Below are 72,089 nucleotides of genomic sequence, written 5' to 3' on the forward strand. Positions count from 1 at the left end.
TATCCCAGGGAAAAGAATAGCCAAATTTAGGTTTGCTAAAATGGTTGAATACTTTGAACTATGGCTGAGTTTTGGATTCTGTAGCAGGATAGAAAGCCCTTAACAGCAAGTCTAATTCAAGGTTGAGATTTGACACATAGACCATTTTTTGAAAGGGCTTATGTATCTTACGTAATTTGTTTTTAAGGCAAATAGAACTGAAACATGATGCTCTTTCAAATACAGAATGCCTTTAATATTGTTTATGAATTTGTAGCAGTAAAGTATCTAGTTCTTGGCAGTAAGAAGGAATTCATGGTGCTTTCTTAAAAAATAAAAATTAAAATATATATATATAACGTACAAAAAAAAATAAAAAATGTTCTTTAAAGTGACTCCATTTCAGCTGTTTTGTCCAAATGCCATCTCATCATCAAAGATATGTTCCTGAATTTGTATACACTGAGTTTCTCTTCAGGAAGGAAAATAAATAAATTAAAGCTCAACATACAACTGTACAATTTTGTCTGTTTGTTACTGCTTTTCATTCTGTTCTTGACAGGCACATAGTGACTTCCTAAAAACAGTCTAGTCCAAATCTGCAAGACAGCCAAACCAATAAGCACTGCCTGAATATTAAGATGTACTACTTCCACTACAGAGCTCACGAGCTGTTTGGCAGGATGGATACTCAGGTGAATGGAGATGCACTGCTTCCTTCTAGAGCTATGCTGGTGGTGAAAGCCAGCTCACATCACGGCACCATCGCTCATGGTCTATTACCAGGACTGGTCTTCATGAGCCCAGGCTACCTATTTTCTGCTTTTGGTACCAGCTAACCAACCATCTCATTTCAGCACCCTCTAAACCTATTCTGTAAACTGTAAAAGCAGGAATGTTGGAATCTGGTACACGAATGTCCAGCCAAGAAAGTATCTTTCATGCTTATTCTAAAATTTCCACCCGTCTCTCTCTGTATGTTCCAGTAGAGCAGACTCCAGAGGACACATCCCACCCCAGGTGAAGGAGCAGATCAGATCACTGCAGCAGCTTCCTCTGACAAATGCCTTAGGAGAAGCAATAAAAGCACTCCTGTCCTTGTAGGATCCTGTGCCCAGGATCCCCATTGCCCTGCACAAGGCAGTAAGTGACACCAGAGACCACTTGGGGGGACTCTAGGTCCGTGGGACTGGCCTCTAAGAAAACAGGAAAGGAAACTAAGTATGTCAGATAGACAGACCAATGCTTTAATTGCCTACAAGTAGTCCTTTCTGTCTTGACTTGTTCCTGAGGCGTGACATTTCTCCTGCCAGCAAATTGCTGACCCTGCCACTTTCAGTTGCCTAAAGAACTAGCTCTCCTCCCCTCCAGCCAGGGCTTTGGCCACTCTCTCACTTGGTGCTAGAATGAGTGTGGAAACTACCCATGTTGTAGGCAGAGCCAGAAAAGGCTCTCTTCACCTTTCTTAACATCTCGTACATTGGAATAATGCAGGATTTCTCACTATGACATCCGGATTTATAGCTGTTTACCTCACCCTTTAAACTCCAAACTGCAGGATGTAGACCCTGGGTGAAAGCTGCTACCTAACATCAGTCAAGGTGCTCAGCTGCAAGGGCTGGCAGCTACCCAGGGCATCTCTTGGAGCAAAATCTCCATTTAGAAAGTCCATAGTTGCCAGTCCAGCAGATAATCCATTAACATTTCCATAATTAGCTCTTTGAAGTGAACTTGTACACTTTCTTTACAAAAGTGGGTATCTGAGAACATCCGTAAGAAGACTTTGTTTTCTTTTCATTTTTTTTTGAACTGTGGACCTGGAATATTTTCTCTTCCACTCCTTACAAATGGTTAAATTCAAAAATAAGTGGGTTTTACATTTATCTGAACAGTTTTGCATTTTTGTATCAAACCATATATATATATTCAAAGCACCATTTACAGCAGTTGGAAAATAGAGACATTAGGAAAATATAACAGTAGAGGAGGGTGATAGCTCTTCTGCCATTGTACTATATGCTTAGGTGTATGCACTACACTGGAAGGCGTTAATGACACTAAAGAGGCACTTTTCAACCTCTCTGTTCCTGGTAAACCCAGATAGGCACCTACATATCACAAATATTACACAGCAATTCTAAAGACACTCCAGTTTGCATCCACAATATATGGATATTGACAGGAGAGGTATCAGAGTAAATACTCATATTTGTTTTTAGAAATACGGATATGTGCACAGTAACTCAGTCTTAGGACAGGTCTGTTAACAGACTGATTTTTTTTTCTTAGTTGACACAGCTGATCAGAGCTGGTTGCCCTGGCTGCGGAGTCGCCAGCTCGCTGGCTTTAATGGAAGTGATGCTGGAATCAGTGCCCAGCGAGAGGCTGGCGGTGGCAAGGCCGAAGTGTTGCAAACTGGTCTGGGACTGGTGAGGAGGAGCTGCCCTTGATACCCTGGAGGGGGATAGGTGGAAGGTCGCACTCAAGAACGAAATGTTTGCGAGTTGCTTTTCCTACAAGTGCGGCTCTGCGCCTTGCTTCGTGTCACTGGCACAGCAGGCGGGGGGCGGGAGGGGGCGGGGGGGAGGGGGCAGCGGAGAATACTCTCTGAGGAGAAATGGCAGCTGTTAATTGCAGCTGTTATTAATTACTGTGAGTGTAAATAGGACAGAGAGGAGTAAGACTGGTTTGCTCACATTGTGTGCCGGGTGCGTCCTTCGGAACCACACGCCCTCTGCAGCCGACGAGCAAAGGGCGGTCACCAGCGGGGCGCGGTGCCCCAAACTGCCCCGTGCCCGGCAAGGGGTCGGGGTATGGCCACATGGGACAGCGTTACAAATGCGAGGAGAAGAACTTGCGGGAGCATGCGAGAGGCACCAACCGGCCCGCTCTTTGGATTCGTTTTCAGTCCTGTGTCGCGCTGGCTCTGAATTGGGCGGCTTCGGAATTTTCCCCAAATAATTATAGGGTAACTAATTTCGGGAATCCAACTCGACGCTTTGGCTTCCGTGCAGGGAAACGTGGGTACGAACACCCTTGCCAAGGCATTGGGTTTAAAACCCAAACCAGAAATCCCTATCAAAGCGTGTCTGCCGCTCTTTCTTCCTAGCTAAGAGGCCGAGCTCCTGGAGCAGCGGGGGCCGCTTGCAGTCGAAATAGGTAGTATTTCCACTCATCCCCTTTTCTCTACGCCTTTTCCGCTCCGCAGCACGTCCCTCGGCCATGTGTTAGGAGGCGAGGTGCCGGCTCCCACCTCCCGTGCCGCTGCAGCATCCCCCTTCACCCCCGCAAACAGCCGACCCCGCTCCTGGGGAAGAATTCTTCCTGATACTGGACTCCTCCTATTACATTTATTACTTTTTTTTTTTTTTTTCTTTTGGCGTGGTGGGGAGGAAGGCTGCCCTAGCGCTAGCGGCGAAGGTAAATCTCCCGGCGGCGGCGGAGCCTCCCCGACGGCAAAGGGGAGCCTCCGGGCGGGCGCCGCGCCCTGCCGCTCCTCATCGTGTCCCCGGTGCTCTGGTTTTCCTCTCCCTGAAGCCCTGTGTACACAAAGGGCTTGCTTCTGCCTTTCAATTAGGTAACCGAGATTTATTTACTTTTGCTCTTTCTGCCGTCCGTACACATATTTAGTGTTTGTAGCTCCTGTCAGCCTCGGGGTTGGGTTTCTTTTCTCCCCGAGAAGTTATTTATTTGTATTTCTCGGGAGGCAGTTTTAAATCAAATGCCCGTGTCAGCGAGGACTCCGTCCTGCCTGGCTCCCAAAACAAGCCGGCGGCTCTCCGGGGCGGCTTTTAAGGAGCCGTCGGGGCGCCCCTTGGCACGGGGGGCCGCGGCCGAGTGCGACCCCCTCCCCACAAGCCCCCCGTAGGGCAGGGCTGGGGCCGGACGCGGCTCTCGGGGTGCCCCTGCCGCTCCTCGGCTTCCGAGGATCCGTGGGTGGGCGGCTTCTTCGCCGCACGTCGGGGGCAGGACGAGCACACCCCTCAGGAAAGACAAAACAAAGCAAAAAGAAAAAAAAAGGGGGGGGGGGGGGGGGTGAAATAGGGGTATTGCCGTAGAGCAAGGATTTCCCCGCGTTCAAGGGGCTGAGATGCGGTAAGGGCACCTAGCGGCCTGGGGAGCACCCAGCGCCACCCACAGTTGCGGGTGGGGGCCAAGGATGGGGAAGAGCGTGGGTGTGCGTGTGGTTGTGTGAGTGTGTGCGCGGGGGGCAGCTGCTCGGTGCTCCAGGCAGCCGCGTGTCATCCTAGGTGGCAGAGGGAGCGCCTACCGGAGGAGACGGGGATCTGCGAGGCGAGCCGGTGCCGCAGGAAGGCAGAGGGATGGCATTTACACTCCCGGCCACCAAAGGTAAACCGGATTTGGCCACTCTCTTTGTTTGTTTGTTTGTTTGTTTCCCCTCGGCGCGCACGGACCTGCCCTCGGGTCTCATGCTGGGCAGGCGGCTGCCCTCGGCCGCAGAGAGGACCAAAAGAGGATCGTAGGGGACCAGAGTGGACCCGACGCGCTGCCTCCTGTCTGCTCGACTCCTCCTCGCTCCCCCAGCTCCGGCCCGGGCCGCCCGAGGGGCTGGTGCCCATCCTTATCATGAGGGTTCCCCGTAGGTGAAGGAATGGAGGGGCTCGGGGAGGTGGGAAGGGAGCCGGGGGGTGACTGTTTTCCTGGAAGAGTGATTGGGGAAAAAAATAAATGCCTAAGAGATAATGAGCGGCCACCTGCTCCGCACCTTCCCGCGGCTCCCCACGCCCCGCGGAGCCTCCCGCGCCTCCCCACGCCCCGAGCAGGAGCTTTTATTGTCCATAAAGAGCAAAACGGGAGCGAGCGGTAATGAGATCAGGAAAGGACGCATTATTAAAAATAACGCTGAGGCACCGCACGCGTAAAAGGAGGGTTTTCTCCAAAGACACTTCTGGGCGAGCTGCAGTAAAGATTTTATTGGTAATCGAGAAGCGACTCTCGCCCGCAGGCTTGGCGTTAAAGGACCACTTCACGGGGCAGAAGTGACACTGCACGGCTTGTGGACGAGACCTGCTGGGCAAAGGGCAAGGCTCGGTAATAAGTATTTACTAAACGAGTTAGTGCCAAATGAATGCCGGGGTTTAGGCTTCGATTTGCCGGATAAGCTCTTTGTAGCTATGAAAGCAGGCCAACAACTGTTATAGAGGAAAGAACAATATTTAAAGTCAGTAACTTCTTTAGTAGCTGAAAATTAACTTCTGACAACAAACAGGATTTTCCCTCCCCGTCGAATCAAAGAAAGGCTTATCCTTAAATTTCACCCTGAAAGATCTACTCTTTTTAAAATAACAGCACCAAGAGGCAATTTTTCAGCTTGAGGAGAACCAAACGAAAGCAAAGCTCTGCCTGCGGACAGACGCCTGGGCTCAGAGCGGCTGAGAGCAGAGCAGCACCCACACCGGTGCCAGGAGGGTTTTGCACACTCAGGGAGAGCAGAAATGCTATTTCCCCTACAGGTCCTGAGGTTCTCCCGAGGGGATTTTGATTAGGCAAAGGAATTACCCGCCCCGATGCTTTGCCTTTAGGTAGCTGCGAGATCTGACTGTCCCCGGCTCATCTTCCTCCTCCGGCACCGGGGCCACTGCCTTTTGGGTTCCCAACTGGGCCCCTGTGTCCTGAGGATCTCCTCGCTGTTAATATGGCTTTAAAGCGGAAAGGAGAAGGGGGAAGGCGCTCGCAACTGATTTTTAGCCCGTGCCTCGCTGCCTTTCCTCGGTTCTCTGAACGGTCTCGCTGCAGCTGAAATCACTAAAAATCGAGGTAAGGGGGCGTTCAGATGCGGATATGCAGAGGTAGCGTGAGCTTATGGATGAGCAATTTTGTCACTTGTTCAGAGCACTCTCCTTGAAAAAGAGGAGAAACCGGTGAAACGGTTATCCTTCCCCCAGATTAAAAACTATCTGCTATTTCTGAATGTTTAACGACTTTCGTCAGGATTATGGCTTTATTCCAAATGATAAAACATACGGATTTTACTTGTCACTGCCGCAGGAAAAGACAAAAAAGTCTCCACCTTTCCTGCTCCAAAATAACATAAAAAACCCAGAGTATAAGAACATTTTTTATTTTTTATTTTTATTTTTTTTATTTTGCTTTCATTATTCAACTCTGAGACATAACAAACGATTACAGATCGGAAAACACATTTGAAAAAGCAGTAGGGTCACGTTACGACAAAGGTCTGGCCAGCATTAATCTGGACTTTGGAAAGCATTTGACAGTTGTGAGGTTTCTTTTTTTTTTTTTTTTTTTTTGGTTGTTTATTTTATTATTTTCCTTTTCTCCTTCCCTTTAAAAATAACCCCCTCCATAATAATAACAATGAAATAATAATATCCCAAACCCTACCGCGGTTACCCTAAGCAGAGTCCCTTCTCCCTTTCCACTTGCAACCAGCACGGCCGGGTAAATTGAAAGATCATTTAATTATTTTCATTCTAATCGCTTTAATCCCCCTTCTACTAGGAGCAAATGATGCTAATGGGATCCACATGGAGAAGCCCCGGGGTGGCGGTGGGGGGAATCCTCCCGGCCCCGCGCCCAGGCAGGTGGAGCCCGGCGGGGCGGGGCTCGGTCCGGACGGGAGCTTTAAAATAAATACAATTTGCTCGTAAAAATCCCCTCCTTATATATATATATACACACACGCTCTAAGGTGACCCTATTGTTACCCCGTGGCGACAGGGGACCCTCCTGTAAAAGAGAAGGAAAATCAAGCCCCGCTCTTGCTCCTTGTCCCCCCCCGTCCTCCCCCGTTATCACCCCCGTGGCGATAGGGGACCTCCTAAAACAGGAAAGGAAAAACGGGCCCCGAGCTCTCTCCTTGCCCACCCGCCCCCCCCCCCCCCCCCCCCCCAGGCCTGCCCGGAGCCTGAATTTGCTCGGGTCACCCCCTCCGTCCCCAGGCGCTCGGAGGCAATGCGCCAGTGCCGCCCGCTGCATCTCCCTGGTGCTCAGGGAGGAGGAGGAGGAAGGGGATTAGTACACGGGATTAGTTCTAGCAGTGCTGTCGGCGGCCAGAGACTCGACATCGGAGCCCGCAGGAATGCAGCTCACAGCGGGATCGCTTTGGTTTGCTTCGGGTGTTCGCGCACATGTTCAAATACAGTACCTGCCTGTTTTTATAAACATCTCTCAGTACACAGTCAATCAATCATGCTGGCAAGCAAGCAGACCAGGAGCCTAGAGTATATACAAGACATAAATATATATACACGAAACCCCCGTCAGCGTTGTAGTATTTACACATTATTTTTCTACAACCCTTTTCTAAGGGAAACTGTATCTGGAAGATCTAAAGCTGGGAAATCAAGGTGAAAAAGTAGCAGATATTGTTGAGGAAGTTAAGTTATACCATATGTTCTAATACCAGCAAGGGAAATGTTAGAAATAAAAAGAAAAAAAAATTGAATGTCCACAGTTGAAGACTTGTAAAAAATCCTATTATGCTTACAGTCAAGGACTCAACTTGGAGAATGCGTGGCTGAAAAAAGATGAAAACTGGTTGTTTAAAAAATACGATGCAATAGATATATCTGGAAAATACATGAGTTTACCAGATTTTCTAGTCAGCAGAGCATTCTTTATGTTGCAGTCATTTCTAGTCTTACTTTAATTTGAAACATATTTACATCCAGAGATAGGTCCTTGCAAATGCACTGTGTATTTTTAACGATCTTTTGATAATAAGAGCTCTGCACAGCCCCCTCTTTGTGACACTGAGCCTTTTGCTTGCAGGAGAACATGTGTGAACACAGCATCCTTAGCACGAGGTACCCAGCAGGTCTGAAGCATCCCAGCAATGCAGAGAGAATAGTTACCTATCAAGGTAGGAGAAAATCAACTTCCAGGACATAAAGGCAGACAACACCAAGGTTGGGGGGAACTAGGAGTTTCACTGAAACAGAGGGGGCTAGTGCTGCAGAAATGGCAGGATGCAGTTCTTATGTTGCCATGATCCTGACCTGTGCCTCGCTCCTCTGGATAGTGAGCACCAGGGAAAGCCCTGGGCTGCTTTGGCCTGGCAGGGGGATGACACTCAGGGATCAGGAGCTGAGTTTCAGCAGAGAGTATCACAGGCAGCTTTTACCCAGTGGTGAAAGCTGCCAAACAAGCTTGTAAAATTGGGGACCACTGCATTGGTCTTGCTCAAGAATGATCTTGTGACTCTATCCTCTCTGTGCAGCCATTGTCATGCATATTTTTCTTCTGTTGCAGCTACAGCATTTGTTGTGCACATTTTCCAATCAAGAATAAACTTGATATTAAATTCACTTTCACTCTGTGGTGGTTGTTGTTAAAAAAAAATCATATAAGGAGCCTAAAACAAACATTACTGATGTTGGTGGAGTGGTTTTTGATGATGCCCTTGCAAGTTGGCTGGGAGTTAGAGACATAAATAGTAGGGAAAGTTAGTTTCATTGGCTTCTCTGAGACTTAAAAGCACATGTTTATAAATGGGTCTGTCCACAGAACAGGGATCGGATTTTTCATCTGCTTACATCTAAGACACCCTCCATTCTCCCCATTAAGTACTATGTTTAAAATGGATTGTATTACTCGTTTGCTTAAAGGACGTTTTCCATTTTTATATAACAATTTCCACTTGTCACCATCTAAGTGAGTGCTTCATCTGTCAAAGCTTTACTCTTGTGAACTTGATGCATGGTTTTCTGTAGCAATGGATTATGGAGTCCTTTAACAGAAACATGTCTTGATCTGTGGTGGACAGAAGTCTTAACTGAAAATTTGCAATTAAAATAGTACATGAAGTACTTAAATTAAAATTAAATATTTCTTAATATTAACTTTAATGCAAGTGGTGTTTTATGTAAGCACTGTAGCACTGATTCCATGTTAATCTTCTTAGGTGATAATTGTAAGGAGACTTTCTTTTGCTCTCAATTAGCAGTGGATTAATTTGGGTTCATATGAAGTTCACCATCTTTATTCACAAAAACTACTGGCAAACATATAACATTTTAATGTTATAGAAAGATTGTGAAAACACACTATTTTTCACTACCGAAGATTCACAGCCCCCTCCTCCCCGATAAATAATTGTTAATAGTACTATAAATAAACCAGGATCTTTGAGTTAATTCTTGTGTTCTAATCTGAGAGAAAAGCAACAGTTACGAGATGCCAGAAATGCAAACAATGTGAAGAGTTTGTCATGTGACATAGTAGAGGATTCTTCCTTCAGGAGAAACATACCTAAGCTCCCTTCAGAAAGCTAGGAAAATTAAAAACAATTTTTGATGGAGAAGTTTGATTTATTTTTGTGTGTGCATTCTGCTAGAACAATTATCCTTTTTTTTTTTTTTTTTTTTTTTTTTTTTTCCAAATGAAGAAACTGTATAAATTTGCCAACCAACCAACTCCGCTTTCTTTAACCTTTCAGCAAAACTTTGTGATCCTTACTTCCAAAGCCAATGCTACTGGCCCACCAAAGACTCTAAGTGACAGCCAGAGCAATCATATAGATCGTAAATCTGAGTGGATTTGTCAGCCACATTCTCCTGGATAGATTATTATTTATCAGTCTATGAATGGACAAATTCTCCTTTGCTAGATTATGTGTACAGCTGTACCCCTAGAATAGTTTACTGAGATACCTTTTCATTTGGACCAATGTTTTGCTGTTGCCAGTACAGATGGGACTCTATTTTACAGGCTTCATGTGCATCATGGATATTGAATTTGACTATACCTCTTTTCTCCATGGTTAAATGATTTTTGACCAAAGCATTACTTGTATTAAGTAATGGTCTTATTTTACTACTTGTAGTAAGCAAAAAGCCTTCAGTTTTGTTTCTCTTCTTTATGAATAGTAAAGGATGGTTGTACAAAAAGATCTGAGAATGCTGCTATGTAGTAGTTGATATCATGGGGTCACTTATCTTAGCTCAGACAGAGTGCTAAGCTAAGACCATGGGTCTGCCAGAAGGTGAGATTAGAGATACTCCTAATCTTTTACATTTTTCCGAACTCTACTGACATTCTGTCTTTACTTGTCACTTGTTTTTTTTGATAGTGTTGGGGTCAGGATCATAATAGGGTGTACCTTGTTAAATGCATTGAAAGAATAATGTAGGTAAGCCTCTATAAGTGCATTTTTTTTGGTGGCCTGCTTAGCACTAAAGTATCTCAAATTCTATGTAAAATTCTGCACGCTTCATGCAGCGGACAACTTCTAAAGTAATCTAGAGGTTGTAAATCAGCATTTGTAGGATTGATCTGTGGATGACTTTGGAATAAGGATGAGAACGAATTTATTGACATAAAACTATATGGCAACATGGGCTTCCTTAGTAGCAAGAAAAGGAAATAATATATTAAAACAAATTTATATTAAAAAGCTGAAAATGAAGTTTTAACAAAAGTCAATTACTAACTACGTGACTTCTGTATTTTATTATATATGTAAAATTTATGTGTAGGAAAAATATTCAAACATTTTTAATCATATTTTTAGTGTGATAGAGTTTTGCTTATTTACTATAAATTTTGCTGCTGTGCAAGGAAAAAAAAGAAAAAAGGAATTTTAAAAAAAAAACAACAACAACAACAAAAAAAAAACAAACAAGAATATATTTTGCTAGTACAAATCAGAAATGGTACTGCCACACTTTAGACAGCATGCAACAATAGCAAATAAATTTACTGATATATATTCCTAAGTGGAATATAGAAATGGGAAGTTATATTAAATGTGAAAAAATGCAGGATCTTGACTTTCATTGAAAAGTATGTAAAGAGAGACACAGCACATCTAAAGCAGTTCAGTGATTTCTTTGCTTATTTTGTCATGTAGGTGATTAATGCTGCAGAAGGCAAGTAAATGAGACCATTTAAAATTCTTCAGTTATAAAACTGTATTTCAATTTGATTGCGTTACATGTAACTGCAGTAATTATTCTGAATTCTTGATGTGAAGACAGGGAAACAGCAGTTGTGAAAACACTTTTTCTAACACTTAGGAAAATGTTGAGATGAAAGTCATGTAAAGAGTACCTGAGGCATCATGCCTGTAAGGAATATGTTCCCTCTGGTGTAGCAGAGTAGTATTAATTCTTTTTTACCACGTAAACCTCTGTGAAGCCTGATGAGTCTGTGGATAGAACATATCTGTGGAGAGGTCCACAGGACTGAATGAAAAGTCATTTTGTTGGCACTAGCTTACATGACTGCAGAAAGGCTTGCACGGCATAGACAGATAATGTTTTCTTGGAAAGGGAAAGCCTGCTTTTGAAATTGAAGTCTTCTTTTCAGTTTTTCTGTATATGATGTTTAAGAAGAACACAATGCTCCAGCTGTAGTCCAAGAGAATACATTCCCACAGGTAAAGTGAAGAAGACACATTGTAAATCATTTTCAATATCTACCTTACATTTCAAAAGATGTGCTCATTTTCTTATGCAATGGTTACGTATCAAAAACATTGTGAGCTTATTAGTTTTTGGATATTAGCATACATTAGTTTTGGCTATTAGCAAACACATCTGCCTCAAGTCCAAGAGCACATTCTTTGCAAATTGGCAGCCTTTTCCCATGAGCAGGGCTTAGAAAATGAGATCCTCAGAATTTAATGGTGCCAAAAATGAGATAGGTTGCATATTTGGTCTTTCTTCACAAAAACAACACAAAGCAAAACTAAAAGCCCAAACCCTTACCTAAATAAGCCTTGATTATTTTTTTTTTTTTCCTTTTTAAATAATTTCTCAGATGCATAGATTACAGGATTTTCCAGAAGGTTAATAATGAGGGCTATGCCTCCTCGGAAAACTTATGTTTATGCTGGTATCCACTGTCAAACCCAGACATTGAAATAACGAATGAGGTTCACTTCCTCAGAACGTGTAAATGTCCTGACTCAGAGTTAAACTGTCAACAGCTGAAAGACAATACCATTGACATGTACCTGGCACTAGTTACTCAGGTTTATTTTTTCCTGGAAAGCTGTTTTGGGCGACAGAGTGGCGTCCGGGTTTCCCAGGTTGTTGTGCTGACAAACTGCAGTGGTGGTAAAGGCAGGGAGTCTGACAAAATCTCATTAATCATTTTAAATTAAATCCAACATTCCTCTCCAACACTGCCAAGAAGAAAGCTAACTTTTACAAATGAACACCCTCTCTGAGAAGAACCGATATCCTGACCATGTTGCTTTCAGATAAATATTCTTGATTTCTGTCATGTACTAAATACCAAATAGGTATGATTTTTAAGCTGAAAAATAATGAGTTTGTTTGATGTCCAGAAATCTGAAAAGTGCTTTATGCTCATTTTCTGTAATAGGTGCTATGCATGAACATCTCTGATATTTAAACCCACTTTTTTTTTTTTTTTTTTTTTTTTTTCAGTGAATTATAGATTTTTGCTTAATATAGATATTATTATATAGGTTATATAATTTATTATATAGATTTTTTATATAGAAAAGTTGCTTTTTAATGGAATAAAATTGCACATAGGGAATGGAAGTGTTCTGTGCAAATAGTTTATAATCTCTTCTCAAAGCTTGTTTAGATGAATAAGAGAACAAAATGCAAATTCATTAACATCACTGTCAACAAAAGCACTGGTGATGAAGGAACTATGTGATCTCTAAAGCTTTTTATGTATAAATTCATTTCCATTACTAATCCTAGCTATTCAGTTATGATGCAATTACATCCATTGTATGGTAAGTCTTAACTTTTAACATCTGATAAATAATGTTAGAAGATCACATAAAATTTTATCTTACTAAGATCGCTATTATATGTAGGTTATAACAGTTTGCATATTATTTCTCTTTAAGCCAAACCGAAACCGTAATGTGCCTATGGGAGACACAGGAAATCCTCCAAGTCTGTCCTTTTTCCATTTTAATAGTGCTTGTGAGATTAGTGATAGATTTTACAATGGCAGAGAACAAGTCATCTACCGTAAAGTTTATTACTTTTGATATTTACATAAAATATGTGAAAAGAAAAAAACCCTTCTCTTAAACGTTCATTTGCAATCCAGTACAAGGCAAGTAAATCTGACTTTTCTAAATACTTAATATTGCTGTTTTGTCATTTTAACATGAGAAAGTTAGTGCACCTCAATCTTTGCTTAACTTCTTTAAAGTAATTTAATACTTTTAAAAATAGAACTGTAAAAATATCAGATTACACAACAACCTTAAGTAGAGAACTAAATTATTACCACTTCAAAAAAGAACAATTCCAGTCTATATCTTTGTTTATGCAATGAACATTACTAAATTTCAGCATACTGCACAGGAAAAAGTCACATTTGTTTGCCCAGCTAGACAGTTCACTTTCCTAAATCCTTATTTTGAAGCTGTTTAAAAATATTTGTTTACCTTCGTAGGGAATGGAAGGCAGAGGTTGAACAGAACAAACAGAATTTATTTTTCTTTAATGAAAAATTCTTGTCTATTTCAAAATTGACAAACTTGTCTTGCTTATAAGTGTTTGGACTTTTGTTTGTTGAAGACTCTCTGTTTCATTTTGAGAAGGCAAAGCCGTGGAAATCTGTTAATTAGCATGTGAATGAGAACTATTCAAGTTAGAAACACAAGAAAATGTAGAAATGTCAGACACTGACTATAACTAAGCTATATTGATATGTAATATGCATCATATTCTTTAAACAAATGCAATGAAACTCAGAAATTAATCCAGCCCCCCAAAGCTTGTATTATGTGGTATTTCAAGTGGACACAGGTACACTAGTTTCCCCTACACACAAGCAAGAACAATTGTATTTCTGTCACATCTGAAGTGTATTCTAAAGTCAGCAGAATTTCAGAAATGGATGTTCAAAACACAGCTTTAGATTTTTAGGACCAGAGTAACCAGCATTTGCTATGCCACAGGCTCTTTTCTTCCTTTGATGTATCTGCTACACAGTTAAGTGTGCAGGCAACATTACTTACATACCACCTTCCAGTTTGACTTAGTGAATTCCAGTCAGGAGAGAGTTCTTCCACAGCTTCCTAACAAGCAGTCACAGAGTATTTCTCTTGGTACAAATCTGTAAGATGCATGGCCAGATTTCAAAGGACATGCAGTGGTAGAATCTCCTCCTAGCTTGGGAATCATTTTGCAGTTAACAGTATGATCACATTCACGTAATTAGGTTTGAGATCTTCTGAAGGGCTTGATCAAGTAGCTACTTTCACAGCAAACCAGTAGTACAGTGCTCAATAACACCTGGGGCAGTGTAGTACCTATCACTATTTTCTTTTCAAATGTACATGGAGAAAGCAATAGTGTATACTGAAGAAGACACTGCGCAAACCTTTGTTTTTAGAGGACTTTTGGAGGATGATTAAGGAAATTCAAACTTTATCTTTTCTCTTTGTAAGAGTGGTTTTGCACCTGCTTAAGATTTATTTTTTTCTTGTAAAACATGGCAGAAAATTGCCTAACTTCAAGAAAAATCTAGATTTTTAAAAATAAATAAATAAAAAGTACTTACCTGCCACTCTGGAGAAAGACACAAACCTCAAAAGGAAAAAGAACAGATGAGATGTCTATTACAATTTTTTGTTTATTGGTTACCTCTATGGGAATTCACATGTGGAACAATGAGGTTTTCTACTCCACTCTGAATTGGTAACATAATGTACAGCATGAGTTGGGTGCTAATCAACTCACGCTGTTCAAAATCATATTTGGAAGGTCAGATGCTGTTATTTGTACGTTTTTTTCCCCCCTGGACTTTAAGCATATAGTCCTGTTTCTACTTTATCACCTGGGTCTCTGAAGCTTTCTAAACCTCGTTAACAGATGTACTCAACTATCCCAAACAGAACATATTCTGACTGCCTGAAGGTTTTGTTCTGTATCTGCCTGACGATGGGAACTGAGGGTAACTGGGAAGTAAGAGAAATGCAGATTAACGAGTTGTACTTTCGTAACAGTGCAAAATCTAAAACACTATCTCTCATGTAAACATAGGTGCCACTGAGAAGAGAATTAGACCTTAAACTGCATTTGTGGTCCCAGAAGAAAACTCTTCCAGATAAGATTAGTTGTAACTTCAAAATTCATTGAATTCTTCTCTTTATGTGCGTAATGTCTGAGGAGTGTTTTCTAGAAAGCTGTAATCTGCAGTCTTCATGTAAGAGCACCTCAAGGAACACACAGAGACTTGTCCTTATTGTTGGTTTTACAGATTACATTACAATTTTCCTTTTTTTTTTGTTTTGTTTTGTTTTGTTTTTGTTTTGAACAGGGACAGACCTTTGCCTAAGGCAATGCTTAATATTATGTTTTTAACATTTCATGTTTGAGATTAATAAACAATTAAGGAATGCACCCTTGGGCCTTGTGAAATACATTAAAGGACACAGAGTGAAGCAATGAGGGACCCTGAGAGAGGGGAATGATACTTCGCTGGAAGATTGCTGCAATACTGCTGTCAGTGTATGCTACACAAACACAAATGACATTTAAACTTGATTAAAGGTAATTTAATAAAAAAATACATCTCTTTCTGAGTGCATTTTTGCATGTGAACCAGAGCTATGAACAAAATCTTGCGTATGCTAAATACTTGAAGAAGCAGCAGTAGCTGCATTTTTTTCCCGTTATTTATGTAGCCCTTATGTAGACTGAAGTAAGTATATTGTCAGTCATTGCTTTTCTCACATCTAAGACCAATGTAATAACCATTCAGTGCCAAAGATAAAGCAGCAGTGTGGGCAAAGTGCATGCCTATGAGGAGTACAACCTGCATTCAATTCCTATCTCTGGCATAAGCTTCCTACATTAAAAAACAAAACAAAACAAAAAAAACAAGCAAACAAAAAATCCACAGCAATCTGTAAAAGAACTAAGATCTTTCTACCTCATCTCATGGTGTGGCAGGTAAAAATGATAAATCTATTAGTTACTATAATGAAACCAGATGCTAGAGATAGCTGAGGATTATGTAAACAAACCATCAGGAGAAGATTAAGGAATGGCTCTTATTTCAACTACATATGATGTCAGTTTAAGAGAAGCACTGCACTACGAGTTAAAACCAGGCAAAAATCCCTAACTTCCTGCATTTGCAGTGAAAATGCACTAATATTCTACACGCTTCAGAGAATGTAAGATATGATCTGACTTGAAACCATTTCTCAAGTATTTTCATAAATCTAGAAGTATTTAAAAGTCTAGCTACATAAGAGACTCAGAAAGAATACTTCAGTATCTGGGTTGGGCAAACAGTCTGCAACAGCTCCAGTCTTGCACAGTAACCACTCTAAGCGTGCACAGTCACTGTTTTTAACAGCTTTAACAATGAGTCATCTGGTATAAATTTGCCTAGGCATTTCCATCATTGACACTTCTAAACTGAGGGAAGCGGTTAAAAGAAGCAACATGTTTAGCTGCTCTCTACCACTTTCCCTGCTGAAATTTTCCTTTGCTTACAGTGCTGAATAGCTGAATGTAGTTGTCCTACATCAGCAATGTGCATACAATATAGGTTAGCTATGTGTAAAACATTCTTCCTAGGCTGTGCCCAACTAACATCAGGGTTCATCTAAAACAGAGGTTGTAATCTTCGTTAAATTTGAGTGAATAGCACATTGCTATTATTCAAGTTAGTCATATAGTATTAAATAGCAACTTCGATATTTTACAAGCATTGTCATCTTCTAGAATAAAATTTCTTATAGTATTCAAATCAATGTTTCTCTAACATATGTATCTGAGGTAATTAGCACTGTAAAAGAAAAAGCTTAATGCAAAAAAAGAAGTACACTCTTAAGAGATAAAAGAAATTTTAGTTAAAATATTTTACAATAAAATAATTATGATTATAAACCTCTTTAGTTAAATATATACACATTACATGGCATTTTAAAAAGAATGAACTTATTAAAGTTTCAAGCAGATCTAATGCACAAATCCACCACTTTGTCAGCTTAGACTGTAATGTCAGTTTTAACATTTGTAAATAGCTATGTCAGACTAATGGCATTCTTTTGTGCAAAACTAAAAAAATTACGAAAAACAAATCTCCAAATCCTTTCATTCCCACAGTAAATAGTTAGAAAAGGTAGTTTTGCACATACACGCACTTACACACACAAACTTTGATTGCATACAGAGGTTAGAATGACCAGCACTAAAATAACCCCCATCTCTACAAAATAATAAATTTCTTGAACTGATGTAGTTTTTGAAAATTACAAATATTAAGTGCTAGCAAATTGTGCTTTTAGGCAGCCACATGGCCAATAAGGTAGATGTTGTCATAAAGGTGCCCTACAAAATCTTCACTAATATTCTGTGCAGCTCGTCGTGTATTTCGGATGAATTCTCTCTTTGACATTTTGTTCTTCACATGAGGGCTGGTTAGATCAATGGAAAGTAGAATCAAAGAGTAACACAGTACATAAACTGCATCTAGACAAGAAAAAAAAATAAAAGGCAATGGTGATTATTACAAATATTATTTCCTGTCCAAGAATCTTACCAGGTCTTCAGCATCTGGGCCTATAATTGTACGTATAGGTACATAGCAATACAAAGCCATATCCCACCAACATAAAATTTACTATAACAATTGTCAAAGTAATAACATCAGCACATTGCCAGATGAACAATTACAAATCTCTTAATATTTTGACAATATCCAAAAGTCACTGATGGCTCTATGCACATTCATTTAAATGGATTCTTGATGTTTTTATAAACTAAGGTCAACATCCAGCTAAAACTTATCTTTAAATATCTTTAAAAGCAGTCCTATTGCTGAAAACTGGCTCCCCAGCAACCAATTAGAAATGCTTATTAACTTCAGTGAGGCCCCAAATTCTCTCATTTCTCTGGTACTATCCACAGGGCAAAATGTTAAGTGTCTAAGTCTTTGCAAGAGGGAATTTAGAGATAGTACAGAGCTTAAACACAGAAAAATTGGAGGAAAGATAACAAGTTTATCCCTCAACACTTCTCAGCTGGGTCTAAGAAAAGAATCTGTACGTTTTTTTTTTTTTTTCTCCAGCCCAAACAGGATGATGCCTGAATATTCAACATAGGTGAAAGACCTGAAAGACCCTCCCAAGCCATATTTGTACTTTGACAAAAATTTTAGGTGCTGGTTGTGTATCTATTGTGAGCAGTAACATCAATCAAATATGCACAGAAATACAGAGTGATTCACTGAATCAAAGCTCTTTTTGCTTACCAGGGCTAAGGCCAAGCTCTCTCATCAAATCAGGGTTACAAGCACAGAATCTGTGAGAGAACTTTGTTATAAGAGTCTCAAGGTACTCCCCACGCTCCTCAGGGGCATGAATATGTCTGAAGAACTCTCTCAGTGCATTTGGTAAGAATTGATTTCTGAAGTTGTGCAGCGTCACAAGGTCATCCAAAACATCTCGCCTGGTAGAAGAAAATCCCACATGATTAGAGAAGTTTATTTTATACCTATTTACATATGAAAATGTAGGTTTAAAAATCAATCCAAAAGGTTTACAGTAGTTTGAGCTTTAGAATAGTTTATTAGCTTTATTTTTGTTGAAAGACAAAATTATCACTAACAATACAAAGATAGTAATATAGATGTTATCAGGCACTTACAATAGTAACCAAATATCATAAAAATATACATTAATTAGCATTTTATATTTCTTTATATGCATAGTCACTTATAGTACACATAAAGGCTTCAACTCCTTTAAGCTATCTGACAAAGTCATTTAAAGAGACAGTAAAGGGAATACATTTTTGTGTATCATGCAGATTTTGTTGCCTAAGTAGAAGCTGTTATAGCAATATCTTGTTAAAACCCATCTTAAGTTAGATAAAATTTTCTCTCAATGCCCCTTTAAAGTCTAAGTCCATCAGAGTGCAATGCTCTGAAGTGTTTTCAACTGTGCACAGAAACAATGAAATCATTCAGACTAACCTAAACAAATAGACATGAAGACGACATCTGAAGCAAATTTGGAAATAAATTTGAGTGAAACTGTTACATTGGTCCTTTCTATTACACAGTTCAATACTAAGAGGGACATCTAGAAACCTAGTTTAACTTTCAGTGCCTGATTACACTCCATGAAGGGAAGATGAATGGCAGTAGGGGTTGCTAAAATTAACTTGCAATCTCATCTGATAAATGGTTTTGTATTTCTTCTATTATACCAAAACTTGATAATCTGAGGTTTTATAGCACAGGACTGTCAGTGGTAATGATACTACTAAAAAATGACTCCTTTTATTTCTTTAGTATTACAGGCTGAATAGGATGAGAAGCTGGAGAGGATTCCTGCTGTAAATGCTGCTGTCCCTCTGCTCTTTCTATATAAGTCCAGTTATTATTTTCCTCCTCTTACAACTTTCGTTTGAACTGGTAGTTGGTGCCCCTCTTTCCTGATACTACACCACCCCAACCTGAAGGTACCCTGATGGGCAAAAGAAAGCACTGTGGAGGTGGAAGAGCATGCTACAGTATGGGGTAGAGTTCCCTACCACAATCAAATAGTGGTTAGATAATCCATCGTTAATTGAAAAGCTACTACCACTTCATAAGACAATTGTTTTTCCTGCTTAACACCAAAAGGAAAGACCAAATCAAAAAAAGCAACAAAATATCTGCAAGTCCTGAACATCATACAGCACAAACTATCCTGTGCTGTTTGAATGCATGCTACAACTTACAAACAATTTATATGAAGAACTGCAAAAATGGAGAAATAGCACACTGTGAGATTGATTCATTGGTTATAAGTAATATTTTCAAGGGTTCTTATAAGGTGTTATAGTCACAAATTCTAGAACCAAGAAACTGTTCAGATTTAGCAAAAGCATTACTTAGTTGCATTTTCATGTAGTTTTACATCAATAAAATTATATTAATATAAGCAAAATATTTATTGTTGAATGGTGCTGTACACTGAGAATAGTGGTTTTCTCCTCACAAGAAATTCAAGTTACCTTTCATCAAGATAGATTCGCAGCTTCTTCCAATTTAGTGTTCTTGTGCAAAAGATAAACTTTGCTATTTCCTTTGGCGAATCGTCTAGTATGCCCTTGGACATAAAGTAGTTGACTCCCTGAGATAAAAGACATGTACATATAAATATGTTTAATCTTCATATTATGTTTAGGAACAAGCACTGTCCTTAGCAATGTAGCAACAATGATTTTTTTTTTTTAAGCAGAATTATTCCTTTTCCTCTCAATAATATTTCAACATGCACAATACAATCTAAAAGGAACTTAATTTGTTGTTATGGTTGAGATTTTACATATACTCACAGTAGGACATTTAAAATTATGAATCCCATAACGAGCATGATGATTCTGTAGTATCTCATTTACAGAGTAGACTAAAATATGGTTTTAATACTGTTAAAAATTGTATTTAAAATGCTACAGGGACCATAACTTTTAATTTCCTAAATTTTGTGGAGAAGAAAATCTTAGCCATAATGTGTTTTGTCTTTAAAATCTTTGACTAAAACATTAATGTTCTCACATGTATATGATGCATCACATTCAAATAGATGCATTAAATGCATTTGTTTAAATGTGTAACAATGCAAATAAACACAAGCACACTGATTTCAAAGCATAGGTAAATATAAACATATATAAATGTGCATACACATAAATAAGAACACTGCAACAATATATATAATACCTTAAGAAAGATAGAACTATTGTGTATATTTAATATTCACATTGTAATTTTCAGAATTTTCCACACTTTGCCAAGCACACATTTCTTATAGAATACACATGCCAAATTTCATTTAAAAATAAAAATATTTCATAAAAATATTTCAACAATATCCTGAATTTTTTATGTTCACTGAAATATCCCAAAGCATGAAGACTAGTTTCCCTTTGATCAAGACCACCTTGATGGATTTTTAAAATGTTCAAATTTTTAAACAACAAAAATCTAACCAACTAGCTTCATTTCAATTTGCCAGGGAGTGGGAGTGGTTCTGCGAATTTGTTAAACAGAAATTTTACGTACCTTAATTACAGTATCTATTACACCATAATGTTGAAATAATGTAAAACGTGTAGGGAGTGCATCTCTGTGTAGGTAGTGTACACCAAGGTAGTGCCACTACTATATCACCTTTAAAACACTTCTGAAATCTTCTGAAATGAGACCACTATTTTTTTGTAAGTCTGCCCTTTTAGTTTACATTGTATACATTACATCTATAAACACGTAGGGGAAACCTGTTCACTCTATAAACTAACTTCCCAGTGCTGTGCAATTTTGCTTAAAAAAGAAATAAAGTACTGAGCACAGCTTTGGAAAGATGTTATATGAAGTGGATCAGTAAAACAAAACCTCACTTATATCAAGTAAAAAATAAATTAGAATATATGTCCTGAGATACAGAGTCCGATACTTAAGATATCCATGACAAGTGAAAAGCCAATAAACACCTGTAATATTATGTAACCTTTTTTTTTTTTTTTTAAAAAAAAAAAAAAAAGTCCATAATTTTAGCTTATATATTTACAAAAAATAGCAGTGGAGGAGTATACTTTATTTTTAACAGAATGCTTTCTAAAACAAATACAGAGTACAGTTAAGAAAAAAATAAACCAGCAGATTTAGTGCCTGATTTTAATACTTCTTATTTGCGACAGTAATGAAATGTACTGCATTATACGTCTGCATTTAAGTCCAAATTAGATTATATTTAAGTCTGTTTGAAATAGGGACAGGCAATGTATGGTTAAGTACTTTCTTGAATTAGCGGTAAATGGGAATGTAAAAATGGGAGACCAAAGTGAGTATGAACCTCTTATTCATTTCACAAGTATTTTGGCAGTGTATCCGTGACTAACAGCAGGACACCAGGGCTTCACTATTCTTTACACTTTTGGCTTAACTATGCCTCCTTTACTTATATCCTGACCTAATGAGACTTTAGCATTTGCTTCAGTAAGAAGTGCTTGTTTAAGGTAATATAAACTGGACCCTGTCAAAGAAGTTTCAGTAATGCTCTACTTTTAAACGCATTTATGATGCAGCTATTTAATGAACACTTCTGCAACATATACAGAAAATACCTGGCACTTCATAGATGAAACATGAAAACAGCATCTACTGTAAGACAAACAGGGGATTGATTTTTCTGTGTCAGTAAATGCCGTAAGTCATTTATTTTGTGCATTAGATTGCAACTCAGTGTAAGATCCTTATCTGATACTCTAATGAGTCTTTGCAAAACATTTTTATCCCATCTCTTAATTCCCTCTCTCTCCCCACCACACAACACTTGACAATCTCACTCTGTGAATGCAGTCTCTTTATTCATTTTCCTCATCTCTTTCACAAATAAACAGGGTGTAAATAAAATACACTTCAACACAAGCCATCACCTTTAGTTGCTTTTTATTTCTTCCTAAGCAACCACAAATACTTCGCAGCAATAGAAACCTGATTTCTCTTCAAAGTTCTTAAATTTTGGCCCACAGCAAATTAAATTTATTTTCAAGATTTAAGGCATGTCATCAAATCTGCTTTCTGTAACACTGTAAACACTGCCTTGAATTCCTCTCAGAACCCACATTTCAAATAAATCCCTTTAGGAAGCTAAAATGGTTGCTTGTGGCAGGTATACTAGCTGAAATAAGTAGTCCTACACGCTGTTAAAATATATGCTAAGATTATTTTTCAGTCATCTGGTGATTCTCCTAGGCAACATTTGACTGAATTCAGCTAGGCAGATCTGGGCCACTATCCACCAGGTCTGAAGAGGTCTTTTTAATACTGAGCAAATACAGCAGGTTGAGCTGGTTTGGAGGAACAGTAATTCGGTGAACAGCACAACAGCCTAGATTGCTAGCAGCTCTCTAACTTCTGCGAGGAACCTGCTTGTCCCTACGATATTCTCAGCATTACAGAGTTAGGAAAGATGCCTTAAAGATGCCTTGCCTTCCATGGCCAAGATGCCAGCTCTGGATAAAATCTTCATGGATGGAAGAGTACTTTGATGTGGAAACAGAAATCACAGCTACAGCCCAATAGTAACAAGAAAGCAATTCCTTGTGTTTCCATAACTTATTTTCTATAAGTGCCTTTTTTTTTTTTTTTTTTTTTTTTCCCCAGACACAAAATGCTTATATTACCAACCTATTCTGTTACAGCATTGACACCTCTAGCTTACTTTCGCTAGTTCCCAAGAGTCTTTCCATTCATTTATATCCATACAGGACAGCTGAAAATCAAAAAGTTTTCTTTTACAAACTTGGGTTAATTTCTGCATTGATTTTATTCTCTCCTAATGGTACTTCCAGATTTTTTCAGTAAAGTAGTTAACATTGAAACATTTGTAGTTGCCTTGGACCTTTCTGTTTAGTTACAAATACAAAACAAACCAGCTGTACTCTAAGTTGGTGACACAGAACTCTTTGAAGTCACATTTCCTCTCCTCCTACACATACACACGTTCTCTGTTTTTAATATTTAAATGGAATTGTCTGCCAAATCTGAAGTAGGAGATCATGAAACTTTTTACCTAATGGACATTTAAAACCACTACAGATAAATATGTGACATATACATTTGTCAATAAAGACAAATTTCACTTAACACTTGAAATCTGACAAACATCTGTACACTGCTCTATTTGTTCAGTTTATGCAGTTTTAAAAGGTGACTAAGGAAATTGCTAGTAGCATATCAACATTAGCATTTTCAGTTGACTTTTTCAGGCTTTGGTAGGATTATGTAAATATCAACACAAAATGTAGTTTTCTTTCTAGACTGTGCTATATTAAAAAAAAAAAGGAGGATTTTGATCGCCAAATAAATTTGAGCATTCTTACATAAATGCTTAGGAAATATGGGAATTTAAATATTAGCTTGATTATATAGATGATTTTTTGGGGGGCAGTGACTCTGCTTTTATTTTGTATATAAATAAAGGCCCCTGGCCTTTTCTATCCCCAATTTCTATTTGAGGCTTCAAGGTAACGCTAACATGATTAGTAAATGATAATTAGAAATGTACAGTATTATTATTTGCATTTTTTTTTTCTAGAGAAATAACAGTATCTTAATGCATTTATGGTGATTCTTCCAGAGCAGAACACAAGCAATGATTTTATATTTTCTAATAGGTATTTATAAGGTTCTTTTCCTAAGTTATCAGGTCATACAGTGATTAAGTCATTTGGTGACAAACGTGGACACAGTATAAAACATCCACTTCAACAGCCTCTTTCATTGCATGTCTTTAAAATACAGTCTCAGTGATACACACTTGTGATGCAATCTTTTAATTGTAGAAATATTTTTGATGTTACACAGCTTCCATAACTGGTAATTTATATCACTGACGTTCTTTGACTTAAAAGGACAGTTTTCAAAATAGTTTCAACTCTCTCATCCATTCCACCTTTTCACATAGTTAGAATGGAAGTTGAAATCACATAGAACTTCTTGCCCTGTCACATGCACATACTTTTAATATTCTTAGGAGAAATAAATCAATGCATCTCATCCTTGGCTTGATTAGTAGATCACTACGAAATGGGGTAAGTGCTGCAAAAATTTGGCTAGAAATATACAGCACAGTAAATATTCCATCATCTACAGACTATCTATAATTAAAAGCCAGGTAAGATAGCTTTATGCACACCACTAAAAATTCATTTATAACCAAGAACAGAAAACTCACCTCCCTAATAAAAACTAAGGGCAGCTGGTAATGAATGAACCAATTTCCATAAAATTGGAAAGCCAAATATAGTGTAAACACTCTCTGTTGACTGTACTTTGCTGTTACTATGCTACATAAAGGATATCCTGACCTCCATGAAGGCTGAGAGCTTGAATACAGTCCAGATTCCAATAAATTCATACAAATAAATGCTATTAAGCAGCATCTTTAAGAATTGCTATGATCAAGAATGAAACAAAAATTAGTTCTTCTCTCCTGACCGAAGTATTTTTTCACCTTCATTTCTCATCTTAAATCCATAGCATAGCCCTGTGTAATAAACTTGACAGTATATTTTGTAGGGAGTCAGAAACAGTATACAAAGTGGGAAATAACTTCTGGTTGCTTACAAGCTCTGAGTCATAAGCATACATGATATGGAATGAGCACTGCATGAGAAACGTTTTGCATGTGCCATACGCTCTTTAGAATAAAATACAGCAAAGACCATGTAGGCAGATTAAACAACAGAATATTCAAGTCTTAACACTAACACTAAGCCACCCCTTCTCCCAAAAGAAACAAAAAAGAGTTCCAAAATCTTGGCTACAACAGTGCTGCCATTATGATGAAAAACCAAACAACAAACAGAAAAACAGAACCCAAACATGCATTGGAAGGTTTTCAGATTGTGTAATGTGATTACACACATCCTTTCAGCAGAATGTGAGCACCTGCTATGAATTATGCAAGCTCATGCACACAACCGATACATTAAATTACAGCAGATACCACAACACCATGCACACAACAATGGCTAACCAGAGAATCCTACCACAAAGTGTGTAGATGCTCTTCCCTACCCCGTGAGCCACCGCTAGCTCTGGAGCTGTTGCTGTGGAGCCTGGTTACCCATTTTCATGACATGGGAGGTGTCCTTTGGAGAATCTTGCTCCTGTGGCTGTAAATATTCCTATTTTTATAGTACTTTGACCAGGTCTGTTATCAAATGTAAAGCAGAGTTTGGCAGGAAATTCCATGACACAATTTGTCATAGTGGAATGTCATATCATATATTCCAGTCAGAGTCCTTATAATAATAATTCTGCCAATATCACACTTGTAAACAAAAAAAGCAATGGTTATCTGTGAATTCTCCTGAAACTCAGGCCCTGAATGCTTCCTGCCAGGCTATGGTGCTCCACAGGGAGAGAGGAACAGAAGCCCTTAGGAGATATCCTGAGGTTCTAATCTCTCACTAGGCCTGACACAGGCTGTTCGTATTGCCACTGTACAATATAACGAAGTCAGAAGAAATGTAGCATAACAAATTTAATACCTAGTTTAGGTATACTATAAGGTAGCTCTAATTTGCTCATCTTCACTTCCTTGAAAAATACCAACACATTTATTCAGTGCTTTTTGTGATGGCTCCAAATACTTTAAACCTACCACAATTACTTTAAATTAGGTTGGAACATAACAGTATATTATAAACTGAAATATGAAATGAAAAATTATCCTAAAATTGAAAGGCAAAAATAAAATTTGGGTGGGCAAGGCTGTTGCCAATTAAAACTTCATATATCCTTGAAAACACATTGTGTTTCATTTGCAAAGCTTTACATTTATTACTATATTCACTAAAATCCTGCTGAAAATCAATGCTTGCTCAAGCAGCAAGGTGCTGATAAGACATCTCAGCACCGTGTATCAAAGTTCAAGGCAGAGCTCTACGAGAGAAATTACAGAATACTATAATTTGTGACTAATAAAACTAGTGTGTTTCTTTATCAAGCAGAATATGAGATAAAGCAAGAATTTAAACAAAATCCCATTATTGCAATGATTCATATGACTGCTTTATTTATTTCACCCTGCGGTCATAAGTTCATGTTTTCTCCATCTTATCAGCAGAGTGAACTATTGGCGCCTGGAAGTATATCTTTTCATGACTCTTAATTCTTTTCCTACTTTGGATTTATTCAATTGCTACTTCCTTGTGTATGTATAAATATATGCAGGAAGTTAATATTCCCTTTTGTTCAGTACTGTCTACCAACTCTTCCTAGGAAACATGAAGCAGGAGGAGTCTGGTTTTGTACACAAAAGACTCTCTGTCACTTTGGCATTAACTGTGCACTTCCCAGGCAAAAGCTGTCTACTCTCAAACTCTTTTCTTCTTTGAAAGGTGACAGAGAGAAGGCAGAAGCTGACTTTTCCAGTTAGTTACATGAATTAATAAGTGAAAACCTTTTAGTTTGACATAGGGTATTTTTTGAAAATAAATATATGGCATTACATAGTATAAAGAAGATTAGGTTTATGCAGAACAAGTGTCCACAGAAATCAAACCAATCTGTTGGGTAGCTCATCAGTATATATCTTTTTCCATAATATTTCAAGATGCATTCCTTTACAGTGAAAGTTTAAAAATGCTTTACAACAAATTGCAATTGTCACAGAAGTAATTGCTGTCACTTTATACCTCATCCTGATTTGCATGAAGTCAACTAAGTGTGATCAAATCCATACTGTAAAGCAGCACTTTAGTTTATGTATGTATATTATTACCCTTTTTAAGTTTCTCACTGCCTCTTCAGTTAGGATTTCCCCCTTGTTCCCAACCCAATACATGGTTACGAGTTTCTGACATCCATATAGGTCAGACTACTGTACAGAGCATTTAAGAGGCAAGCCATGTAAATGATGTGCACAGGTACCATATGCAAAAAAGACCAAGAAGGGACTGTAACTTAGTATTAACCAGTCCTATTGTAAAACAAATACCTATTAAAACTTTGCTTCTAATATGTCTACGGCTATAAAACAACAGTCATAATTAAACTGTTTATTACTGTCAGCAACAGTTCACTTACCTCATCAGGGTTGGCATTAAAGGTGAGACTGCCCTCATCTAGCTGCATATACAATTTTCTAAAGGAAAATCCTAGAGGTGGATTCTTATTGTATATAGAACAGTGACCCCAAGTGGATTTGCACAACCTATGAAAACAGAATTGGTCTATTATCAAAATTCTTTTCTGTATTTCATGTATTTACAGAATCAATATGCAATCAATGCTGCAAAGCCAAACACCCAAACAGTAAGAAAAAGCTTGATTGTAACACTTAGTTCTTAGGCCTTTTGCATGTGTGTTGATAAAGTCTTCAATTATGTGATAATTTTTTTCTTTAGCAGGTTTTGGTGTATTTGAATGCAATCTCAAAAACGCATCCCAGTAGGTGGCATTATTATTACATCCACACAGCTGGGACCTCTGGCACTCTAGTATCCAAACAGTTGGTAACAAGTGACAAGTTGTTCTCCTGCAGCAGTATCAGAGATTAAAAAATTGTGTTTATTTTCTTGTGCTCCAGTTCTGCAGTGAGTGAGATGCCACATTTGCACCAAATTATGCAACTCACTACTTTCTACCTGTCTTTTTCCAGTCTTGACCAGTCTGGGTTATGTGATCCAACCCCACTCCATGCATATTTCATCTATATTTTCCATTAGTTCCCAGTTTCTTTGCTTTCTGTCCCATCCTGACTCCGTATCAGTTTCATCAGTTCCTGTCCGTCATCTCAGTTTCTTTGATGACACCATCTGAACTTCACTTGAACTATCACTTCCTAGGCTTTCGATTTGTTATATACATTCCTTATTTTAGTTGCGGTTCTGCTTTAAGGCATCTGTTTTGTAAATAATTGACTGCAATAGTCAGGATTCAGCAGGTAACTGCTAAGAATGTGAAAGAAACTTGGTTTTCAGATCAGGAACCCGAGTCTTATTTGGACTGAGTTCAGACAAATTATAACCACAGAACTTGCGGAAGCCTAAACTCAAACACATCCAATACACACGGAATATTAAAAACTAAGATGTTTTCAGACATTATGCAAACTGAGACTTTTATAAATTTGCTAAATAAGGACAGATTTTCACCACCAAACTGTATCATTGGAAGGAATATTTGTGAAGATTTCACTAAAATATTTATTTATATATACGAGGTATTTCACAGGACGAAATATTTCTGAGGGAAATACACTTTCTACCTGTATGTTAAGAATATACACTACATACAACTGTTTAATTAAGAAGCTGTAGTATACCTATGCTTTAGTACTGGAAATTTACTTGTATTTTTTATGGTTTTCATACTAAGGATCAAAAACAGTACAACGCATACCTACTGAAATGTTAAGATGTAAATAAACTTAGCAGGACCTTTACCAGAATTCATATTTTCTGTCAAGACAACAGTCTCCAACAACAGAACAACTGTGACTAGGAAATCATAATTGCATTATTCTATTACTGCAGTTCATAAAGCATAATAGGAAGGAAAACTGCTTCAAATGCAGATGGGCAAATAAATAGATGACGGAAGGAAAAAAACATAGAGCACAAAGAAAAGAAAATAAAAAGGACCTGGAACAATAACCCATTTATTATATTAATGTTACTTACTGTCAGTTAAGTTAAGGGGCAAGACTATGTTATGAAAGAAGACACACATTCTGCTGACCATCTACTCTAAGCTAGGTATGTTTTCATAGGATTCTTCCCTAGTGCTGTAAAACACCAAACATCAAAGATGGTGTTTGTAATTCAATTCTGATCTTATACTATTTTATTTGATAGAACATTCCATTATTTATTTCCTGGACATATAAACAAGCAGAATTACCTCTGTGAGTTGTATAAGTGCATTTCAGCTGTTGTTCAACTGCAGAAATTCCATGATATATTTGCAGAAATTACCTTTTCTTTCCCCCTTCCGTCACTGTCTTCCAAAAAAACAAATGTTTATGTTGCTCTAAGATAAGTAAAGTACATGAGTTCTCATTCCTTTCTACCTGGAGCTTCAGCTGAATATATTTGCTTGCTTAAGCTAGATATTTATTTGAAGTTCAGAGAAGTAATAATACAAACAGCTCAGCTCTGTGTTGAGTTAATACAAATGGGAAGACAAGTCCTTTTTTTTTCCCCCCATGATATAATCAAACAACAGGTTTGTAGTAATACACATACATGCTTACACCAAGAACACTTGTGTGTATAGTAACATCTACTAATACTTGATAATAATTACAAATCCAGAATAACACATTTTTAATCTGTACTCAGATTTCTCCTTTTAACTTAGGAAACCTTTGTTAAGGTTTGAACAATACAAAGTGCATTTTGAGACAACATTTAAGTTTAATAATTGTTTTTACTATGTCCAGGTAACTTTTTTTTTCTTACCCTTGCCAGAGAAGCTCATCATTAGCAAGATCTTGCCAGACACACGAAGCTAGACAGAGATCAGTTGCATTCAGGTATGACAAAATGGTAAAACTAAGCTCTGGTGGCAGCATTTCCAAGTTAATGAATCCTTCTTGCTCTTTAGATTTTCTTGTCTTTAATAGGTGGTAGATATCAATGCCTCCTTGGGCTTGTTTCCGGTGGCTTGTATTGGAAACATTGTTAGTAGCTATCCTCCTACCATGTTCTCTGGTAAGATAGCCTTGTCCACTGTACCCTTGGTGTTGCAGTTGCTGGTTCCTAGCAACTCTCCAGAGTCCCTGACCCATCTGCGAGCCTGTTGGACATAAAAATACAAGTTAAATATTCTCAGCTATTTAAAAATATTTGTAAGACAGACTCAAGACAGATTAAAAAATTAAAATTGTAGGTTTGTTCTGAATAACAAAAAAGTGACTTTTGTCAAAGTTATGCTGACAGTTTAATCTGTGTCCAAAGGAGCAACTGAATAAATACTGGAAAAAAAAATTGTAACAAAAACTAGAAGATTTTTTTCCAAATGTTTCCTTGCTTGAAGGGTTACAAAATTAACAACAACAACAAAAAAACTTCTGCAAACAGTACCAAAGATTATCTATGTCTGATGCAAGTTAACAAGACTCAACCAGCAGAACATTTGTAATTATCTTTTTCACACTTCCTTTAAAATGTAATTTAAAAAGCTTATTTAGAAATACTGAAATGCTATAAAACTTAAGGAAAAATGAAATTGTCCTCAGGACATAAAAACAGGCTGACATTAAGGCAACACTTAACTTAGGAATGGCTTTAGCTGCAATATTTCTAACTTACTTCAGTGATTATATATTAAGGATTCAATTTCTTATTTGTGAGAACTCAGAACCTTTGGTTTATAAAAGATCCATCAGATGGTTGGTAGATAACATAGAAAGGTTAAAAAAAAAAAAAAGTAAAGCAAAAAAGTTTATATTTTTGAAAATCCTGAAAACCGTAGGAAACAGTGACCTACCTAAACTTTTTTTTTTTTTTTTCAAAAAAAAAATCACTGTGACAAAGAATAAAGAAATAAATTTAAGAGAACACAGAGGTTGAATTCTGAAATCATCGTGACAGTAAATTCAGTTACGGTGTTGAACAATTCTCCAAAATGTAAGGCCACTGCTTTGAAAGCCTGGAAGAAGTCTTGATTGGAACACAAGGTGGTGTCTATTCCTTTCTCTTTGCTGTCCCTCTGTACAGCCATTTCAATGTCTGCATTACAATCTCTCATATCCCAAACCTTTAAGAGTACCCAGAAGTACTTAGACTGAATGTAAGAGACAAGATTAAAAGTAACCTCACACAAAGAAAACTCACTGGCTTCTGTATTTACTTATCACAACTTGTACACTGCATTTATTTATTTATTTTTGTCAAACTTGGTTGCAGATTGTAATAAAGACAACAGATCCTCTATGCTAGTCAAGTTTGATGACTTCTGAAAGCCACAATTCAAACTTCAGTAATAACCTGCATTTACTAAGAGGGAAATTCAAGTATATCACACTAATTCATTATTGGAATGTTGTCTGAATCCCATCACGAGTAGTGCATATATGGTGATATATCTAATCTTCTGGCTTTTGCTGTAATGACAGACCACTCCAAGTAATCATACTAGGAATCTGCAGGATCCTGATGCTGACTTTCGAGAAAGAAATTCCATATGGTCTGATGGGATCTCACATGCATTTAAAGTTATATTTTACTAGCAGAGGGAATTAAAAATGGGGCTTTAAAACTGTTAAAAGTTGGAAATGGATGGAAACCGTTCTACATAAGCAGAAAGAAACAAGCCACAGATAAGGCTGAGTGATAAAAATAGAGAAATTACAGAAAATACAGAAAAAAAGCATAAGCAATGGAGAGGCCTTGGCAATTCATGCTGATGTTTGCAAAATTCAGCTGTAAATTAAACATGTTTACAAAATAACTCTGCCTATATCTTTAATTGCCAGCTAGATTAAAATAAGAGGTAGCAACTTTTTTTTTTTTTTTTTTTTTTTTTTTTTTTTAAGCAATATCATTCCCAGAGCTGCAGTTGCTCACTGCCACCTTTTTCTGTCTTTGAACAAATAAATCTCTCCAAGGAGAAGGAATGTTAATCCCCACAGGAGGATCACCAGTGCAGTTGCAATAAAATCAAGAGCTATTAAATGAATCAAAGATAGGTGTGCCAGAATTGGTATTTGGGACTACAAGCATAAACCCATCAAGTCTCCTGCCACTCCCAACTCCAGCTGCTGCAAAGAGCAGGCAGAGCATATTTGTGCAGTAAAGAACGAAGCTCAAAACCAGTTTGTTTGGGTAGGACACACAACAGCCAAGAACTAGGAGGTTACTTTCCTAGGGGATGAAAAGTGCAGATATAGAGAATTTCTGAGCAAATACAGCCTTTCAAAAAGGGTTATTATCACTGAACTAGAGGATTCAATGAAGATGACGTTTCCATTTTGCTAGGCACTGTATATGAGCAAGAAAGGCAGCAAGAAAAAAATACAACAGTACTGAAATACCAAACATGAAATTTTACATAATAAGAAATAATAAAACTTATGTGAACTGTGCATGTCAAGTAAGGAGAAAGGAAAGTTCTGCTAGATCTTCTCATGAAGTCAAATTAAGGAACCCATTTTGCTAGTATTTTTGACATCTACTCTGATGTCAGTTTCCATCGTTATAACAAAGCTACGTTTCTATGTATGTTTGTTAACTGCAAACCAATAACAAAGTCTTTCTAAAGTATTAATGATTTGGAGATACTCTAAATAAAAGGCAAAAAAAAAAAAGTATCAACAAGAAATTTTCAAGGCTCTGAGGTACATTAGGGATCATATTGTGACAAATTCCATAACCATAATATACGAAAAAGACAAGACAGAAAGAACAACAGCAGTATCTGAAACAGACCATAGGAAGGCTGCGCCCAGTGAGCTACCAAGCAAACTTTATGGCGCTTGGTAAGGATCTGGCAATTTTATAATAGCTTTCAAACCTCTTCAAGGTCAGATTATCTTTCTGTTTTGTATGCAGCACCCGTAAAGAACTCGGTCATGGTTTCAGGGATCAAGATTTTCTACCTAGCTGTAAATCAAATATCCAAATTTTAGTTGCTAGCTTACTGTCTTTACTGTAATACCCAGCTAGCATTTCCTGTTCACAGGATATTCTCTGTTGAGCAATACTGAGCTAACACTTGTTGCTGGTTTATCACCCTACACAACGCTAAGCGTGACACATCACTTACAACACAGCCACTTCTAAATTATTTAACACTAAAAAGTGGCTCTGAGACATAAACAAACAAACAAACCTGTCAAGAAACCAGAGCTCTTATAACGTACTCACATGCTTACGCAGATGACACCACTGCAGAAATATTGTAAACAGGCTTTTGATTGATGCTCTGTTTTAAGTACCAACTGAAGGAGTTTCAGAGATGACGGGAAGAGAGACACAACCCAAACCACTCAGAAACGGCTGCTGGAAATCAGCAGGCTGTAATGTGTGTGGCTACCCAGCTGCTGCCATGCCGTCTGCTGGATCGCGTCCCCTTTCCCCCATCAAGCAATTGCTTTCGGCTTTGCAGTAATCCCGGATAAACGCTATGAGAACTCACTCGTAACACACGATGAGTCGACTCCCTGCTATTACATGGCCCTTAGAGTAATGGGGCCCAGAAGTACATTATTCAATTATTTTGAACGTCCATTTTCAACCTCCAGATTCAGTAAGTCGCTCAGATGTGGGCTCCAACCCTCCAATTTACATAACTTTATCTAATAATGGAAACCTTTTGATGGCTTGATCGTACTAGGCAGGGAAAACAACATGAAGCTTATTTATAAGGCGCTGACCTCTCCGGCTGTGCCTGCCCCACGTCTGCCAAGCCCGATTTGGGTGTCCAGGGCACCACCAAACGCGTCTCCCTCGCCTCACCCCCTTACCTGGCTCACCAAAGCCTTCTCGGACACCTGAAGACAGGGCACTAAGAGCTGAGCGCTGCCCAGGTTAAACCAGAAGGGCGCGGTGGCTGCCACCCGGCCGGATAAAGCCCCACAGAGAGGCCGGGCACAGATCTCCGGGGGGATCCGTGCGGCAGCCATCAAAGCCCGCGGGCAGGGAGCCCTGCGGCAGCCCCTTTGGGCACTCCGTGCCCCCCCCCCCGTCCCCCTAACCCCGGGGGAGGCGACGCCCCCGCTCCCCCATTGGCCCTTCCCCTCTGTCCGCCGCTTTCGATTGGCCGCGCCGCCCGTCCGTCTTCCGCCGGCTGCCCCGCTGAGGGCAGCCCTCCGGGGCCCCTTACCTGTGCGGGCTCGGCTCCCGACCGCCGCCGCGACGAACCCGCTGCCAGCCGGGGCGGGGGCCGCGCCGGGCAGAGAGGGGCTGGGCGGAGGGAGGAGGCAGGGGGAGCCCGGCAGCCCCTCGGGCACGCAGGGAGGCCGCCGCCGCCGCGTCTCCTGCCGGGCTGGGGCTGTTGTTGCTGGAAGTGGCGTCACGGCGGAGGGACGCGCTGGAAGCGGAAGCGGCCGTTGGGCCGCGCGGTGGCGGGCGCCTGAGGCGGGCGGTGAGTGCCGGGGCCGCGCCGGGCGGGGCGTGGCGGCGGCCTCCGGACCCCCGGGCGGGGGTCCCGGCCTTGTCCCCGTCGGGAAGGCAGCGCTGCGGGGACGGGGCTGCGCGAGGGGGGCATCTTGAGGGTTACTGGGCTAAGCACCATGGGGACAATAAAAATAAAAACGGAGCGTTGTGACTGCAGGCTTTTATTTATTTATTATTTATTTATTTTATTTTTTTATTATTTTTTTTAAGGGAAGTTTGTTCAAGAAGTTCCTTTTAAGGTGTCTCTTTGCTTCAGATTTCTGTGGTATCTAGTAACGAATTTGTAAGGTGCAGTGCTCGGCTGAGTTCCTTTCCGGCGGTGCTACTCCTAGGCTGTTTGAGGAGCGGCTGAGGGAGCTGGGGTTGTTTGGTCTGCAGAAGAGGAGGCGCAGGGGAGGAGACCTTGTTGCTGTCTACAGCTACCTGAAAGGAAGGTGTGGGGAGCTGGGGGTCGGCCTCTTCTCTCAGGTAACTAGTGATAGGACCAGAGGGAACGGCTTCAAGTTGCACCAGAGGAGACTTAGGTTGGAAATTAGGAAATATTTCTTCTCAGAAAGAGCAGCCAGGCATTGGAACGGGTGTGGTGGTTGGGTGGCCAAACCCAGTACAACGGGTTGCCTGGGGAGGTGGTGGAGTTGCCGTCCCTGGGGGTGTTCAAGAAAAAGCTGGACCTAGTGCTTAGGGACATGGTTTAGTGGGTGACATTGGTAGTAGGGGGATGGTTGGGGCCAGATGATCCTGAAGGTCTTTTCTAACCTTAATGGTGCTGTAATTCTGTTTTCGTCTTTTGGTTTGTATTGGCTGAATCCTACCCATCAGCAAGACAGATTACCTCACACAATTCTGTATCTTGAGATAATATCTTCAGGCATGTGCTGTCTGGCAATACCTTCTCACAGCTTTGCCTGGTAAAACACAAAGTACTGGGTTTTCTGGCAGGAAAAGGCATTCCATGAAGATAGCGCCAGGCAGTCATCTGCTCAATTCTAGCAGAAAAGCAACTGATAAATTGCTGCTCTAAGGCTTTACAGCTGAAATCATTACTTTTATGCAGGCTTTTGGGGAAATATGAAGGATAATGGTAATTATCCTGAAGGATAAATAGCAACTCTCCATTGCCAGTTTTTTTTTGATCTCTCATGGCAATTTTTTTTTTCCAGTCTCCCCTACCTCCACCTTACTAATCAGTACTGCTTGCTTTAAAAGTATAAATTTTCTGTACTTTATCCCATTGAAAAAGCTGTTCTGGGTGTTGGTGATCTCCTGCATTGTTGATTCTACTTTGTTGTCATTTTTTTCTTCTTGCAGTCTTCAATTTCCTTGCAGGTTAGTTCTGCAGAGAGGCACCTCTTTGTAGTTTGTTCTGTGTCATTAGATTAGTCTTTTCTGTGACGTAAAGCTCATAATAAATCAAAAGCAGGTTCTCAGCTTGAGCATGACAACGTAGAAGTTGAACTGGACCTTTTGCTCATAGTTCCAATTAGCTTAGTCCTGTCTTGAAGTATCTGGGCAGTCTGTTGCCACACTTCCCCGTGAACAATTTTAAGCATTCTTAATGGATCATCTAAATAGAGAAGTATTATGTGATTTGAAACAGCAAAGAAACTTGTTCACTCTTACGAGTTGATTTAGCCAGTCCTAAATTCTTAATATGCGTTCAGATCTCTATCTTTAAAGGTCTGATAGTTGATGGGATTAGGCGTTGCTACTTGATCCTGATACTGAAGGAATGAGGAAGATGAGTGGTATTAGTACTGAGCCATAGCTCTGTGCTGTATTTTAGCACTTTGGAATTAGTGGCCTATAGAAAAGATGAGCAGATACCTGTTAAATTTCAATGATAATTCTATTGCATTTAGTAATTTTATTTTATTTTATTTTTTTAAGGCAGAGAGTGTACGATATTACATCTATTTCATAATCTGAAGGAAGAATAGAATTTGGAATAATGGCAACAGGAGACCTAAAAGGAAGTTTAAGAAAAATAGAACAAGGACTCCGCTTGTTAAATTATCCAAGAGATGTAGATTATACAATGTAAGTAGCAGTGTGAATAAACTATGCTAATACATGATGAGAGCAAGATGTGTAAACAAGATATGTATAAATATTAGCTTTGCATCCAATGATGAGTAAACACAAAGGGTAGGTCTATAAAAAGTTGAGGTTTGATAAATAGGGACTTTAAGAAGAGGTAATGCAATTTTGCTAGTCTAAGAAGTCCTTAGAGTAATTCTAATGTCTGCTACTATGTTGTTGCTCTTTCTTCTGGTGTTTTTTTCTTTTATTAAGCTGTGATCTTCCTTTTTTTTTGTAAGTGCTAGCAAAACTTTCCTCAGGAATTTTCATCCTGTAAAAATAACAAACAAGGTGTTCAGTGCTGAGACAGAAATGCTCTTGGGTTTTAGACCTGCCAATGTTAAAATGATATGAGAGATCACACACAATTATTGTTTCAGCAGTTTTATAGATAATAATAAGGACTGCTGAATGAGATACCTGGTAAGGTCCTATGAATCAAGATAGCTAGAGGAAAAACTTAAGAAGAAACAGTACAACTTGGGTGTCACATGCTGGCAATATTAAAACACCTTTCGAGTAAAATGTTTGTAATCATGTAATTAAGGGCTTTTGTTATCTCCTGATATGTAAAATAGTTTTGTTTCTCAACAGGTTAGTGAAGGGTGATCCAACTTCATTTTTACCTATCATCAGTTATTGTTTTACATCTTTCTCAACTCACATAGCAGAACTTCTGGTAAAGTGTGATGTGGAGCTTACAGCAAAGAGCGACTTGCGTTTTATTGAAGCTATTTATAAGGTATCTGTCTTCATATTCTTTGCAGAAGAGACACAATTTTGTGTATGGCTTCATAAAAACTAAACATCTAATAAAAACTAAACATCTAGTGAGAGTAAAAGTTTTTGCCTGTGAATAGAAACTGCAATTTGGTTAAGATTTAAGAAGGGTAGTCACTAAATGTAGGGCAAGTTTTTATTTAGATTTTCCTGAAAATAGAAAAGGATATCGTTGTCCAAATTTTAATTTTAGGACAGTCGTAGAAGCAGTAACATAATTGAGTTTTATTTTCAGTGTGAGGAATACTGAAATACTTCTTGCACAATAAGTTAGATAGAGAGAAGTGACCTTAGAAGAAATCATAACCAGCAAAAAAAACAAAAGCAAACTTCAGTAATTGTAATAAAGACACAACAAAGAAACAGTTATTTTAAAACATCAGGACAAATTAATATTAAATTCTTTAAGCTGAATCACAATAATTTTACACTAGTCTTAAATATAGACATAAGCATGTTTTATAAATGGAGGCTGAACTATTAACTAGTACTGGATTATTCATACTAGCTTTCCATCTGAGGAGAAGCTTTACAAAGTCTCTGTGTGAGTCTTAGTTAGGCCTCTGACTCATTTGCTGAGATTAATACAAACTGTTATGTGAATTCACTGTGGAAAGGTTGTTTTTGTTTAACTTTTTAAATATTAACATCTATAATAACGTAATGTTTTTAGACTGACATACATTTTGCAAGCGTGATGTGAATGAGATATTTCTGGAAGAGGTATATTGAAAGCCTAGCTAGAAAAAACAGCTGTGAGTATGTAAACAACCAAATAAAAAAAGGATTAATTCTGAATTGCAGAATGAAAGAAAGATAAGAACCTGAGCATGCTATTTTTACAATAGATTATATGGTGATTTTGAAAGCAAACTTTATTTTGTTGCAGCTTCTTCGAGATCAATTTCAATATAAACCGGTTTTAACAAAACAGCAGTTTCTTCAGTTTGGCTTTGCAGAGCGAAAAATACAGGTTGTTTGCGACATTATCAACTGTGTGGTGAAAAAGCATAAGGAATTAAGTAACTTGAATAAGGTACTGATCATATTGTAACTTTTTTATGAGATATGTTTCTTCTGACATAGTCTTGGTGCTGCAGGTAGAAGGTGAAGATCAGTTTATCTGAAGATGAAGCATTACTGGTAGTCAAAGTAGGGGGAAATTAGTATGAAGTTCCACTGTAAGATTTTTAGAGTGCTGTCAGGTATACAAAAGATGTGAAGCTGGCAATGCTTTGTAGTATAAAAAAAATACAATTACTAAAACAAAGATTAATCAAATACTTTACGGTAGGTGGTGTATTTTCTTCTATATTTCTCAACATAGTGAATGTTTATGTAACTCAGACTTCACAGGTAGATTTTAAAAACAAAGCAAAATCCTCTGCTATGTTGAAGTTCTGGTAACATTTAATTTAAACATGAACTTGTGTGTGCTTTGGTGGTACATATCTTAAGTCTGATTATTAATCACATTTGATGGGCTTTGTGAAGGTATTTTTATCTTTGTATGTTATATTTAAAGACATTTTGATTTAAAAAAATATTCAGTCTTTGTATTTTACAGGAGTTTGTTTCATATGATTTTATAACATCTTCAGAACATGGATTTATTTCAGTTGTCACTTTCAGCGGTGTAATTACATACTTTTTTGTTCCTGAAGTTGAAGTCTTTCAACTTCTTCAGCCTGGAGAAGGCTCTGGGGAGATCTTAGAATGGCCTTCCAGTACCTGGAGGGGACCTACAAGAAAGGAGGAGAGGGATTCTTTCATACAGAGTGTAGTGATAAGACAATGAGAAATGGTTTTAAACTGAAAGGGTAGATTTAGATTAGATATTAGGATAAAATTATGTACTCTGAGGGTGGTGAGGCAGTGGAACAGGTTGTCTAGAGAAGCTGTGGATGGATGCCCCATCCCTGGAAGTGTTCAAGGCCAGTTTGGATGAGGCTTTGGGCAACTTGGTCTAGTGGGAGGTGTCCCTGACTAGGGGATGGAACTGGGTGATATTTAAAGTCCCTTCCATTCCAAACCATTCTGTGATTCTATGAACTTTGTTGCAAGTTATCATTTACATTTGTGACTAGCTTTGTTGCAGCCTTGCATAGGTGTTGTAAGTACATAGCATTAATTCTAAGATCTATTTTGTCTGTTAATTTAGTATATAATTTTAGACAGTGTTGTATTGCAGAGGTTTAAATGTCTTTGTGTGCTGTGCCCATTAATGACACACCCTCCACCCCCCTTTTCAATTTGAAGGTTAAATCCCAATCAAGGAAGAAACTCAGACCTTTAAAGTGTGAAATATGGTCAAATTGTGGTACTGTCCCTGCTGGTCCCAACGGCAGTGCTCTGAATTCCAAACAGGTATGAATGTAGTTGTTATATTGTATGTCTAAATGTTAATCTGATTTATAATCTAATCTCCCAGGTTCTTTCTAGAATATGTGCTTTCACTTAGGTTCTAATGTTTGATCACTGTAGGTATCTTTTTCAAAATGTAGGTGACTGAAATAATAGCTATGTCCTGGTTTTGGTTGAGATAGAGTTAATTTTCTTCACAGCATCTGGTATGATGTTGTGTCTTAGATTTAGGATGAGAATAATGCTGATAATGCGCTGGTGTTTTAGTTGCTGCAGCGCAGTGCTCGTGCAGAGCCAAGAACTCTTCAGCTCCTCATGCTACCCTGCCAGTGAGGGGGCTGGGGATGCACAAGGAACTGGGAGGGGACACAGCCAGGGCAGCTGACCCAAAGTGGCCAAAGGGATGTCCCATACCTCCTGGCATTACGCTGAACGATTAATACAGGGGAAGTTGGCTCATGGGGGCTGCCACTGCTTGGGAAGGGTCTAGGCATTGGTTGATGAGCAGTAAGCAGGTGCATTGTGCATCACTTGTTTTGTACTGGTAGTAATTATTTATTACGATTATTATTTCCCTCTTTTTATTATCTATTATCTCTTTATGGGTCTTTATCTCAACCCATGAGTTTTACCTTTCCAATTCTTTTCCCCCATCCCACTGGGAGGGAGGGAGTGTATAGCTTTGTGGTGCTTAGCTGCCTGCTGGGTTAAACCACAACGAACTATTACAGAGAAAACTTTCTCATTTACTGAGTAGCTGATTTCAGTCTTGATAGTACCAGTCTAGTACTGTTGTTAGTTGCATTATACAAAAAAGGAGGAACAGTAATCAAAATGAAGATCGAATTGGGAAAAACAATATACATCCTTTTTGGAGATTGAATTGTGTTTGGCTTGGCATTATGCTGGTTTCAATGTAGGTTTCAAAATACTTCTTACTCTGGGTATGTATGCAAGTGTATTTAGAAATCCCTTGAAGAGAAGAATTTTAGCTTCACTAAAAAATGTAATAATATGCAAGTGTTAAGATACTGCATAAAGCTAGTAATTATGGATTCTTAATCATTAGGTAAAGTATTTTGTGTTGTGACAGGTAGAGATCATAAGACTTGCTCCAGCTGGAAAGAAGGGCAAAATTTGTCTTTTGCTCTCTTGGAGGAAAGTATTCAAAGGGAATGAAACGTAGCTAATAGGGCTACTTTGGCAGTAGCCAAGGAAAAGACTTCAAGCTTCTTAGTTATTATTTTTGTTTTCTTTCTGAATGGTATAGAGGTAGTTTTAATGTTGAAACTGTGTATTTGTATTGTGTGTTTCATGCCTCCTTTTCATGCTTGGAAATCTAATAACTTTAGACATCATTAATGTCCTTTTGTACAGTAAGAAAGGCCATTAATGATTTCAGTACTGGTCAAGGAATACCAAGGTATTCAGTAGCTATGGTAAATTGTGTGAGCATTTGTTTTATAATTCTTTCACTTGTATGTGATTATTCTTTAAAAATTAAACTGCTTGCTTTCTGTGTTTTGCAACCAGTTGGGGTAAGTTTGTTAGATTAAAAAAAATAAATTAGAAAAAAGGCTAGGTATTTAAGTGATAGATCTTTTTTTCTGTTACTTGTCTGAGGAATTAGAGTTTACGTAATGATCAACACCAGTGGATTTTTTTTTTTCTTTTTTGACATGCTCAAAAGAAAACTCAAGTAGAACGGCACTCAGGAAGTGAAGTTAGGGATGACCTTCATCCAGCACCCCTGTGTTCAGCACTGCTTCATCCACCACCCCTTCTAGACGAGGGAGGTAATGAAGAATTGTGCATAGATGATGATGATGTGGAAGTTAAATGTGAACAAGTAAGAATTTTTATTTAAGATGTCCACGTGCATTCTTATTCTTAATATTTCTTACAGGACTTTTCTAAAGGGGGGAGGTTTTAAAGAAGATAGCTGGATTCTTGTTAAATGTAACCAGTAGATATATAACAAATGATTGGGAGGGGGTAAAAAAGTCAAATTCTACTGTCTTTACAAGAGACAATTCTGTTAAATTTCTATAAAAGCTTAGTTCTGTGAATGCTGTTAATGACAATTCTAAAAGATTACTTTACAATGTAGCAGAATGTGGTTGTTGAACCTGAGGAAAATTCCACTTAACTTATTTGATCAAGCTATGAATTATATCTATGTCAAAATTAGCTAATGTGTTCTTATCCATATTTTCAGGTCATAGAAGATAATTCTCAGATTGAGTTCCTAAGGAGCCAGCTTGCTGATTGCCAGGAAAAGCTTCATAAACTAGATTGGATTGAAGATAGGCTACATGCTTTAGAAGAGGGACTGAAAGGAAAGATTACTATAGATGAGAAGGACTGGAATAATCTGTTGAGCCGAGTTTTGCTCCTTGAAACAGAATTGCTGGTGCAGTCCAGAAAGGTATATCAACTTCCATTTTTCTTCTATATCAAAAAAGCAGATACAACTATCAAAATATTTTTTTAGTAGTGTGTAGTCATTACCAGATAACAGAAGTGTTGCCAGACACGACACTCAGCCTGTTTATGCTTTTCTCGCCTCCTGATGTATGCCCTTTGCTATTTTTAAAGGGGTGATCTTGAATACAAGTGCTATTTATGGAGTTGGTGATATTTTTTTCTTTAACTGTGAAATTCTGTTGCTTTCTCATGCTCTGAAGCAAAGATCTCCATTGGAAACGGTTTCCTTTCAGGAAGAGCAGGTATAGCTCAGCATATTTTCACGAGTAATGACTGTGTGTGGTTTTTATGTTAGTGAACTTTTAGAAGGAAGCTTCTGTAGACCTGTAATTATAGTATATTTTGACAACTTATCATTTCTGTAGTGGAGCATTTCATTATGTTAGGGACACATTTAAGCTTCCTTTTTTGGTCCATATTATCAAATTTTATCTCATACTGGACTGCAATTGTTGTTGTAGTAATCTATGAGGTAGTACTTTTTCCACTGATTCAGCTGAATTCGTACCTTTTAATTCTCCAGACTGATCTCTAATCATATACATCCGAAAGATTAAGTAATTGTTCTATATATCTAAAGCTGTCAAAAATGCAATGGAAAATAAAGAGTTAATGGGAAAAGTTAATTCCCTTTTTAGTCCTACTACTATTTTATGGTTACCTTTTAAATTTATAGCTTGACTGATCTTTTCTCCCTTTTCCGCTTGCCTCCCCTTTCCTTCAGCCTTACCTGTGATGCTCGTTGTATTTTTAAGTGTGCAAAGGTACTGTAACTGTCGTGCGGCTGTATTTGGCATATATGTCAGAGTAAATCAGGTGTTTTCTTACATTGAGGCTGTCTTACTTCTCATGGTGTTGAAACACCTTTGTATAAAGCCACACATTACCTAATTTCATATATGTGCATGTGTTTTGAGCTGCAGTGACCCGTAGCATCAATTTTGCCATTGCATGCTTGATTTCAAAATGTATTTGCATGTGTATCCAAAGGATACCAGGAGAATCTTTTCAGAAGTTGAAAACTTATGAAAAATAGTTGATCAGTGATTTATTTTTCTGTAGTTGTAAGAATGTTGAACTTGTAATCAGGACCTCAGAGTTTAAGTCTGGCTCTGCAATATGAAAATGTCACTAATACTTGTATATATTGTATAAAGACACTTAATATTTTTTGTCCTGTGTTCCTTGAAAGTGTGCTAGTTACGCAAAGTCATGAAATGGAGAAGTGTTCAGACTAAGTGCTGGGATATTTCTGAAGGTTGTAGTTCAGACAGTAATGACTGACATTATCAATTACTTTTTTTTGCTTAACAGTTTCAAGTAGCCAGTTTCAATGGCTACTTTTGATAGAAGAATGGGAAGGCTTGTGATTCAAGCTAGGCTTTCTCTTTCATTTCTGTAAATTTGGTTTATTATTACTCTGGTATTATATGTATTGAAGTAGTTCAGATGCCTGGAATACGTGCTATGAAAATACTTAATACTAATACCACTCAAAAATTTCCAGTAAGATATTTATATGTGTCTACTAGATGTTACTGTAAGAAGTTATCTGCAGAAACAATTTTGATTTTAGTTTGTGTGGTATTGTTACTTCTTTCAAAGCAAAAGAAGCATTTTTTTACATTAAAAAAAGTGTTTAACTTTTTTTTTTGCAACAGACTTTTGAAAACTGCCAAGAAATAACCCTTTGAATCAGAGAATTGCTTCTGCTTTGTTTTTATGAAATTCCATCCAAGTTGTTCTTCATAGATACAGAAGCAATTCAGAATTACTGCTTTCTTCTTACTCTTGCATTTTTCAGGGAACTTCTGGCATCTAGCCAACATAGCAGGACCACTCTAAGATCTGTATTGCACTGCTGCCAAAGTAGCAGCAGCTGTGCACTTAACTCTGGGAAAATCTGAAAGCTGCCAAATCTGTTCAATGAAAGGAATTGGGCAGAAGCAGTCAGTGCAGATAATCTTTCCTTTTTTTTTTTTTTTCCCTCCTCTGCCTTCTATTAACGACTTATAATTGCAGTTGTCTTCAGCTTCTTCCCACACAACACCTAATTCTTCCTCATTTACTTGGATATAATTCCCTGTTAACTGATATAGTTAGTACAGTATATAAGGTGATATATTTTACTGCAGGGTGAGATTTGAAATTGTAATAATAATTACTGGTTTTAAAAAAAGTCTGTTTTTGATTTTTTTTTTTTTTTTTTTAAACTTCAAAATTAGGAAATTGCACACATTTGTTGTGAGCAGAACATCAGTTTGATTTCTTGTTATTCAACAACCTTTTCTAAGCTATATTGAGTGAAACTGAGAACCTTTCTTGAAACAGCAGTCTTATTTAGGAGCCTGAAAAACTAGCTTAAACTAGACTTTTGAGTTCTAACCATTTAGGTGGAATGAATTTCAGTTCATCTTTACATTAATTTCTAGGACTGAGGAGCTGCATTTCTGATTATCAACTGTAAGTGGAAGGTTTGCTTACTTTTAAACTTCACGGCAGCCACCATCAAGATGTAATTGTTAGCACAGGCCAAGTACAGTGTAACTGTTCATTCTGCTAAGTAATATGCACTATATTTGGACTTGCTTTTGACCTGTTTATCAACAGCAATATTAATAAATCCTACATAAAATAGGGGGTTCTTAAACACAATGTGAGTGTGAAATTTAAGATTTTTTTTTTTAAGATGAAGAGCAGTTCTGTGAAAATATCTGTGCAGTGCCAACATACTTGCATTGGTGTAGCAAATGCATGCATGTTTGGTATTTACGTATAACTTTGTTCAGTCAAAAGATGTCTTAAACAGAATATAAGGCTAAAATGCAGTAAACTTGTATTTCAGAGAGACTTGTCATCAGAGTTCAGCAGTGTAAGTCAAGAATGTACTTCTAATACGATTCCAGTTTCTCCTGGTGAGTATTAATGTTTTTTTTTCTAATTAAGTCATATGCTAAGCACTTCTTGCTGACCTTGGCTAAAACAGTGGTTTTTAACTAGACAGTCAATTGTGATTTAGAGACCTTTTAATGTAAATGCGTGCTTCAGATAAGAAATGAATCTGCTAGCAATTTCATGTTTGTAATTTATTCTTTAGAAGCTGTATTTACTCTAATTGTTTTAAGCATATTAAAGCAAATACATGGCATATTAATTAAATTGTAAGTAACACTCTACCAAAAGTCTCAGATGCAAATGTAAGGTGCTATAGTTAAAGCTGTGAAATGTAATAATGTTGGCTGTACTTCAAAGCAGATACAATGTTTTAAAAAATAAAATTTTCAAGTACAAAATAAATTATTTGCTGCCATAGGTTTATTTAAAATAGTTGCACATCTTAAGTTTTCTTTACTTACAAAGGGGCTCAGGGGAAACTGAAGTTTCTTGTTCATAATCTGTGCTGAACATTCTCTATAGTTCATCCGTTTTGAAACAGCAGCTATCCTCACTAGCTTTTTCACTGAGCTTTCTTATCTTGAAGACCACAGCAAAAGCTTTTTCAGTCTCTAGCTGAATTTTGGAAGACATAAGAAGCCAATGAAACAGCATTAAGTGGGAAGAAAACTAAAAACATTCTCTAGTTCCTAAGTAATTCTTATTTCTTTCTCAATGGTAGGTTCTTAGCCTGTATGTTTTGTCACTTTAATTTGGTCTGTCTCGCGTATGTTGGCTATTATCCCTATCACCAGTTAGGAGGGTGTTGCATTTCATATTCTCATTTATTAGGCCTTTTTGTCCCCTTTTGGGATATTGGATAGAAACTGGAAAGGTAACTAGGAACCTACTTCTGTTAATCTGAGTAATCCAGTTTTCATGGAAATTAGGAAGGCCTCTTTACAGACCTTTTTAGAGACTTAAAACAAACTTGCTTTTGTATGTTCAATGATACTTTATTGACACTCGAGGACTTCATAGTCAGCTAGTAGACTGATGGTCTTTAAAAGGTAACCTTTATGTTTTCAGACTTAGAGAATTCATCTGGATTTTTCCAAAATTTGATCCAGAAAATTGTAGGCTTAAAGGCTGTGCAGCCAGTCTTAACTTATATTGAGGATATTCAGTGCTCAGAATGCATTTTTTGCTTGTAGTGCTCTTCATGAATCACTACGGTATTGAAGGAACACTTTTTAATTTTAATTGATTAAAATAATACATTTCAAGTACAGAATAGTGTAGCTGAACATGTTCCAGAGTTTTTATCTGTAGATGGTTGCGTGATTAAAAATAAGGACACAAACACTTGTTTGTGTTAGTTATTAAGTACTAAATTTTCTTTTCCCTGACAATACTATTCTGAACTGAAGAATATCAAAGCTTTCCCAAAGTAAAAGATAGCATACAGCATCCATTCAGCAGAAACAGACCTAAAACTAGCCCAATGGAAGCAGAGCTAGGGAGACAAAAAAATTATTTGTAGCTAAATAAGCGATGACTTTATATTTTTGCTGCTTAAAAGACAGGTTACCTTGCACAAATTCAAAAACATGTTTGAACAGGTGATTCACAATACAAATAACGTGAACATTCTGAAACTACTCTTTAATATTTGATCCAGTAATAAAAGTTTGTGTTGATTTTGCTGTAGTCAGGATAAAAGATAGCCTTCCTAGAAGATCTTTTTGGAATTTGTCTTGTGTTATACATAATATACTCTGCCTACCCTTGTTTTAAGAAATTAAAAAAAACTAGTTTGGACCCTCACTAGTAGCTTTTTTTCCTCTCTAAACAATGCATTCTCTTCTGTTATTACATACTGTAAATCAAGCTATTTGATAGCTGACCTTGCAGTAGGGGAGCAAAAAGGCAAAGGTGACATAAAAATGAGTCTTTCTCTATAGATACAGAAAGGAAGGAGGAGATGCCAGAGAGTCTTCATCAGTCGTCTGGATACAGTTCACTATTATCCACAGACCCATCTCCCAAAGCCATGACCATTAATTCTCATGGTCTGACAGACATTTCAAAGGTAAGTAAAACTGGCAAGTGCTTAGTTGATTTCCTTTCTGGGGTCAAGAGAACAAGTAAGCATTCGTTTTAGTTGTATATACTACTAGTGAAAAACAAGGAAACTATGCAAAACTATGTCTAGGTCTGTCTCATAAAAATCCTTTCGATATGTAAACAGTGCTTAAAGTTACATTTTCTCAATGAATTTTTCAGGTTGAAAGTCCATCTGAAGAATGTTAGCTTTGAAGAGTTCACTAAACTTGTTGCTTTTAAATTGCAGGAGACAACAAGACAAAGAATGGAAAGGATAAGTAAAATGTAAGTAATAGGAAAGGGCAGCAGGAATTCATTTCCCAGGAGGGACTTATACTGGACTAAGGCTTATGGAGAACGTACATATGTGTTCCAAACCTCAAAGGTCTCTACATCAGGTGTGGCATTTCCTTATGACTCCACTGGATAATAAATCCACTTACAGTTCTGTATTTTTGGGATGAGTCACTGTTTTGGTTTCTAAAAAGTAATAGAAAGCATTGTTAATAGTATTAACTGGAGATTAAGGAGTGTATAGAGTTTGATTGACAAGAAATAGGAATATTAGTATCTTTTGATAGAAGTATGAGTAACTTTTTCTTCCTGAAAAGTATGACATTTCCACTCTGCTTTATTATTATTTAAGGAAAAAAAAAATAAAGTAAAACCAACTTTAGGCTAAGCATTGCATTAACTGTATTAAGGTGTGTTTCATGCTAGTGCTGAGATTGGTAAAGAAACTTCTTTGTAAGAAATATTTTTATTACACTTGAAGAATTGCTGTATATTTTCTTAGCAAGAAATTTGTACGTTCTACAAATGCCTGCCCTGAATAAACTGTATGGGGGGGGGATTTAACTTCCTCTAATTTTGTGTGGGCTACTTCTTTCTGTGTATACATATGTATACGTTATTGATATTTGGTAGGCATTTTAGTCTCCAAACCAATTGCAGAAGAAAAGGGGGATGTCAGGCCACTTAGTTTAATGCTGCTTATTGGTATTTTGGATTCACTGGAAAGTCAGAAATAATTGATTTGCCTTTTACTGTATTTTAATAAGCATGTATGAGTGTATAAATTTTTTTAAAAATTTTCAGAATAGAAGAAACCTCAGAATTGTTGAAAACCTCAAGTAACGCCTCTGAGAAGACTTGAAAGAACAGGTCTTCAGACCTGGTCTCCGTAGACTTACGGATATCAAAACTAATATGTATGTTTGTACAGCATTAAATTTTTAATATATTGAATTTGTAATGATCACTGGTGCTTAAACTCCTTTGAATAAATATCTTCTAATGCATCTGTGTATTTTTTTTCCTCCCTAACTTTTGGTTTTAAAAACTGTTCAAATAACTTCCACCCCACCCCAGTCCTTTTGTGAAGTCATTAGAGCAGTGTATTTTTGTGTTGACATTTGTTAGCAGTGTGCTAAGTAATATGTTTTTTAAAGTGTGAGCTTGAGGACCATGGTTTACATCCTGTTGGAAACACTCCAGCTGGGACTTGCATATTGTACCCAAGAGGCTTTCTTACATACCATCTTACCATCTGTACTCTTAAATAAGTCTTAATGAAAACTTAAATATATGTTTTTTAAATATGTACCTTTTTGACTTTTTTTAATACAAATTTTCATGCCTAGCTGGAGCACACCAACACATTATGGATTCCATTAACACTGACAAAGTGAGGGTCAGTTTGATCCTAAGCACTGAAATGTGCAAGTCACTCCATAGACTTTGACTGCGAGAGATGTGTTGAGTGTTTTAGTACTCGTACCCAACACATTTTAAGACCAGCAGCACAGATGGAGACCATCCAGTATACAAAGATACAAAACACTTTTATGATTTGAAGCTGTATTAAAATTTCTCTTTAGAGATATAAGTAGATGTAAGGCTTCCATAAACATTGTATAATCAAACCAAAGATGTGTGGGATATGATAAGATTTATTAGCCTTTGTAAATGGGTGGCCTATCATATCAGGATTTCTTTGTGCTATAATACCCACTTCGCGTAAAAGATTTTTGGAGTTTGATATCATAAAAATTGGTGGATTTTTTTGGCAGAGTTTGTAGATGAAGGCAAAAGCAGCTGTTTGATATTATGATGTAAAAATGATTTATGTGTTTTAACAGTAATTACAATTCTTTTTCTATAACCATATGGAATTTAAGTTGACTATTCTACATACAAAGAGCAACATATGTGGAGCCATTATGCTCTATAAACTGGAACAAGAGTTTTTTTGGAATTTTGCACTAGAACTTTTTCTTCTCTATACTTGCTTCCAATAAATAAATAAAAGTTAGATGATGTGAACTAGTTTTGCCCCTTTTGAAAACAGACCTTGTAAATCACTTCGTTAACCTAACAATGAAATGATTTTTTTTCCTAAATGTGAGAAGAAACCACTTAAATAGAAAATAGATGTTACCTTCCTAAAATAGGACTGCAGCACCATCTTGTGGAAATAATTTATACAAAATAAGCAGAGTAGGAAAAAAAGTATACAGTTAAAAACATTGCTTTAAACTAATAATGATCAAACACTTTGAAATACCACCTTGTTTTTAAATTTTCATTTTTTGCCTCCTCTTGGAAGAGGAAAAGCAATTTAATTAAAATAATTATGAAATATATTTGGTAAAGTTCATGGCAGGAATGAGAAAAACAATGAACCTGCGTATGTTGGTGTGTTCAGTTTGGGATGTGTTCAGTTAGTCAATAAAAATGATTCAAGTTACAGGGATTTAGCATTGAAAACAGCTGAGTAATGCAATGTTAGAAAAAAAGTCTTTGTTAGAGTGCAATTTAATATCATTTCTGTTCAGTACTGCAAAATTGAAAACCCAGAGTTGTTCAACTACTTCATTTTTTGATAAACTTTTCTCTACATGATGTGATTCAGCCTTTGAAATTAAAGGTGTTGCTTCTCCTGTTTTCAGGACTAAGCAAGCTCTTACTTCGATCAAAGTAAAGCCAAGAGCATTACTGTTAGGGCAGTGGAGCTGGTTTTCTAAAGGCATTTTTCTCACACTTATTTTTTTTAAACAGCATTTTCTTTTGGAAGATTATTCTGTATTCAGGAAAAGAAATACTTGTAGTGCATTCTAATCCCTTATGTTTTTGAATTACACTTTTTAAATTATTCAGTTATGTCATTGGAAATAGTACTAGTCACAATAGAACTTCACAGAAGTGCAATGATAGGAAATGCATTTCAAGAACAAAAATAGCAGCTGTTTTTGAAAATTGTTATACCAGTTGAGCATTGCTACAATAGTCTAAGAACTGATGTTCTAAACGTGCAACCAGTTGCATTGAGTGAATCTTGTTGAGTGACAGAAAACTTTGGGAACATTCTAAAATTAAATTCACCCAAATAATATTCTTTACTATAGTTTCCATTATGCCTTCTACCCCTTTCCAATGACTTGGAAAAAAATTCCTTTCAAGATACATTTTCTATGATTATAGCTCATTAACTGAAGTACTATTATTGCTTAAAGTTACTGAATTTAACTATGTTAATTGTTGTATTTATATGTAAGAATTACTTTGACATCATTATTTCCTGAAGTATCAGTAGAGTAATTCCACCTTGTAATGCAGAAGTACATTCAGTTATATAATAAATATTTTTTAAGATAATAAAATGTAACTGCATTTTAAGTAAAATGCTAAAACTTAAGCCTCCAGTAAAACAGGATTTTTAGTTGATTTTTAAGCAGATTATGAGTTTTATAAAACTTAATTTATTCCCATTATGTTTTTTTACTCTGCCTTACAAAGCATCAGTATGCACTTAAATTTGTTTAATGAAATTAAAAGGTGCTGTAAAAAACCAATAATTTTACTCCAAACCTGTAATACTGAAAGACAGGCTGATGAGATCTTTTAGTTATATCCTGAGATAGTACGTATATACTGATACAAGTTGAGGAATTCCAGTGCTCTAAGTCATAGTTACTAATAAAACTATTGGAGTCTGTGATACTAGATTATGTCACTTTTGATGTTTAAGATTGGGTACTTAATTGGTGTTGCAGAACACTCAAATTTGGTTGTACTGAGCTGTGAGACAAGCTGAGTTCAGTTATACCCCAGCACTTATGCCTAACTTGAGTTGTTTTTCGTCATCAGAATTGTATTCAAGCTGAGGGACGTGATTACTGTGTGCCCTATTTCCTTATGAGTGTATCCAGTTATCTTAATTATTCTTGGAGTTATTTTTGTGTTTTGGTCCTGGTTTAGTTATATATATCCCCTGTCAGGCTTAGTTCAAGTAGTCCAAAAGCAAACCTGTCCTTAAAAATGTTTTTCTTTCCTTTTTGTCTAATACAAAATACTTGTTTTCTTGAAACAGTTCCATTAAGGACAAATTTCTGTAACTTCAACCCAAACTCTGTGGGGAGAGAGATTACTTGTTTTTCCTTAGCTCTGTCTAACAGTAGTTAGTAGAGACATCTTTGAACTCCAAAGTCAAAATAATTTTGGGCCCCCCCCCCCCCCGTTTGTGTTTTTTTGTTTTGGCTGTTGACGTGGTGTAATTGTTAAAAGAGTTTTGAATAAATACTCCAGTACCGTATTTTCTATTTTTATTTTTTTTTTTAGCTTGTGCTGCTGGTAAAATAGTAATAGTGTGACTTCAGTTTAGCTATACTTGATGAGGGTGACAGTTTTCTTACAGTGGAAGATCAAGTAGGTGATTGCTCAAATAAGCTATTCCTTTTTTAATTTCTTAAAAACAAGAATATGTGTAGAGTTGGGGAAATAGCTATCTGGTGCCCATATGCTTCACAATAGTTTTTTGTTTGTTTGTTTGTTTGTTTTTCTTTGCTGAAGTTGTTATTATGGCAGCTAATGGCTGTTTGGTTCTTTTTTCCCCTTTCCCATTGGCTTTTTTTTTGACAAATTACATCTATTTTTGTTTTGTTATACTAATGAAAAGCTATGTACAGCTAAAATCAGAGATACAGCGACACTAAAATTCGAGAGGTGCCTTCTTGTTTTGTAAAGGTTAGAAGATTTCCTGAGGAGGAATAAAATATGGTGATAAAAATGTGAAAAGCTGCTAATATTAATGAAATTTATTTAGTTACTTTTTATTAGAGATATTTAAAATTCTTTCCTAATCATCAATGTTCAGAAGTTAAACCAGATTAGTTTTTTTATCAACTGCTTGTTTTGACATGGGAAGTTAGCTTTTTCTAACAGTCTGAGTTGTAATATGTTGCACTTTAGAATTATGTATTTGACATTACAGTTATCATTCCAAACACTTTATGCCAATAGTTCCTTCTCAGTTTCTCTCTTGGAACTTTTTAAAACTCTCTATGGTAAAAACCTAAGGAGTTCACCCATAACCCTCAGACAGCACAACAAGCTTTGTTAGGAAAGATATTAAATCTCCAAAAAATGTTTCATAGTATATGAAAGTGTTTCATGTACCATGGTAGTATGTTGCTTCTGTAGTCTCTAGGCAGAGCTGTGCAACAGAGGTCTGTTTTTTTGTTCTCAGAAAAATACTTAGGATGATGCAGCTATGCCAGAGGAACAATCAATACAAGGGTAGTTATAAAAATATTTGGCAATATTTTTACGTGTACTTTGGTTAATCTAATTCTAAATAGCTAGACATTTCATTATCATACAGTAAATCATTTGCTTGGAATAAGAAAACAAGATTTTTTTAGTGAGCAAAATTTAATCAAGTTATTTCCCTTTGTGTTTTAAAAGAATGCATCCTCACTACAGCTAAAGAAGAAATCTGAAAGGTTAATATTTTTCTCTTAAGAATACACGTTTCTTTTTTTTTTTTTTTCTTGTTTGTTTTGTTTTTAACTTAATTTCCTTAGGCTTTAAATCTAGGATGCATTTCTCATTCAGTCTGCAATTAAAATATGCAGAATTTGAAATACAACAGACTAATTTTGTTCAATACTGACTTCTGGTCTTATATTTCTTGTTTAATTTGTCAGTTGGCAGAGCTGCCAAAAAATAATGGAATTAATAAATGTCTTAATGTTGCCTTACCACTGTTAGACATAATAAAATACTTCTGAGCATATTGTGTCTAGAGCAGCTGTTCAATACATGGCCTCCTACACTTTTGCAGTAAATTTGGGCATTTTTGGGTGTGGGAGGTTGGTTGATTTGGGGAGCAGGAGGTATCTAACCAAGAAACATCACTCTTTGCACTTTTATAGTTGGAAAGCTTGGGTTTTGTGGATACAGGGAACATACTTTCATACTTTTATGCTTGGACTTACAGATCCCAATAGTCTTGGGCAGAGTGGTGGGAGATAGAAGTCAAAGTTTATTGGATCTAATGCCTGAATAAACCTTTCGAAAGCTTAAAAAGAAAACACGGATAATAACAAAATAAAAATACAAAACCATTAAGTAAAGGTACTCTACTAATGCATGTGGTATTTTGAAGCAGTTGAAGGAAACTATTTAAAATGCTGTGATTTGAGCATTTCAGATGGGGAAAAGACATCATTATACTATTAACTATATGATATTTTCTTGCATGAGTATCACGGCTTATTTCATGAGGTATAATGAACTCAGTAGCTTTGTATATGCAATAAGGCCTTATTTAAGTGTAGAAGATGCTATATTTTTGGTTAAGAAACTCTCGTTCTCTTTAGACACCTTCCACAGCAGGTACTTGATTTGGAAGTGGTAATGCTTCTTATTATCTGAGAGAAAACTGCTCTGCTCTAATTATAGGTTTACAACAGCAAGCAGTAGTGTGGAGCAATGGTGTTCTAGTGCAGCAAAAGGACTTATTTTTCCCCTCACCTTTACCTTTCCAGTTATCACGAAGGAAACTTTATATGCAATAAAATAACTTCTGATGATAGGCTCCACCACCAGCAGAGCATAGTTTTGCCTGTTAGATTTATAAGGATTAAATTTTGGTATAAGTGTTATCAGAATATACCTCAGGGTATTTTAATAAAAGATACAATTATATTTCTAAAAAATACTGCAAGGTCTTCTTACATTTTCATGCTTATATTTCTATTCTCATCTTACCCAGTGTTGCTGCACTTCATTGAATGCATGCTGAAATATGAACTGGGATTAAGGGAAATACAGTTAGAGAAGCTTGAATGCTTTCTGTGAATGCTGAGAATAGTTTTGTAAAGCTGAACTATTGGCAGTACCAGCTTAAGGGATTTCCTCCCTCTGGTCCCCATTCCTATCTGACTGTGATGGGAACTGCATTTCTTAGCTGTTGTGACTTACGTATACTAGTCTGAAAATATGACATACAGGGTATTGTGGTATTTTTTATTTTTTATTTTTTTTTTCTATCCACATCCACAGATAGCTCTGTGATCCACCTTACAACACGGCATGCAAACATTTGTGTCTAAACTTCCAGTTGGAGCAGCATGTTGTGGTATCAACAGGTAACTGGGTAGCAGGAGATAGGGTGTGTCAGGTAAGTGTTTTTACTGCTGAAGAATTTTTCTCTGAGCTCATAGTAAACCAGAAGGGAAAAAGTTCTTATGCAAAGTCATGATGTTTACATTCGTGAAATCTTGTTTTTTGCATGTTTGTTTAGTTTATGTCCGAATTGACCAAATGAAAGGGCCAATGTGCGTCTGAAAGAACGTGTAGAATCGCATTATGGGGAATCTAATTCTGGAACTGAGTCTGCTTTCAAGTTTTAAAATAGCTCTTTGTATTACATGTGCTGTATTACATGTGCTTCTGATTTTTTTCCCAGTCTTGTGGGTTTAGCCTCTTAGTTTTCTTTGTGTTTAAAAAAATAAATAAAAAAATAATTTACTACCCCTCTTGCTAAATAAAGTGACCATAAAATGTACTGTCAAATGCAAAACAAATCCTTAGGGAATATGTTTGGAAACCTTTTGTATTATGTTGCAAACATATATGCACATGTAAAGCATATCAAATAATATTCTGTTTAGATGGTCACAGTATTATAAAATAAGAAGCAAATCCTCTCAACCTTCATTTGACTGTAAAGTGGCAAGCCAGACCAATTAATGTTGCATAATTTAAGTGATATCAGTATAAGTGAACTTTAAAATACATGAAAACACCAGTTATTTTTAGTAGTGCATTCCTGATTGTTTCGTAGGTGATAAAGTTGACTGTGCTCTACCTTTCCTATCAGACTGAGTTATGATCTGGGATTACATAGAATCTTTATCCATATATTGTTGCATAAGTTATTTATAGTTATTTTATATCTGCTTTCTTCAACTGTAAAACTATGAGATTCCACTTGTTTTCCTCCTGAGAGTATTATGAGGTTTGGTTCATTGTTTATGCCCACTTTAGGAATTACTTAGGAAAAAAGTTAATGGAAAAAAATTGTAGTCTGGTTTTAGGAGTTCTCTTAATTGAAACCATTCCATTGGAACCTATGGAAGGAACTGAAGGGTGAGTTCATGAACTTACTTGAGCTTATGTATTAGTAGTAACTTAAGCTCCAGCTTCTTGTAGTTATAAAAGTAGTTGACAGCTGCGATAATTTCAGATAAAGTAGTTGTGCTTTTGTGTGAACTACAGAAAAATAGGTGCTGATATGGTGGGGGATTGCTAGACTGAATACTTTATCAAATCACTTTTTAAGCTGTGATACAATGATTTAAGTCTCGTAACTTAAGTTTCTGTATGACTTTTTTGTACGTCGCTGTTGGAACGTTTTTTGTCCCTAGTATAAGAGATTGCCATACCTGCACTAAAGGAAGGGATACAATCTTTAGGTGATTTTAGAATGACGGGGAAAGAAAAACAATCGTTCTAGTGATTTGGAGGGGATTGAAAGGGATCGATGGTCTTTAGTTATTTTGCAGTTGATTTCAGGAGTTTGCCTTCAATTAAATTTTTGTGACAGGCTTGGCTTTGATATGCTGTTTGGATTTTTATTTAGTGACCTATCTGATTGTCTTGCCTCCAACTTATAAGATTGACAAATATGTACTAACTGACACTGAGCTAGAACAACAGGAAGGTGTGATCTATCTGTAGCTTGTGGCAGCGTACTTCCCCCAGGCCCTCAGTGTGGCTGTTGTCTTGCTTAAACATTGTCCGTAGCAAACAATACCTTGCTCAGGCAGGTAGCAACTACAATATCAGCTCAAACTGGAGAAACTGACAGACTCAGCAGCTGAGGGCCAATGGAGCATGCACCAACAAATCTATGACTATTCATATTCATCATCTTACCCCATAAATAGTGGGGAAGCCAAGAGCACTTTGAGCTCTTCTGCATGGCAGCTGGCTGCAGGACACATCTTCCCTAGAGTAGGGACACTTCTCGAGGTCATGCCTGATGCAGAGATCCCATACTCCTTGCAAGAGATTCCTTGCTGCAACTCCTTGGTAAGTGTTTAGTAGCTTACTAAACTTTACAAAGTTCACTAAGATTATATTTTAGATTGTGCACAAATAATCCTTAGACATAAACTGTTGACCCAGTCTGGGACCAGGAGTGGATTCAGCCACACCTAGGCTCTTACCTCTTCAGTGTAAGGAGTTGAGAAAGCAAGGGGATCCACTCTGAACCTTATGGCTCAACAGGAAGGTCTCCTTGACATGTCTAACTTACCCTGGTCTCTATGCAGTAAATAAGCAAGTGTAACTTGCCATCTCAAATCTTGCTAAGTCCTTGTGTTAACAGTTAAGTTTTGTTAGGTCACTACATTGTATCAATACATATATTGCTGCTTCTCTCTTATAAGTGAAGAATATAATTTCATCTGTGAACACTTAGTGAGCTTTGCTGTAAGGGTACAGCTTTACCGTAATATGAAGGTAGACTAGTCATCATGACGCAGGAATCACCTCTTGTTTAAGGAGAGAAGATGGAGTCCTAATAGAGATGTTTATGGGGTTAAAAATGTATCTTCAGAAGATGAAAGGTGAAAGTCTTCCCTCATTGTTGAAGTGCGGTCCATATTGCAGGAGATTCTTCTGTGAGTTAAAGATGAAATTACAAGGGAAGCAGAAAAAATGCTCCAGATATGCTAAAAGCAGGTATCAGCAGAACACTTTTTATTCAAGTAATGCTTACAAGTATATGTTCATAATGCAGTGTACTAGACAAACAAGCAACATGAAATAAAGAGGGATTGCATTTAATTAAAACTATACTAACACTGAGATCCATTGGAAATTAAAAATGCTCGAATGAGTAGGGAAAATACCTTATAGTATGATGGTAATACAGTAGAATAGCTCTTTTTATCCTCTGGGGTGTGTGGGGGACCCTGCAACTGAATCTTTAAAGGTGATGTGTGGAAGGAGAGGGATGGTTCAGACTCCTAGACTTCTCAAAAGTTCAGCATTCTACCCAATAACCCCCCTAAAAGTGGGGAGGTTGTAAGCAGTGGTGTGAAAAATGAAAATTAGATATTCCGTACTTGAGGGAAGAAAACAATGCTACCCTTTTGGAGGGAGATAGTTGGATTTGGATTTAGAATCAATGTTCCTGTTCAAAGATTTTGTTGTTGTTGTGTTCTGCTCTTAAGATTTAGGTAATCCCTTTTGCATTCTCTGTGGTTTTATCAGAATGCATTTAGCTTTCTGTTAAAACAAAAATATTAAAATCTCATTGCTGTCAGGAAGCTGTGCACACAAAACAATGTGAGCTGGGCCAGTTTGAATGGGAGGAGACCAGAAACGAGAGAAGCAGAATTCAGCCAAGCTGCATTGGCCAGGCACAAAATCAAGGCAATACCAGAGGGAGAGGACAGGTGCACGCAGCTGGGGGTACCCAGAAGCGAGACTGGCGGTGAGGTTATCCTCTTTTGGCGTTAAGAGATTGTGAAATTGGTGCATTACAGTATTTATTGCACATCGACCTTGGTTTCCTGGGGACTGAAATTCCCTTCACTGCTAAGGGCTTTCTTGTTAATAGATTGCCTGCATGGGTTAATTTTCCTCTTTTATGATTTACGAAGTGAGTGAATATTTTGGTACCTTGTCTCCTATTATAGTACCCCCTCAGAGAGTCTCTTCTTAGCCTCCATTAGGTCTGCAGTGTGCTTTTTGAGTGCTGTTATGTTTTAGGATATATATGAGGTCAGGCCTAGTGTAACAAATATCACAGTCACCTTGAATACAATGAAAACTAAAACATTGTTGTTTTTTTTTTTTCTTTTTTTTTTTTTTCTTCTTAGGTGTTACTGGCCAGCTAGAATTGTGTGTTCTGGTATAAGTCTGTATCTTTTTTCTTTTTCTGTCTTGAAAAGACGGCTATGACTACATGGCTGTGTAATAATAAAAACAATGTAGTAGGAAGTGTAACAGAATTAATACTGTCATTCTTCTTAGCTCTGTAGGATTCAAAACTCTTTAATCAGTGAATTGGTAATGTTCAGCCTCTTTCATTAATCCATTAAATACCTTCCGGTGCTTTCCAAACTATTAGAATTTGTAATGGAGTGAAAAAATAAACAAACAGATTAAGGTAAACCAAACACTGGCACAGTAAGAAGATCACTTCAAAAATAGTGATTAGTACATAAAATGAATTATTTTCAAGACTGAGATACAGCAAAAGGAGTTCCAACCATTTCTTATTTAGGGGTTTGTGACCATATGGTTTAACTAATGTAACAGATATGTGTTGCTTAAAGTTCCTTTCATCATGGTTGACTGCAAGTTTTCTCTTGCTTTCCTATGCCTTTTCTGACCTCAGGAGAAGTGTGTAATAAACCTGTTTCTGTATTTCCTTGCAAGCTTTTAAAGTGCTACAGGTTATTTAACCTGTCCCAGTACTGGGACTTTAATATTGTCTTGACAAATGATTTTGTAGGCCTTTAGTCACTATGAGGACAAAATGAGACAATAGCTATCTTGAGTAATCTTGTACAAGTCACAGACCTATAAATGAGAATAGATGACTTAATTTAACATTTTATTTAAAATTGCATAGATGTCAGATAGGGTTTTCAGACTTTAGATAATAGACCTTTCATTTCTGACCCTCCACAGCACACCAATAGCTAGCTCTAAAGAAATTCAGCTCAGTTAAGTTTTCTGAACTCATTTATCTCTTTCTTCATTTGTTTGTTGTGTCTTTGCATTTTTCTCAAAGTACAAGTCACGTTAGATTTGCTAACACTATTTCTGTTACGTTGCACATGTAGTATTTGGAAGGTTGGGAAGAATGATTGGAGTTTTTTGTTGTTATTGCCTGCTAGAGCAAGCTTTAATGTGGATACTTAAAGCCCAGGTACACTCAGCAGAGTAAGCTAGTTCAGGTAATCTGTCTTCTCACTCTGTCCATTTAAATAAAATTGTAATTGTAGCCTACTTATGTAAGCATACTCATGCTATGAGTAAATGAGGTAGCACAGGTCCTGAATTGTTACCAGAGTGGTAATGTTGAGGTCAGCATGGGCTGCGAGACTCAGGAAGTCTGGTCCTGAGCACAGCAGTCCTTGTGTTGCTGGAACTCTCCTTTTACTGATAATCGGGCCAGTCTGGTAACTCTAGTCTTAACAACATGGACAGCAGCATATACATCATTCACTGAACGGGGGATCTAAAGTTATGTGGTGTTCCCCATACCTCACGCTGTGCAGCTGTAGTATCCCACGTATCTCACAACAAGAGTTATGTGAGAGGAGCCCCTTAAGGTAAGTTCTCAGTTTGAGGAGTGCAAGTATAACTTTAGATTGCTGTGTGAAATAAGAAAGAAATTGGTCCTGTAAGGATGTGTATATTCCAATAACATACATTAACAATGAGACAATTTTAATCCTTTTTGCTTCCTGTATTTTTCATTTTCTAAAAAAATTGTGTATTTTTATGTATTTTCCTCTGGGTGCTAAAGGAAAAATACTTCAAAAATGTGAAGAAAAAGATTCAAAACAATTTATTTAAATAATGACTTGCAACAGAAATGATATTATCAACTATGGACTAATTCTTGCCTTTTTTTTTGTAACACGTTAAAACTAATGGATTTTTGCTAACCTAGAATGTGTTCAGTCTCAAAATCTCTATTTTAAAATAGGCTTAGTACTCTCCTGATAAAATTGGGTCTGTGTCTGGAATGATCTAAGTAATAAAACCCTGTTCCATGTAAAGCAAAGCTGCTATCCATGCAGGAATAATCCTCCTAAATCTGAACTTTAAGTCAGATCACTTACTAAAAGATCATTCTGTTGTTACTGCTCCAGTGTTAGTCATTATATAAGGTAAAAAGCAGACTCTTACAGCAAATAGAACCATGGAAATATAGCATGTTCATCTAAATAAAACATATAAATTATGATACAAGTTTTCTATTTCAGTGTAGTTTATTGGCAGTTGTAGACAGAAGTGTCTACTGTAATATAAACAGTTTAGTCTTTAAGGTACATTTTTTCATATAAGACTGACATTTGCTGCTTTTTCCAGATAACAGTAGCCAACGTTGTCTTATCAGGGAAAAGGTTAGCTACAGTTCTGTAAGTCACAGAGAAGATAACAACTTTGAATAATGGAGCGATGGTGTGAGTTTGCAGCAGGGCCTTTGTGTTTCAGGAAAGGTTAAAGACTAAAGACCTCCTTCCCAGTAAGTTGACAATACTGTCTGTCTTTTCCTCACAGGAAAGGTTAGAAAATAGGTTAGAAAATTAGGTTAGAAATGTGAACTCCAGAAAAACATTAAATTAACATATTGAATTATACAGTTTACTTAGTACACAAAATTTAAGTTCTTAAACTTTAAAATTATAAAGCTCTCTGCAATATAGAGAATATGTCATAACTGTGGGATTTTCTTTTTAAGAGAAATTTGATTTTTTGTTAATTTTTCATTCTTTGAGCACTTGTTTATAACACTGAGCCAGTATTATGGGAAAACAAACAAACAAACAAAAAAACCTAGTAATTTAATTTTTTTTAACTTTTAAAGGTTGATGCCCAAGAGTATTTTCTTAAAAGCTCTATAGAAATCACAGTTTTGCTTTTCTTGCATCTCTAAATGTGTATCTGCTCCCCTGATGAGAAATGTTTTCCTGATGTCAGTGATGAACATGATTGCCCATAATGGTGCATGTGCCCAGTTAGTTCCAAATTTCTCATTATCCGTATTAGCAAGTCAATCACATAGTCCTCAAGTTCAGTTAGAACTAATTTTGTAGCTGAAAGTGAGTTTTATTAGCCTTCCTTCTCCTCTCTACTACTTTCCTTATACCTGGCCAGTTAATATTTTCCTTCTTTACAAATTAAAGATACACTTTTTTTTTTTTTTTTTTTGGTTTGTTTCAGAAACTGCTTCTTGGATTTAACATCTCAAATATGTGTTTGGGAAGAGAGAGTAGAACAAGATTGTTGGTTCTACTACCAGTGCTAAAGTCAATTCTCTCTTCTGGTTTTATCTTCTTATATCTTTATTCTATGCCTATCTGGGAGGAGAGAGGGACCTAAAAACCAAAGTTTTAAGAAATGTCAGAAATAGTTTCCAGCAATATTATTCTAATATGACTCTGAGCTTGCCTATTACTTTAAAACCTTGCATCATCTTATCTGAATAATATTACATTTAAGCTAACCCATTTTTTTTACTTCAGTAAGAAATAAATTATTTATGGTGTTTATTACTGTATCAAAATAACATGTTAGTATCTTGCTTACAAATACTTTATTTTATGCCTTGCATTTCAGAAAGAGGCAGTTACAATGTGATGGTTTTTGCATTCCAGTATATCTACAAGAAATTGAGGAAAAAAACAGACAAAGTCAGTCAATTACTATGGCAAAAGTGCTGCTCTTGTTACCTCATCCTATTGTATTGGTGGAAATTATTGCTTAGGATATTTTTCAGAAAAGGGAAACCACTATGGAATTTCTGCAGGCTATTCCAGAACATGAACCATGAAAGAGGTCTAGAAAATGTAGTGCTGGGAAATATATCAGTTGAGCATTCTAGTAAAATTGTAGCTACATTTGTGTAGATTGCATGACTGGAAAGAGACAGTAGAAAGTAAAGACATAGACAATAATCTTCCAAGTATGATAACAATACTGTCTGAACATAAATAGATGAGCTGGGAACTAGAACAAGCATTTTCAATGTTATTTGTAGAGGTCAGTCTAGGATTTGCTATAAATCATATTTTCATCTTGGATTTTCTACTTTGTGTTTGGGTAATAAAATTATTCATAGCAAAATTTAATGTCTCTGCGACTTTCAAAAGGGGCTGAACCTATTTGTGCATTCTGTATCTCATTTTTGAATAAGCAGAATGAACTGAGAACCCATTGTTGCAAAATTAGAACTGTCTTATATCTTTTTATATTTGTCAGCATTGAAATTTGTCAGTATTTTTTTTTTTTTCACTTGGGTAGTATTTCCAATGTGTATTTTTTTCAGTATTTCTCATCTTAACAACCTGAATATTATCAGCTGAAAATGTCTCACAAGATATTATCTTCAAGAACATTTATGAATGCCTTTGGAGTTGATGCTTCTACTTTATAGCATTGGCTGCTCAGCTAAATCAGTAAGAAAGATAGTACACATTAAATCTTTATCATAACAGTCCCAAGCCGTCTTGTAAATTTACTTCATTGTTTTTGTCTTTTGCATTGTTTCTTGCTATGTTTTCTAAGTTTCTACTGGAAAACAATGAGACTGTCGGTATATTATCTGAGTCTTAACCAAATAGGCTCTCTAGACATTTAGAGGATTGTCTGAAAGAAAAATTGAAAAAATAATAATAATTCAGGAATGCCTCTAATTTATATTCAGAATCATTTCCAAATCACAGCCTTATACCTCCATATATTTCTATTCCTTTACCTGTTCCCTCTGCTTTATACAGCTGAAATAATTTTATCTGTTCCTTTTTTTTTTTTTTTTTTCTCCTTATGTCAGTGGTTGAGTTCTTTTTGTCATATTAGCTGTAGAGCTGTAGATGAACAATTCGTCAATTAATGAAGAATACTGGTAGCATAGTATATAGAATATTGGGAGCAAATCTAAAGTCTGACTGAAATATCCCTTTAAAATGAAGATGCTGAAGAAGAAAGTTACTGCTGACTCTTTGAGTCCTTTGAAAGTATTGCATGTCTAATGTTTATATGGCATGGAGAAAATTAGGCAATTGTCACAACAAAGTGCAAAAATAGAAAAAAATAGATAAACTTGTTGGATTCTTAGGAATGTGCTTACTTCACAGATAATTGCAGATTTAGACTAAGTGCAGCAACCTTCAAAAGGAACTTAATCTCATACCTTCAGTAGTAGAACATAATTTAGTGTTTGGCACTTAAAAGCAACATTAACTTAGGGGTAATGATTTTGCATTTAAATTCCTACTAAAAAGATAAACACCTTTAAAAGAGAAAAACTGTGACCATTCAGCTCACTTAACCATAATGTATGTTTAATATGAAAGATGTTATGTAGTTTTTTTCTTTTATTTCTGAGGCCCTCTCACTCAAACTAAGTTTCAGCAACTTGTCTGCCTGAGACCTTATGGCTACTTAGAAATCTCTTTGAAATTGAGGAAGTTTCAAAGCTACTTACTTACATAGCTAAAATTGCATTGGATGACCTGTGAGAAACAGGTACCATTGCAAATTCAAGTTACTATTAAGGTTCCTGTCAGCAAAGGCAGTCATGCCAGCCCTTTCTTACGAAACCAACCAAATAAAGTATTATTCAAACATCTGTCAGCGGAGACTTCAGGGCCTAACCCTCAGCTAAGCTAGGAACCCATAATGAAGCACAGCTGGCCCAAACTGCTTCTGCTTACATGAGGTTTCAGCACTTCTTTGATGTATAGATAGGTCTCATTTGTGACAAAATAATTTTCTAGAAATAATCTGTTCAGCATAACATATGCAGTTCAACTCTTCTTCCTTAGGCTATTTTCAGATTCTTAAAATGGTCTGCATACAAGTGTATCAATGTGCATTTCTTTAAAACTGTTCAAACTTGCTGTACTAGTTTTTACTTTTAAAGCAATTAAGTATTTCATAAGCTGTAATCAGAAACCTTCTGACTTGCTTTATATTTCCCTTCCTGTAGCAAGTTGCTTCTTCCGTTTTCTAAAATGGAAAATATTCCACTACTTATAATACTCCCTGTGGCTCCTTCCTCTGGTACCTTCCTCAGGTACTTTAATGCAAGTACCTGCTATTCCAACCTCTTTCCAAAGAGCTGATTTTTTGTTTTTCTACCCACTAGAGTTACCTTCTTTTTCATTGCTTCTAGAGACTTTTCAAAGCTTAGAGAGATCTGAAAGTTGAGAGTTAAGAAAAATTAAGATTTCACATTGCATTTCTAAATGGAATAAAATGGGGAAGGAGAAGGGTTCTTTTTAGGAAGGTAGTAGATGATAGCTGTCCTTTCAGTAGAAAGCCAAACTGCTGATGTTGACTAAAGATGGGATACTTCATTCACTTGGAAAAAGCGTAAGAAAGGTTATTTACCATTGTGCATAGTGTGATACAGCATCTCATAATTAGTATTATTCTGCCTGTAGTTACCTGAGTGTGAGTGTTGCATTGGGAAAAAAAATCCAAATCTTTCACACAGAAAACTAGGATCTTTGTCACCTTCATTTTTATACCTTCAAATAGTGTTACTATTAAGAAGCCTAAAATAAATGCCTAATAAATGTCTAAATGCTGAATCTGATTTTTTTACACCACTGTTTATTTTAATATTCAAAATTAGATTTCTTATGTTTCAAAATATTTTTTTCCTCTTTTGTTGTCTTCCTGTAAGGATCCCTGATTCTGTTTCAACCTCTGTCTAGAAACTGTTGAGAACATGTTAAATTGTAGTTTGCTTAAGGAATTTATCACAAGGCAGGATATTATTTTGGAAGTGAGTAAATTCAACCACGTTCCTTAATTTCTCAACCTTAGTTACAAACCCTGTTGAAACTAGCATTAGTTAACAGGGCCACCTTCCTCAAGAAAATTTTGGTAGGTTTTTTTTTTTTTTTTTTTTTTTCCTCCAAGGATCTTTCATTTGTGTGTACTTCCTAAATCCCCACTAACATATTAACATATTTCTTCTATGTTGGAAGGTGAGTTGACTACAGCAAGGCCATGTTCTTGGTACTAAGGCCCTGAAGGAGAAGTGAGTGACCTTAAGAATTGTTGACTGACTGTGTGTAGACAGTAAATTTTTTTTCCCCAATGCGTTTAACGCAACATTCATTTTTGCATGTCGTCTTATATTGGTTTTGGTTCCCCTGACCCTTTGTAACATGCATGCTTATGATTTCTAGTGATAACCTGAGGTACGCTCTAAGACACGTCTGAGTTTAACTACTTTTTAAAGCATTTTAAAAACCTTTATGGATTTTTTTGCAGGCTTTTTGATTAACTGTAATTTTAATTAGTTTTTCTGTATGGTTTTCATGCTAGAAAGTTACATGAAGTTTACACTAGATATGAAGTGTATTTCTGTGCACTGAGAGGTTTTGCAGTGTTCTGCTGGACTCATGTTGAAGAAGTAGATTAACCTATTCCAAAATTTGCTTTAACATTGACCTCTTATATTCAGTTGTTATTCAATACTTGCTAGCATTTGCTGACGTATTTCATATGACTTAAGAATTACTACCAATATCCTTTATATTCAGAAAAGAAAATACTGGATAACTGTGGAGTGTCTGGCAAAAGTTTTTTTTTTTTTTTTTTTTTTTTTTTTTTTTTTGAGCAGCTGTTCCTGTAGATGATGCTTTATATCTTTGCTGATGCAAAATATGTAAGTTTAGTAACATGTAAGCTTTGTCACCTTCCCACCACACATTAATAACATTTTTATTTTAAGCAATAGAAAAATGTCACTTTTCAACATAAAATGTTTACAAAATTGACTACCATAAGCATGCTGATATCTTTATATATATTCTAATGTACAAATAAATAAAATAACAAACAGAGCAATGGAACACCACAACAGCTTGTTTCTGTGGCTTTGGTCTTTTTTTTTTTTTTTTTTTTTTTTTTGAAAAACTGCTAATAGTCCATCAAATTACTGATGCACAATAATCCAACATTCTCCCTTTAATGTTTAGCATTGTACTTACTATATTCTTAAGAATATATTTTACATATTTACCATAGGTTTGCAAGACACTCTTTGCCGTGTGGTACACACCTGTGATTGAGTCGTGAATAACAGGTGTCAGGTTTACCACAGGACTCAAACTTGTTGACTAGTTTTCACACTTGGATATGAATTATGGATATTTATAATGGATATATATGACATAATAGATATTTTACTATCTTCAAATGTTAAACTCCAGCATTTCTGGTGGAAATTTCCATTACCCATTTGTTGTTCTGGAATAAATATATAGAGAAATATGTCTCTAGAAATATGTAGAGAATGCAGTCTGTGATCAAGAAAGGTCTTGGCTGGTGCAAAGTATATGTGAGGATTATTCAGGCAGTCTACCTCAGCACTGTGTTCACAAAACATTTTAAGTTAGTTTTCTTTCTAATTAAGTAAACCAGAGGTATATCACTGAACCTTTACCTTCCTGGGATTGAAGCACAGAACATAATTTGAGTGTCTGTGTTGTTTGCTAATCAGTCAAGATAATGAGAGAGGATTATCTAGTAAGCAGGGAGGGAGGGATAAGGGAGAGGTTTAAAATTTCATTGGAGGGGTTCAGAACCTCATTGAAAATAGAAACGTGATTAATAGGTACAGGCTTGAGAGAATTTCTGTTCGGGCTGGCAGTGAAGAAGTTGTACATTCTGTGCTCAGGAATGTATGAAAAGTTCACTGTTTTTATTTGTTACCCTGAGCTGTTTTACACTCACTAAGCACCCTTTTCTGATGTACAGCAAAACACAGAATAGTTATTGACTTAAATTGGAAGACTAACTGCAAATTCTAATTTAAACTGAATCATTACTCTAGGGTGTAATTTTTACTTGCTTACTGTAGTTCTTCCAACAAAGTATGTGATCTGGATGGCGTTCAGGCCTCATTTATCACTTTTGCATACCCCTTTTACATCTGGATTTTCAAATCTGGTTTTAAAGTTCATTTAACATGCTTTTCAGAAAGTAAATATGTCAGTAAGTTTTGGTTTATTTTTCATAGTCATTCTTAAGATAGTTTAACTTAGTACGAACCTATACTGCACTCAAAAATTTAGTCAGAGTTGGGCAAGACCAGTTTCATTTGAGATTATGGAAGGTGATTCAGAAACACCTGGAGCCAAGATTTATATCCTTACCTAAATTCTGAAAGCGCTGTGGTTTTATGGCTCTTTAGAGGAAAGGCAGGAACTGCATTAACACTTGTTAGTGCAATAGTTAATGCAATGCTGACTAGAACTTCAAAACCTGAAATATTAAGGTCAAAATGTTTTTAAAAACAAGGGGGGCAGTAAGTTTAAATTTTTGATCTCTTTAATGAATCAAATGACTTTTATTCTTTTGGAGAAAAAAAAAATCAGTAAAGTTTTAAGTCATTTGAGGAACACTGGAGTAATTTGAACAGGACTTTTTTCTTTTGGCTTGGCCATCCAAAACAGACCTCAAGTTCTCCTGGAAATTATTTCAGTGGAAGAAGAATGTGCAGGCTTTAAATCCTCACAGTTTATATACACCAATCAGAGACTTGGAAAACTGATTTATCTCTCAAAGAATTAAAATGTCATTTTTAGTGAAAGCTACCTTTTGCTTAGGTTTTGTGCATGTGTGTGTGTAGCAGAGAGATTCTGTTCCAGTGAGTTGGAAATCTAGGCTTCAAGTTGTAAGGATTTTGCAAAAGTGTTTTATTTTTTATTATTATTTTTATTTTTTAATTTTGAATGCTTTTGTATACCAATGGTATCTCAATTGGAAAATTTGTGTCTGCATAAATCTGTACTGATGTTTAAATCCTTCTGCAGAGATGACAAAAATTACACTGTGTGTGGCCTCAGGCCTGGTAATCTACACTGTATAATTCCCTTGCTTAAAGTAGATAGTGAATGGCCACTAGTTATAGGAAACTCTGGCAAGTTTCACCACTCCAGACTGTTTTTCGAGCTTTAAAATAGTACAATAATGCCAACTTTTGCTTTCTTTAGTAAATTTCAATCAGCTGGAATTGTCATTTATCACTGACAGCACTTCATTCAGTATAGTTTCACTTGAGTTAGGGTGATAAATCACACTATGCAATTTCTCTGAAGAGTATAAAACCATTTCAACACTACATCTGTTAAGAATATAATGCTAGTCTGTCCAAACAGCAGAATATTGAGGATTTAATTCTAACAACACCATTTAGTGGTGTCCATTGTTGTTTTTGGATATTTTACTGAAGAAGATTAGTTGCTGCTGCCTGAACGAGAAACAAATATGTTGTATAATTTCTTCTGTTCGAGCTATTTTCTCTATGAAATGGAATTTTGAGATATATTTAGAACATTCAGAAACTTGAAAGCAACAAGTGTTTCCCAGCATTTCTACAGCTCTGTGAAATGTCTTGCGTGTGATAATGAAGGTGATCAATTATGGTTTCACAAAAGGAGCAAGCAAGTTCTAATAGACTATCAAAAAAAGCATTTTTTTGTAATTTTTCTTGAAAATGGGTAAATTTTTTTCTGATAAAATATCACTAAAATTTAATTAAAATGATGTATTTAATTTTCATTTATTTTTCTAATGACATTGTAGTGCATTCCTGTTTGCCTTCCTACATATGTTTTTTTGAGAAAATCAAATTTCTTCAAGTATTGGAGGGAACCAACAAAATTTGACAAATCCATCTCTAAATAGGCCATGCTCTCATCTTTTCTGCTCCTTAAATACTCAGCTCTGACACATACACAGTGTTGTTTCCCCTCCCTGTATCTTTTTCCTCAGACTCATTTATTATATATTAAATACAGGTCTTATTCTTTGCAGCTGATGTGAGTCAGCTCTGCTTCTGGCTTAAAGAACTGATACACATTTTAAGCCTTATTTTGTTTACTTCAAATATTTTTAAATGATTTTTGTGACATGTAAGTCTTTGGGTAATGTTATTAAAACAGTCCTTGCTCATTTTTACCCCACTTCAGGGCATAGATTCAAAACCTATTGAAAAACTTTATTTCGTTAGTCTGTCCAGACAAGTATGAAGGTGTTTTTTGGAGAGCTGTGTTTTGATGTAAGGCTATGTCTTTCTCATGTCTTTCTCTTGCACTGTTAAACTAGATCTCTGAGGTGAAACTGTTGTTAATGTGTTCCACACAGTGGAACTTTTTTTTTTTTTTTTTTTTTTTTTTTGATTAGTTCTGATCTGGTCCCATAGACAGTTGCTTGGATGTTTTAGCTGCCACTCCCTAACTCCCTAGAGCACACTTTATGAACTGTGGGAGTTCTGTGCGGTGCAAACTGAAGCATAGTAAATGCAGACAACAGGGAGATTTGCTTCTCTAAATCACGTCTGATTAAAATGCTAGGTGTAAAGAACCTTAGAAGACCAAAAATCATGGTGTAGGGGTTGAATAATATTAGAGGAAGGGAGAACATTTATTATTTAGTATTTAAGGAGAAAAAGGAGGCAGAAGAGATGGAACAAAATGTGGTCTTATGGGAATGTTTTCTGTGTGGTTTTATGAATAGGTGTTCTTGACTTGACTACTTATAAAGAATAAATTAATTGTTTAATTATTTTCAGAATGCATCAGGAATTTTACAGGCCTTAAAGAAAAGCAGGGAGATCAGTTTAGTCTTGATCTGAAGTGTTACAATCTTCTGCAGGCTGGGAAAAAGCATCTGTAGCTTGTGTAAATCCTAACATTATTGCTGAACTCGTATATTTCTCCAACAAATAGGATGTTGGCTTAAGAATATTGAAATTGATATGTATTTACAAGATTTAGCAAATTTTCATTTTCTGTAGAGCCCTGTTTTGATTAAACCTTAAAAGGCTTTCTTTAAAGAGAAGTTGGGTCTTTTATGACTATGGAAGTAATGAAATTAGTAAGGAAATATACTCATGAACTCTATGAGAAAAATGATGGGTATGCACTTCTGAGCTTAATACACATAAATTTATTTCATGAGTGTGGGCTTCTGGCAAGCTATCTTTTGTGTCACTTATTGTTTTGGCTTTATGATAAATGTCTTGTTAACTGAGAAACCTAGGACCTCCAGAATCAGTTTGGTGTTGTACCTGTTTTAGGCTGACCAGTAAAGGCACTTATAAGGTATCTGTAATTTCTACGTGCAAAACTGAGACTGCTCGCAGCCAGCATTAATAATGCTATTTTACTGTAGGAAAGCTCAAATATTGCTTTCTCTGTCCCACATCTATTACATTGTAATGTTTTTACTTATCCACAACGTAGTGTGCACAGATGATCAAACTGTGCATGTAAATGTGGCACCAGAAATAGTTCAAACTGAATGGAATACATTCTTTTTTCTGCTGTGGAATAAATAAGTAATTCATCATTGTTAGGAAGTTCTTTAAGGAAGTAGTCTGGAAGAAGCAATATAGTTTAAAAGTTTCAGCACATAAATAATGTAACAATACTGGGAGGGAGAGGGGAAACTAATCTTAGAATACGTTTTCTGTGGTTGATTGCTTGAGAGTTTTATATCATTGTGCCTTGTGTTTCTGCCACACTCTGTGGGTGGTAGTGGGACTTTTTAATTTTTGCTCTGGAAATTCATATTCTAGCTGATGTTTGCTTGGTTAAATAACTGAATAGCAATTAGAAAATGAGTGGTTTGAATAATTTTCTTATACTAGATCTGCCCCCTCCCAAGCTTCCAGATATTTAGATTTAGGCAAGTGGCTTGTGAACAACTTTAAGATATAAGACTTCCATAACTTTAAGAACCAAATTTTGTTATATTATAAACAAAACTAAAACCTTCAATGATCTGAGGTTCAGTAACAGGTGCAGAGAAATTGCTACAGAGGAATGACCACATCTGCATTGGCATTCTGCAAGCAAAAATAAGCTGAATTTCTGAATAATTTTCTTGTACTTCATCAAAATAAGTTCACTTTTATCTAGTTTGTTTTATATGAATTTTTCTTGTCCACTCACTGATTTAACATTCCAGAGGTAGCTGTGAATTTGCCAAATATGTGACAAAAATGAACATAAATCCCCAGGGGTCGGTGCTGGGTCCGGTCTTGTTCAGCATCTTCATCTACAACTTTAATGAGGGAATAGTGTCTGCCCTCAGCAAGTACGCCGACGACACAAAGCTGGGAGGAGTGGCTGACACGCCAGCAGGCTGTGCTGCCATTCAGCGAGACCTGGACCAGCTGGAGAGATGGGCAGGAAGAAACCAGATGTGGTTTAATAAGAGCAAATGTAGAGTCCTGCACCTAGGAAGGAACAACAGGACGTATCAGTACAGGTTGGAGGATGACCTGCTGGAGAGGAGCTCTGCAGAGAAGGACCTGGGGGTCCTGGTGGACGACAGGTTGACCATGAGCCAGCAGTGTGCCCTGGTGGCCAAGAGGGCTAATGGGATCCTGGTGTTCATTAAAAGGAGCGTGGCCAGCAGGTCAAAGTGATCCTCCCCCTCTACTCTGCCCTGGTCAGGCCTCACCTGGAGTACTGTGTCCAGTTCTGGGCTCCCCGGTACACAAAAGAATGCAGCAGAGGGCCACAAAGATGATACGGGGCCTGGAGTATCTTCCCTATGAAGAAAGGCTCAGAGACTTGGGTCTGTTCAGCCTGGAGAAGAGAAGACTGGGAGGGGATCTCACAAATGTCTATAAATACCTGAGGTGTGGGAGACAGAAGAATGTAGCCAACCTCTTCTCAGTGGTTTGTAGGGATAGGACAAGGGGCACCGACATGCAAAAGAACTTCTTCACGGTGAGGGTGACGGAGCACTGGAACAGGCTGCCTA

General features: G+C 36.9%; 2 protein-coding genes across 5 annotated transcripts; one reads left to right on the plus strand and one right to left on the minus strand.

Annotated features, from left to right (window-relative positions):
* Positions 1–16,754: 16,754 nt before the first annotated feature.
* On the minus strand, positions 16,755–34,395 carry FBXO8 (F-box protein 8). Of its 2 annotated transcripts, none has more exons than XM_035324553.1 (6): positions 34,264–34,395; positions 29,898–30,234; positions 27,520–27,646; positions 19,932–20,050; positions 18,181–18,377; positions 16,755–17,399 (listed from the first exon to the last, which is right to left on the minus strand). In XM_035324553.1, the coding sequence occupies exons 2-6, from the start codon at positions 30,224–30,226 to the stop codon at positions 17,212–17,214; spliced, it is 960 nt and encodes a 319-aa protein (XP_035180444.1). In that variant the 5' UTR covers positions 30,227–30,234; positions 34,264–34,395; the 3' UTR covers positions 16,755–17,211. The 2 variants fall into 2 exon arrangements, with proteins under 2 accessions (XP_035180444.1, XP_035180445.1); XM_035324554.1 differs by lacking the exon at positions 34,264–34,395 and adding an exon at positions 33,905–34,103.
* Positions 34,396–34,398: 3 nt separating this feature from the next.
* CEP44 (centrosomal protein 44) lies at positions 34,399–48,547 on the plus strand. Of its 3 annotated transcripts, none has more exons than XM_035324551.1 (11): positions 34,399–34,524; positions 36,444–36,593; positions 37,230–37,377; positions 38,305–38,451; positions 39,675–39,782; positions 41,470–41,628; positions 41,998–42,207; positions 45,112–45,181; positions 47,105–47,232; positions 47,494–47,531; positions 48,345–48,547. In XM_035324551.1, the coding sequence occupies exons 2-11, from the start codon at positions 36,505–36,507 to the stop codon at positions 48,400–48,402; spliced, it is 1,155 nt and encodes a 384-aa protein (XP_035180442.1). In that variant the 5' UTR covers positions 34,399–34,524; positions 36,444–36,504; the 3' UTR covers positions 48,403–48,547. The 3 variants fall into 3 exon arrangements, with proteins under 3 accessions (XP_035180442.1, XP_035180443.1, XP_035180441.1); XM_035324550.1 differs by lacking the exon at positions 34,399–34,524 and adding an exon at positions 35,619–35,637 and having other exon boundaries at positions 39,675–39,784; positions 41,472–41,628; XM_035324552.1 differs by lacking the exon at positions 48,345–48,547 and having other exon boundaries at positions 39,675–39,784; positions 41,472–41,628; positions 47,494–47,843.
* Positions 48,548–72,089: the final 23,542 nt, after the last annotated feature.

The sequence above is a fragment of the Oxyura jamaicensis genome, chromosome 4 (assembly GCF_011077185.1).
Source record: "Oxyura jamaicensis isolate SHBP4307 breed ruddy duck chromosome 4, BPBGC_Ojam_1.0, whole genome shotgun sequence".
In the NCBI taxonomy this organism is placed as follows: domain Eukaryota; kingdom Metazoa; phylum Chordata; class Aves; order Anseriformes; family Anatidae; genus Oxyura; species Oxyura jamaicensis.

Coding starts and splice junctions, on each gene's coding strand:
- CEP44 (XM_035324551.1), top strand. CDS start 36,505: ATGGCAACAGGAGACCTAAAAGGAAGTTTAAGAAAAATAGAACAAGGA. Junction 36,594..37,229: donor AGAGATGTAGATTATACAAT/GTAAGTAGCAGT, acceptor GTTTCTCAACAG/GTTAGTGAAGGGTGATCCAA. Junction 47,233..47,493: donor GTCTGACAGACATTTCAAAG/GTAAGTAAAACT, acceptor TTTAAATTGCAG/GAGACAACAAGACAAAGAAT.
- FBXO8 (XM_035324553.1), bottom strand. CDS start 30,226: ATGGGTCAGGGACTCTGGAGAGTTGCTAGGAACCAGCAACTGCAACAC. Junction 20,051..27,519: donor TTAATGCCAACCCTGATGAG/GTAAGTGAACTG, acceptor CTTTTATCTCAG/GGAGTCAACTACTTTATGTC. Junction 17,400..18,180: donor AGAGCTTGGCCTTAGCCCTG/GTAAGCAAAAAG, acceptor TTTCTTGTCTAG/ATGCAGTTTATGTACTGTGT.